This window comes from Phlebotomus papatasi, chromosome 3, assembly GCF_024763615.1.
Source record: "Phlebotomus papatasi isolate M1 chromosome 3, Ppap_2.1, whole genome shotgun sequence".
NCBI classification, from domain to species: domain Eukaryota; kingdom Metazoa; phylum Arthropoda; class Insecta; order Diptera; family Psychodidae; genus Phlebotomus; species Phlebotomus papatasi.
In genome coordinates, this window is record NC_077224.1 from 55,905,379 (window position 1) to 55,977,467 (window position 72,089).

Here is a 72,089-nt window from a genome sequence, read left to right on the forward strand (position 1 = left end):
GTTAATCGGGAATACTTATAGAGCGATGATTTGAAGCTAAAATTGTGAGATTGGACAATTTAAGACCAATTTTCCCGCTAAAAAGATTATGGCACAAAGTTACACAACTTTCGTTTACACTTTCTGCCACATACAAGAAATTTTCCTCCTTGTCCAAAGATACCTGGATTTTTTTCTACCATGGGGCTATATTCTAGAGATGTGTCATTCTTGAAAATCTCATTCTAATATCTCAACTAATTTGGAAAATATTCAAAAAAAACACGAAAAAGTGGCACAAAGTTGTATGATTTGACGGTAGTACACATGGCGTACATGAGAACAGTCCAGTTAATGTGTATCTAGGTCGACACTGGTCTAGGTTATCGCTTTCATGCGTAAATAGCAGCGTTGAACCATAGAACGAAATTTAGATTTTTCCTTTTTTTATAAAACATAATTGGTCTAATAAAGGATGAAACTCGTTATAAATGATTCACATTAGTACATTTACTAACACCATTCGTTAGGATTGTTCTAGGCTTCTTGATCCACGTAGTACACCTAACTAGGTTATTCTAGTACACAAAACAGACAAGATATGGAAATTAAGTGAAATATGTTAATTGTCAACAGGGGCGTTAGTAAATTCGGAAATTATGCTCCTGTGCGTCATACATTTATTTTCATGTCATTCCTACATTATTTAACTCCATCCAACAGTGACGAACTCGGAAAAGTTTTATCGTCTTCAGATATTATTCTGTGAAATGCATAATCCTCGACGAAAGCTCATGTAGAGTGTTTAGTCCTGAATTTAATTCGAAACTCTCGTTAGATACCTTATACAATTAGTTATTCATGTATTCAAGCATACAGACGAAGTTTGTATGAATTTAAACTTATTTCAGTATGATGAGTTCAACATGTGAAACGATCTGATTGAAAACGAAGCAAGATTCTTGTATAAATACAATATAACAAAGAAAGTTGTTGATTTTTTTTAAATAGAACATCTTACTCGAGATAGTTTGAGAAAAACACTAATTGTTAGACAAACTTTCTAATAAAAATTGACTAAATTTTCACTACACGTGCCACTTTGCTCTCATCTTGAAGTCAACAAACAACTTTTTTCTCATTATTTTATTTTTTATTTTATTTGTCTTTTATTCTGATGTTATCTTTACTTTTTTGAGACTTTATAGGTAAAGTGGGGGAAACATATTATCAGTAAAAAATCCCTTTATGACGCAAGTGTTCATGTTGCGAGTCCCCTTAAGGTTTCCTGAAATATTGTAGGTATTGATTGAAAACATTCGAATCGTATCTGGTGATGTTCAATGAACTTAATTATTTAGGGATTGTTAGGACTGAAAACCATATTCATGTATTAGAAAAAAAAAGTCTAAAAATATCACTTTCAAGAAGATCCAATTCCCCTACTGGATGTTGTACTAGTAGTATTATCACTATTTGTATTTTATACTTTTTATATTATAAATATATATTTGCACCAGCTTGAACCATCATACTCTTAATTAGGTTTGTAATTCAATTTGAATCCTTAAGAGCTTTAATATCTCAAATGGGAATTTGACTATTTCCCTCTTAAAATAACTTGCAAACAAGAACTTGGGGATGTAAATTAACTTTATTTTTATATAATATCCTCTGTTTCTTTAAAGAAATATATTTTGCGCAAAAGGTAAGAAGATATACTAGAAGAATTTACTATTCTCATCGTGATTGTGATATAATTTCGTTCTCCTTAATGTACTTTTGCTACTTATATACAAATTCTCTTCATGTTTAGTAATAACACACGTCTCTTCAACAAGATTTTTCCTGTTTTTCTTTCCTGTACTTTTCCGAGATTTCCTTCTCTTTTCCTTATATCACACAACGGGGGAGCAATCGACAAATCCGCTGTGCAATTTTCAATTGAGACAAATAACACAGAAATGAAAATTGTTGAAGGACGGATTCGTTGAATCACTCTCTAGAAAAGAATAAAATTGCTGTATTATTCACTCTTGTGACTTTTATGACGTGCTGTCTGTGAACTTTTCCGTTCTTCGGAGCATGGATTGTAACTCTCCCGTCTTCCAACCACTCAACATAGCTTGTGCAATAAAATATGACCCAACACACTTTTTGATGCGATATTTTATTATATTCGCTTATTGCTCAGTTTCTCTATTTTTTCTTCTTCCCTTCAAAAATACTTATTGAAAATTCTTTCTATTTCAAAGAAAATTGTAAACTAACTTTACTTGATACTCTTCTTAAAAAGGATTTAGGAAAAATCGACTTTGTTGCCTCGCAATAGAATAATGAAAAGGTTATAACTCTAGAGGACTTAGAACTATGTTAAAATAAAAAAATAATTACTTGTTACAAAAGGAAAAAAAACAAATGAATGGAAAAAATAAAATGAGGTAAAATCTTGGCCAAAACCTGAATCTTTACAAAATATAAAAATCTTATGAATACGAATAAAAATGAGTTAGGTTATTGTGTCATTGATCCCTTTTTATTTTACAGGATAAGAAAAAATGTTGAATTCCATGGAGATATTATTTTAGTACTTAAAAGTGTGTAGATTACAGATTTATGTAATTTATTTATTTATTTTTATGTAAGTGATTTGTGAGTTAGTGATAGTTGTTTAACCATGTAGGTATTCGGTCATGATAGGCCTAGGGCCTAAGAAGACCTGGGTATAGAGAGGAATAGGTATGGGGATGAAAAAGATGATTTTATCAACACAATTTATTATGTTAAACATCTTTAGTTCTATAAAGAATTAATTTATATGTCAGAGTTTAGTCGAAATATATTTCAAGACCTGAGACCTCTGTAAGGGGGGGGGGGGTTAAGGCAGGAGAAGGGGGAAACAAGAAAACGTTATTTTTCTGATTTATAAACAAAAAGTATTAAGGAAAATCTCTAATAAAATGTCTTATCAATTTATATTATATTACTGCTCGAACTCTACAAAAGGAGCAGAAAATGGAGTAAACATAATCTCTCGATTTTGAGTTACGTATATATTTCGACTCCTTCCCTTATAAAGGGTTGTATTTCGGTATAAGATCTTGACGTTACGTTATCTGATCGTCCGTCCGCCTAGAGACCAGACGGCCAAAGTTGGAGACTTGGGACTTGAGACCTTCGTAGGACCCTAGTCCCCAGCGATTGGCCTTCAAAGTTCAAGCCAATCTCTTGCTTTTCTGCACTCGTGATCGTTACACGATATATGTCAAAATTGAGGTGAGCCTTGTCTACAAGACTCTGAGCCTTATAAAGAGGGATAAATATACTATATATCTGTCTAAATTCGGTCTTGTTCTGAGAAGTGTAAGCTGAGTTTCTGATAAATTTGTGAATTGGCTTCAAACAGCTCCGTTTCCATATAAAAAAAACACTTCGCCGGGGCTAGGTGGGACCCTTTAGTCAATCCTAGCACCATTATAATGCTACTTATTTTTTCGTACCCTAATCCTTTTCCTCCAAAACCATGTTTTTTTTAGATTGCTCGAAAACGGGTTGTGCGATTTTTTTCATTTTTCATTCCAAATCATTCCCACCAACGGTTTTTCAAAGTAAAAGGTTAAAAAGATTCTACAGAGCGTATTTCTCAGCCGAATGGTATGATTTTTAAACTCGTTGAAAAGGTGTTGGAATTCCTGACAAGTATAAACCGATTCCAAAAGATTATAAATCGGTATTAAAGCAGTTTATAACCGATAACTAATTTTTATCCGAAATTTAATTATCTGAGATGTATTTTGGGCAATGTTTTGATAAATCGGTTCAAATCGGTTGTGAACCAATAAACATTTAATGATGCGAAAGTAATTTTTGAGGTATAGCATCTAAGTTACGAGTTCAAGCACTTTGCAAAGTCTTCGATTGCATTTATTTTATTTTTAACCCTTAAAGACGATTGGAACACCTGTGTCACATAAAGAAAATACTTTTTCCTGACTACCGAAAATTATTTTTTCTTATGTTTGTACGTAATTTCAAAGTAGAAGGTTGAATTAAACTAAGATATTTTTATATTATTTTTTATATTTCCAATTATTTAAGCAAAACCGTTTTGGAAAAAGGAACTACTCAAACATAATATTTTTCATTAGATTGAAAATTCTCATTCATTGGTATTGTCAGAAAAAATACTTAAATTTTTGGGCTATTTTTGTCCCTATGGTTCATAGATGTAAAAGATATAGCGAATCAGACTCTGTTGGATTTTCTGAGTTTATATGTAAGATTTATTTATCGGTTTTATTTTTATTGCTAATTTTCAGTCAGTGAAAACTATCTAGTCGTTAAAGGGTTAAAGCCTTACGGTGCTATCAGATATTATATACATTTTTTTTATTAATTAGATTTATTCAAGTAGAAAAAGCCAAAGTAAGCTCACAAAAATGAACATACATACTTAAATAACACAAATTAACCACTCAGTGCAAAAACAGACTTTTTTAATATGATTTCCATATTAAAAAAGCCCGTTTTATATGCCTACATGACAGAAATTCTTGCTCGTAGTAACTCAAATATGATTTCTTAATAATTTAGGAAATTAATTAGGGTGAAAAAGTATCCTAATTTTTCACAATTTCTAATTAAATTGAAATTTTTGAAAATACATTGTAGATAAATTGAAGATTGAAATTGATAAAAAAAAAGTCTTTCTTGAGAACTCTACCTCTAGCAGAGTGATCAGTGAAAACAACCTGTTGAAAAGAATTCTCTTACACAACAGAATATAATTAAACTTACTGCAACATTATGCTAATTAATTTACATAATAATGTAGGAAACAATAAATTTTTAGAAGGGCGTCTCAAGAAAATTAATAAAATTAGAAGCAATTATGGAAGTTTTATAGGATTATGTTACAGAGAAAAATAGGTTACAGAATAAATATGAACAAGGTTTTTCATACAGGATTCTATGCTTCATCGCTAAGTTTTAGAAACTTTCATCATCTATCTTTTGACCAGCACTAAAGCACAGTTGGTGAAGATGCTAGGATTTTTTTTCATCTGCTCTCTTTGAACCTCAATCACTATCTGCTCATAAACTTAAAGTGAAAATCCATATCAGATTTTAGTCGCGTATCTTGCCAGAAAGCTCCCAAAGTGACATAAGAAAACTTCTCTTGCAGGTGCAATGAGTGTTTTGTAAAAGTTGATGCTGGTAAACTTATCCCTTACCAAAAGAGACTCCTGCCGAAAAGTTAAAGAAGATCCTTTAGCTGAGAAATGGTGGTGGGTGTTAAAAAGTTTCTTTCACATGAGAGTTATATACGAAAAATATCGGTTAATACGGGATTTGGATCCAAAGTGTAAAGTTTAAATTCAGCAAGCAATGATTGTATAGTTTTACTCCAACCACTCTTAACTTCATCATCAGGGATCAACCCATCTGAAACACCCAAGCAGCTGGTCTGGGGGTCTTCTAGTTACACATCTCAACCCACGCAGAAAGAGGTGAAAGATATATGGGAAGATAGGAACGCAATTCAACGAGAAGGATGATGGTGAGACTCTGTTAATGGATTGCTGAAACTCAATTAATTTCTCGAAAAGGATTCTCCCTTTGAGCTTAATAAATAAAATCAAGCATCTTTAACTAAGACAACTCCATTTGCTAGATTTTGCAGATTTCACTGATGGAGAAACCCCAGAAAAGATTCTTGGTTACACAGTACTTTTAGAATTTTGTGTTTTAGAATGAAAGTTAATTAAAGTCATTTTGGGTTTGGGTAAAAGACATCACACTATTTATATATCTGAATTACACTTTAATGTGGTGTATGAGTTAAATATTTTATTAAGTTCTTAATATGTAGACCCTCATAAGTTTTAAGAAGTCTCAAAACTTTAATTTTGTTTAACTAAAGCATGAGAATATGAACCTTGGAAAAATACTACTGAATGAATAAGTTAATGAAGTTCATTTTACTCATTTCTTAATTCTTATATTTTTACATTGCCAATTTATTCAAACCAAAAAGTTTTTTTGTTAAACAGATAATACTGTAGTGATATCTGTGCTAGTGTATTTAAAAACAATTATCTATCATGATCAAAAACCTCAAATCTATAAGTTATCAGTCTATTGGAACGACTGGAACTCATCATAAAATAATTATGATGATAAATATTCTCCCAGATTTTCGAATTTGAAATATGAAATTTGAAATTTGAATATGAAATATGAAATTTACTATTCATGGTTATAATGAAAGTATTTATTAAAATCAACCTTCCATTTAATGAAGCGGAAATGTACAGCTCTTCAGCCTTACGAATGCTTTATCACCGTCCTCGTACTCTGTAGCTCCATCTAAGCCGATTTTTCAACTCTGTGAATTTAGACCTTCTATCGACCTTTTTTACAAAAATTGTTAAGTGAGCCTGATGATGATCAACTACTACTTACTTAACCGGCACTACAACCAATTACTGGTCTTGGCCTGACTCAGGGACCCGTCGCCACTCGAACCTGTTACGCGCCAATGTTCTCCAATTCCGCACCCCTAATGAGCTAGCGTCCTGGTCCACACCATCGGTCCTTCGGAAGCTGTGTCGGCCTCGTTTCCTCGAAGCATAGAGTCCGCCCCTAAAGACTTTCCAGACTGAGTCGTCCTTATCCTTGCGCACTAGATGACCAGCCCACCGGAGCCTATTGAGACGTATTTGCTTGACGAAAGTTACCTCTCGGTAGCGCTCATACACCTCATGGTTGTATAGGCTCCGGAATCAACTAACCTAGGAAACTTTTTAACACTTAATAGAGAAAAGTTTGTAAGTAATTCTTGACAACTTTTAACTCTCACAAAACTCTCTTATAACTCTTTGAAAATTTGAAAAATTAATTGAATCTTAAAATGATTCTAGAAATATATTATTGCAAAATTAACACATGTAGACAAAGCTTGAACTTTCAAATTAGTTTATCCGAATTCCATGTTATCCGGAACTTAATTTTTTACCGAGTGCCTAGCTCCTCCCTCTGCATATTCTACAATATTACTCACGTGATGTACTAAACAAGAAATTTGATTGTAAACAAGAAAATTTTAAATTAACATTATTAGTATTTTTTTTATTTTTATTGTAAATACTTAAAGTGATTAAAACTTTCACAATATAAAAAAAAATAATTTTAAAAAATTTGGATTATTTTGGAAGGTGTCGTCGAGATTTTCCACCTGATAGCGAAATAGAGCCCGGCTGGTGGATTCCCTTGCCTATTCGCGGGAAATTCATATTTCCCGCCTCTCGCTCCAAGCAAGGCCTTTTACTGGTGGTATAGTTCTGTTGCCCGCCGTGTGAGGGATTGTCTAAGGCGACACTGTCAGTCAGTCGGTAATATGGCCAGAGCTGGGTCGCTGCCGGGCAATTGGCTGCGATAAGCCTTGGTCTCCTTAAGGAATCTTTCAGGGCTAAAGCCCGACAACAAAGGTTATGAAATTCCAAGCCCAACTACATAGGTCACACTCGGCAATGAAACGGGAAAGTAACGGTATTAGCTTTATTTTAAAAATACCATTTCTCGCATAGTCTTCTGATCCATATAAAACTCAAATATTTAGAGATATGGACTTTCGGTCTTCGATAGCCTTCTTAAAATGACATTATCTTGAAACTAACTTCTTTCCTTTTTCACCCTCCCCCTTCATAGTCAAAAAAACAAACGTATAACGTGACGTAAAATACGTCTAAAATAGGGTTTTTAACTTTTCTTAAAATTAGTCCAAGTGATTTCAATGATTTTTTGATATGTTTTGTAGTCAGTTCAGCTGAATATTTGTCTATCGACAACGTTCACCGATAAAATCGCTATCTTGAATTATTTAAGGTCAAAAGGCCTAATTTTCACCCGATTTGGTCAAATAATTAATTATTTTTTTTATGATTTTTTTGAAAAACCGTCTTTTTAGCCAATTTTCAATCGCATTTTATTTATGTGCCCCTTATTCCGTAGTGTTTTTCCAAAATGTGATATAATCAATACACGTAATAGGTCTTGTAGATTATTTACTTAAATTTTAACAACACAAAATCTAAATAATTGTAATATTTCGTTAATATCTAAAAATATCAAGTACTTATAACTTATTAAAATTTAAAAACGTAAATGCAAATGTAAGAATCAGTTTGGGAAAGAAGAGAATTAAGATGGATTTCATAACTATTAATTCACTAAAATAGTCATTTTTAATACTAGACGGAAAAAAATTTCGTAAAATTGTTCGTGAATGTTTGTAAATTCTTACTGGGGACTTCCAAAATACTTGTAAATCGTATAAAGTAAAGTGCCCTTGAGTCGACCGATTCCTCAACTCGACCGGTGGGCCAATTTTTGACTGTTTGATGGTCAATTTCTATGAAATTGTCACTGATTCGTATTTATTTATGGAATAATTGACCTATTACTGTTAGATCATACGCCAAATATTAATGTAAATATAAATAAATTGAATAAATAACTCTACCGGTCGAATTGAAGAACCGGTCGACTTGAGGGCATTTTACCTTAACCCGCTAATGTTTTTCACAAACATTGTTTGTAACATGATCACTTGACAAGCACTTTTTGTTTTTTACAAAAATTTGTTCGTATATTTTAGTTTGTTTGGCAAAACTTTACGAACAAGTGACAAAATTTTACGATCATTTTTCTGTAATTCTGTAATTCTATAATTTACTAGCAAATGTTTGTAAAAGAACAAAAAATTCATGTCAAGTGATAATGTTAGGAACAATTTTTGTGAAAAAAGTATAAACTTTTACAAACTATTTATGAATAATTCATAAATCCCCAGTAGGAACTCACAAAAATTTACACACAATTTTTGCGTAATATTTTTTTCTGTGTACGCAAAGTGACTTTTTACTACATAAATTGTTTTTTTTTGTAGTCTTATGCTTGGCGCACAATAACTTTTGTTTTGTAAACATATTTTTGACATTTCAATGAGAGTGAGTGAGATTTACATCTAGTCATCTCGCTCACTCTTATAGGAAATTTTGAAAACATGTTTATAATTAAAAATTATTGTGCGCTGGGCATTATACCAGCAAATTAAAAAATTGACAAGCAACTTCATTGACACCAGAAGCTCGTGTTTTAAAATTTATACAAGTTTTCTTGTCTTATCTTAAAGATTCTATAGCTGTAGTTCTGTTTTTTCTATGTCCAGAGCAAAAGCTTCGAGGCAAGCTTGTCTACAGACCACAACGATACCATATGTTTGGTTACAACTACATTCCAGAGTGTCCCACAAAACACAAGTCTGCGTGAAAGACCTAAATCAACAGATTTTCCACCGATGAAAGCTCACCATCAGTTGCAAGTGGCTCAATTAGACGATATCAAACAAACAGGACGAGGACTGCTAGTGAGTGGTGTCTTGTCACCCTCTCAATCTCTGCCGAGTTTGGATACGGGATTCACCCATTCCATGTCGTCATCCTGTGCAGCAAGAATCCAGCGCGGGTGTATCGCAATCGGGGTCTCACATCATAAACACATGGTGTGACGCGTGTAATGGGTTCGTGACCGAGAGATAACACGCCCTCAACCATCTAGGCTCCAAGGGATGATTCCGTGGGAAAATTGAATTGTAATGGAATGTGTTTGCACGGTGTTTTTGATGAGGAGGCAGTATACGGAGGGTGACGAATGAGGGCAATTTCTTCGTATGCTGATGATCTCTCTCCTTGCTATTTCACTGTGATTCCAGTCACGGATTGTCTATTTGTCTTATTTGACTTTCGCTTAGCGGCTCCGGGTGTCTTTCACACAGCAAATGGTCCAAGATGGGAGCGTGATGTAATTCCACCTTCTGCAAATGACTTTCCAACATCATCGAGCTTACCACGCAACAGACGAGAAGTTAAAGTGAATGATGCTTGCGAAATTTTCACGAAATTATTTGCACAGATTGAGTGCTTTAGGGACACTTTGAAAGGATATTTGAACTTGAGCAAACTGATTAAAACAGTAATTTTAAATAAAAGTTTATTTTGCTACTTTTAGTTGAGTTCTTCCAGTTTCAGTTAATATTTTATTATTTATGTTCAATCTCAAAAAGATAGTTCCAAGATTATGTCATATTAACACTAAACCTACCAACACCCGGTCAAATTGACCGTTGTAAAATTAACACATTTTTAAAAGGTACAATGTCACTATCAAATTTTATGAATTTCTTAATATATGCATTTAAAATATTTTCATTGTTCACATTTTAATTTTTTGCTCTTTTCCAAGACAGATTTGGTGAGTATCCTACCATAACGTGGTTTGTCATTTGACCAAAAAACGACCAAAAACGATAGGTAAGTTTAGTGTTAAGCCAAAATGACGCGCAATGTTACGGCCTTGACAGACCTGAGGATTACCCGAGAGACAGCTTAGCGTAATTATATTAGAAATAATGGTTAAACTACATTTCCATAATTTTCCAGTAAGTCGTCTCTCGGCTTAAGTCGTAAGTGTGTCTAAGAGCATTATCCTCTACAATTTTTCTAACTGTCCTATGACCTACGATGAAACTAAGTATATTTTTTAAAGATTTCTTGAAGAATGCACACAAAATTCTGCATTTTTCTGTTTTTCTATTTTCTAATAATTCTTCCCCTTGAATAAAACACTTTATATGATAACTACTATGCCTAAAAGTTAGTGAATTTAATATTCTTTCATTATCTTTTAATTTGCATTTTCCATCTTAATTCGTTCATTAACAATAATTTATTAAAAATCGAATAAAATGCATTAAATATCTTCAATACTAGTGCCTCTATCTAATCTACTGAAGAGCACTCTCTTCTTCACTGAATCAGTGCTCAAACGATAAGAGATATCGATTTTGGGTCTACGAACATTTATTTGTGTTTTTTATGATTACAATTAAAATAATTTTAAAAATCTCACATTTATAAAGTCTAAACCGGTTTGAACCGGCTCGAAGACAGGTCGTGCGATTTTTTAATTTTTTGAATATGTTTTAGAGATTATCCAGGCAGACATTTCGTCCTTATGCGAACATGTGTACATTTTAGGTGAAAAGACTGTCAAAATTTTTCATCATACATCTGATAAATAATTTAGTGTGGCATATACAACGCGCGAAAAAGCTTTCCCACCGTTGTGCTCTCTAGAGGTTGGTAACGCTAAGACGGCGGTGGACACAAAGTCACAAATATCTCACATAAACCTTATTGTAAGACGCTATTAAGTCATTGTTGATGAAATAAATTATCTATCTATCTATCTACATCCTGTTGAATAAATAATTCCTAATAACGGGTTTTCAAGAATAAGGGTAGAATCACATTGACAGACAAATTCTCACCGTATTTCGTTAATTTACACATTTTCATTACAATTTTTACGCAAATTCTCGATTACCGTATTACCCTATCTCATACTCGGTGGCACTAGATGAAAATAATATAAGAAAATTCAAGAAAGTAAAACGAAAATACGATAAACGATGAGCAAAAAACCGTACGATTAATTTCTTTCAGTTTTTTTTGCTCACCGTTTATCGCATTTTCGTTTTATTTCTTCAATTTTCTTATATTATTTTCACCTAGTGCCACCGAGTATGAGATAGGGTAATACGGTAATAGAGAATTTGCGTAAGAATAGCAATGAAAATGCGTAAATTAACGAAATACGGTGAAGCTACGGCGAGCATTTTACTATCAATATGATTCTGCCCTAAAGGTTAAAAAGTCCTTAGAGAGCATATGACTCATACGAAAGATATCATGTTTGAGTTCATTGGAAAGGTCTTAGAATTTCCGATAAAACTAAACCAGTTTCAATCGGTTGTGATCGGGTAATGAACTGATTATGAACTGATAAGTAATTTTTATCCAAAAATCAATTTTATTTCTTTAAGAACCATTTTGGGGGATTTTTTTTGGGTGATTATGTATCGGTTTAAATCGGTTGAGAATCGATAAACGATCAATAATGCAAAAGTACTTTTGAGGTTATAGCATTTACAAATCCCGGTATACTTCGCCACTCCTTTTTCATTTTTCTTAATTTAACTTAATTTGGTCAGTAAGGTCTAAATAAATTCAGACTGAACCTCTAGAATCTACTACAACTTCTGAAAATGAACTGCATCTTATATTGCCTAGAAATTTTTAGTTTTATTTCATTCATTTATATAAATATTTATAATCCGTAAATCACGTTGCACAAGTTTACGTGAAATTATTGCAGAAATTTATGGAATGTGGTGAAAATTTGCAATCCATGAACAAAGATTGACGATGCTCTGGTTCAATGCACTCATCGTGCAAATTAAACTAATTCCCCTCTTATGTACATATTAATACCAGCTTCCGAGAAAGAGGACAGTGTTAACCTGTGTGCTGGGTGCTACGTAACAGTTTTATAATTTGATTTTATCATACAACTAAATGCTCCTGCCGGATATTCAGCAAATTGACTCCTATGGCTGCCTGACTTTGGGGGATGGCATGGGTGCTTAAGCATACTCTTTGTATGGCAATTTATTGCATGAACAGCACGAGAGCCACGACAGGAGCTAATTGCGTTGGTAAATGGTATCCATTGGGGTATAAAGCTAATTTCTCAACCAGACAAGCAAATGAGCAAAAAATTATCCTAATAAATTTTAAATGAGTATTTTAAGTCACACGTGATTTTACCCAAGCACGTGTCTTCGGGATACTTTCCCTGGTGTTCACAAGTGCAATCCGGAAGAACCTGTATGTAGTACATAAGTTTAATTATTAGTCAAATAAGTTTTAATTACAATTAATAAACTCCTATCCAATTAGTTTTATGCTAATTGAATATAATGGTGTGCCTTGGTTCTTTAATAGAGTATATAACTTAGTAGATAATATACGAGAAAAGAGAAAAGCTCTGTGCTAGTGCTTTTAAAGAGTTTACACAGCAAACCAGATTGCAATTAAAAACGTTGGAAGAAAACTTTTAAAGCTTTTTCTTGAGAATCTTCACTCACTTTATTTTTTCACTCACCAGAACTTTAAGTCAATGCTGGTTAAGGAAGTTCATCAAATACAACCTGAAAGCCATAGCTTTAAAAATATTCAAGAGCAAACTCTGTCAGAGAATTATCTTAAAATACCAAAGAATCTTGAATTAAATTATTGCCTATTATTCTTACAATTTCTATATTTTAAGTTTAAGCTGAATATAAATTATGTGCCTAGATGAAACCGTTTGAAGAACTATTATAATATTTTATTGCTCAAATGCAAATGCAGAGCCTCAAGTAAAGAATACTTCTTACAAATTTTCCAAAAATTCTTATAAAAAATTCACTAAATAGGAAAGTCATGTGAAAAACGTTTCTTTGTATACTTTAACTCGTGAGTTCAGTGCAATACTCTGAAAGTTGTTTTGCATTAAAAGTTTTGTCGAAGAAAAATGGCTTAGAGGTTTTAGCTTATGAGGCAAAGCATTTTGCTCACGAGTTCCAGAATTTATCGAAAGTTTTTCCCCATCACGTCGTTACCCTCTTATATTACCATTTTTAAAAATCAATTTGCACTGATTTTTAAATTACTACGAAACTTTTCAAACACCTGCATTTGTTTAATAGCTATAAATCTCATTTTTAGCCAATTGATTTGAAATATTCATATTCTTATTATTTACGAACAAGAACATGGGGGGTGGGGGGTAGAGAGGTTTCAATAATATTAATTGAGTTCAACTGGTCATATAGGTAAGAGGTATATTATTTGTACTGTCAACTTTTAACGTTTGCGAATCCACCAGTAGGGGAGACTGGGGTAGGGACTGGGGGAAACCGTTGACCAGATTCAAAAAACCCAAATGTCATTTTGTCTCCACTTCAGCCGGATATCGGAGAGAGCTGTGTATACAGTAGAACCCCTCTATAGGCCATCGCTCTATAGTCCACAATTTATCGACCGTTGATTTCAAAAGACTGATTTGAATTTAGGTTGTTTTTTAGTACGCGACTTGCAATGTTGTTATAATTATTTTAATATTTTTGGCAAACTTTATTGAGTAGTTGTGATAATTGTGATCCATAATGAAAAAAGCGAGGACAAGTACCACAATCGCAAAGAAAGTGGAAGTCGTCGAGCAATTTCAATACTAAAAGTCGTTGATAATTTTAAAAAATGACGTGAACTATAGTGTAACCCAAGTGTCAAATCTGAAACCAAATATGACCTATAGAGAGGCTCTACTGTATCTGGAAAATTTGCAAACAGGGGTGGAATGATAACTTTTCGACACTATCGAATCGATATTATCGATAAATCTATATCTGTTAGATTAAGTGAATGTAGACTTTTTACTCATTGTTGGGCCATTAATTGCGACATTCTTAAAAGAATGAGACTGTTGATAAACATCTGTATTAGTTACAAGAAGTGCAGCTATCATTTAAATATTTCAGAATCGACAGTCGATAGTATCGAAAATAAGTTATCATGTCACCCCAGGTGTCATATTTAGATATAATTTTGGAAATCTAAGTCTGAAAATTTTTGATGTCACATTGTTTGTTCGTCCGTCCGTCCAGCCATTACAACCCCCAGAAGCCAAATGATTATAGACAAAGACTTTTTGTTTTCAGAGGACTCTGCTCACCATAAGTCGACCCTCGGACAATTAATATACCTGTAATTTTCCGCTCCCTCAAATCGTGTCGTTCTATTTTTTCATTTTTCGATATTTTTCTTAAAAACGGTTTTCAATATCAAAAGTTAAAAAGGCCATACAGAACGTATTTCTCAAGCGAATGGTATCATGTTTGGGCTCATTGGAAAGGTCTTAGAATTCTCGACAAGCTTAAAGCGATTCTCAACAGTTATTAACCGGTAATAAAACAATTCATAACCGATAACTAATTTTTATCCGAAATCTAATTATATTATTTCTGATATATATTTTGAGCAATGTTTTGACTATTTCGGTTCAAATCGATAAACGGTAAATAATGCCGGTATGCCGATTCATCAGAATTTCCGCAGAAATTCCGTAGAAATTTCACATAAATTACGCGGCACGAATTTAAACGAACCACACAGTTTAAATTAAACGAACCGCATGAGTTTAACCCTTTAACGACGAGACACTTTTTACGGACTGAAAATCAACAATAAAAATTAAACTGGGAAACATAATCAATGATAAGTCTTACATCTAACCTTGGAAAGTCCAGCAGAGTCTGAGTCGGGGTATTTTGTGCTTCTCTGAACGATAGGGACAAAAATAGTCCAAAAATTTAAATAATTTTTCTGACAATACCAATGAACCCAATGAATAATATTTTCGCTTTAATGAAAAATATTACGTATGAGTATTGTAGTTTATATTGCCAAAAGGGTTTTGCTAAAAAAAATTGGAAGTATAAAGAATAAATAAAATCAGTTATGAATTTGAGAATTTAAAAATTCGCCGTTTTTGAGCATAAATATTTACTACATAGCAAATAGCTAGAGAGTTGCAAAAAATATTCTAGATTCCTTCAACCTTCTACTTTACAATTATGTACAGACATAAGAAAAAAAATAACTTTAGGTAGTCAGGAAAAATTATTTTCTTTATGGGACACCGATGTTCCAATTGTCCTTAAAGGGTTAAATGAACGCTATACTTCATAACAGTGATCCAGCGAACTAACAATTTAAATCTGCCGAGTCTTCGCTAAAATCGTGCCGATCTGTTGATTTTTGCATAGTAACACGCCGATCTGTCGATTTCTGTCCAAATTGTGCCGATCTATCAATTTTTAGCTCCATATTGGCCAATTTTGCCGATCGTCGCTAACGTTTTACTCTGTGAACTACTTATTCACCCCTTCAAAAGTACTTTTGAGATACAGCATCTAAGTAAAGAGTTCAAGCACTCCCCAAACTCTGGAACGCTTTGCTAACTCTTTTAAGGACAAAATTATATTAACCATCACCGAAAAATAGAACTAATCAATTAAATAAATTAGATAATTTCAAATAATAAATTTTGCAAAATCAACACTTAAAGAAAAACACAAAGTATAGGGATGCCTCCAGGGGCCTCTCGACATTTCATTTTTCCATACGTTTTTGCATAGAAGCATTGAAGACTATTGGCAAGTTTTTTTCCTAAAGAGAATTGACTTATAAGTCTGATATATTTCGAAATTGTGCATTAAAAGTTATCTAAAAATACATATTTCATAATGCTCACCGAAATAATACAAGAACTACGAGGAAATTTGTTTAAGGCGCGGTGCAATATCTGCAAAATTTTTACAAGGAAAAGTGAAAAATAGCTTCACTTTTTATTAGGCTTGATGGGCCCCTGGATGCCTCCAATATGTTTTCTAAGTAAAATTCAAACAAGCAAAAAGTTGAAGATGCAACATAGCTCGATAAAACTACCTCATCCTCCAGAAAAATAAATTTTCGTAAATCATCAGATTTTCACAATGATGACAAAATATGACTTCCTCCGCTCTTTCTGTACAGAGTTCAAGCAATAAAAGATAGCAAATTGGGTGAAATATTGTTGAAAACAAGAGACATTCAACTTGTTCCCTATAATATGTAATTTATCTCAAATGTATTGGAATTTTCCCCTTCTGAATTGAAAAATTGCTCTCAATAAATATAAAGCCTTATCCTTTTCTGGGTTTTCAAGATAATTTTATCTATTTACTTTAGGCAAATTAATGGAAAACTTTAGTGAGATTTTAGAAAATTTTCAAACCTTTGAAGAGTAGGGGAGACTGGGGCAAAATTTGTCAAAACGAAAATTTCAATATTCACTATTTTCTAAAATAAAAGAGACTGAGGCTTGAAATTTTTATTATAGATAGCCTTTATGAACCTTCTTAAACTTACGAAGTTTCAAGGGATTCGAGGAAGGATTATGTAAAATAAAAAATAATGAAATTTTGAGCCCTATTTTTGGAATATTTGGCTTACAGAAAATATCAATACTGATTAGCTCAATTTAAGCACATTTCTCGTTAAGATAGAGAAAAATTATCTTCGACAAAGTTGTAGAGGAATAAATTTCCTATAAAAATATGTCTATTTGATATTTTTAACGTTTGCGAGAGTAAAACGTTAAAAATTATCCGAAGACTGACAAAATTTGCCCCAGCAATTTTGAGAATCTCCACAAAATCGACTTTTAGAAAAGGATTCGAAAATCACATTTCTTTCGAGATTAGAGGAAAATAGTCTTCTGCAATGTTGTAGAGCAGTAAATTTCCTATAAGAATATGCTTATTATAAAACGTTTAAGTTTTCTCAGAGCTCGTGAAAGAATTTAATATGCGTTTTGCCATGTTTTGCCCCAGTCTCCCCTATCTATACAGTAATCAGAAAATTTATAATGTATTTTATCCTTATATCATCAAAAAGAGGAGAAAAGGGATGAAATGTGCCGCAAAATGTGGGAGTGACGGACGGTACTATGAGGAAAATTCAGAGTATTCTATCAATGTTTGAGATGCCAAACAAGTTGTTTTACCATCATCAAGGAATGTCTTCATTTATCATGCCTCACACCCCTAAGATCGTGTCGTACAAATTTGACGGACATCGTCATCATCAAGAATAGAACTGGGGAATGGGGGAAGGTGCGTGTGTCACCCAAAATCGACCCAAACACATACAACATAGTTTCACCGGCTTTGAATTCCAATTCAAATGGAAGATAAATGACCCGCATACCACCACAAAAACAAAACCCATTGTAGCCAAGGGGATGTGTGTAAGGGGAGACCCTTGCCCGGATATCCACTGTCAAGGACTTTGGATTGGGAACACCCAAACTCTTCCCCAAGCTCCTTCATCCACACAAACAAGCTGGAGCAAGAAGTAGCTCCGGACTTTAACGCTCTTTCACACAACCAACTTCCTTTTGCGACAATAGCTAAACAATAAATGCGCTTCAAGGAGCATCTCTTGAGGCACTCAACTTCCCGTTCCATTGAGCAAACTTTTGGAATTCAATTAATTTCGATATTGTTGCTTTTGGCAAGTTGCGCGCGACATGTGGAATATTTTATGGGGTAAGAAGTCTTTCATTTCTCGCTGCACTTTCGGAAGTTTGGCTCGGGTTATACCCCAAACTCCCATATCAGGGTATCAAGGTTAGTTTAAATCGATTTGTACGTGATATAATCTTGAAGCTTCTGAGAGCCACTATGAGGGCTGCACACTACGAAAAAATGTAAAATTTACTCTCGCTTATAAAAAGGGTTGCAATGCGTCTCGGTTTTGTAAAAATTATCAAACTCGAAAATTAAAATCCTAAAGCAGTCTTCAAAAAGATTTGGCACAGTTTCCGAAACTGCCGAAGATATTAAAATCCTTAATAGCAATCAATTTTATTGGTTTTACAGGTTATTATTTGCCCTTAATAATCTAGTTCTAAGTAAAAGTTATCGAAAAAATCATGACTGATTGATAAGTTTTAAACAAGTTAAACCATTTGGTTGAGCCTAGGCTCTTAAGCCCGCATAATACCTCAAAAGCTTTCTCATTGTTTGTTTGGGGATCTCAGTGGCACAATAGGTAAGACCGTTACCTGTTAAGCCTCTGACTCGACTAGAAAAATTATTGGTGCGAGTATCTGAATGTCAGGGTCAGGAAAAGGCATTTTCACTATAATAAAACGCAATAGGGGAAGGTACTCTCCCTTCGAACGTTCATGCCTTCGAATTATGTGAATTTATTTTGTTTTTCGTAAGAGATTTACACTAAATTATCACGGAATGATGATAAGTTAACTAATATTTGATAGAAATGTGTAAGTCACTTAAGAAAACTAAAAGAAAATTCGCATTATTCGAAGGCATGAACGTTCGAAGGGAGAGTACTTTCTCCTATAATGCACCGCCCTGCCCAAAAAAAAAACTCTGGGAACATTGAAGAAGCATCCACACAACGGGGAAGGCGCTCCTTGGGCGGTCTACAGATGTCAGATGGACATAGCGGATTCTTTCACTACGGAATACAACAGCAATATATGATTACATTGTTATAAAGTATTCTGATGCGATTAATAATAATAATTGTTTGTCTGGATTAATAAAATAAGTATTTTTATTTATACTAACCAATTTTAATTTGATTTGAACCGATTTAATACAATTGATTTTCGAACAAACCATAACTAAATCATAACCGATGAATAAACACTTCGAAATAGTTTAAAACGTATCAAGATTTTTGAAGTGTTTCCGGCGATTCCAAACTCTCTCTTGTTAAACTTTTAACCTTAAGAAAATTTTGAAAAGGAGCTATCACAGGGGAGGGGAGAACGCCCATGCATCTTACGATCCCAATCCTCGCAGTGACAAAATTTTTCCCATGTTTCTGAATAAATACGACTCATCGTATCCATATTTCTTAAACTAGGGGAATGTGCCTAGCTTTTAAAATATTTTGCAAAATCACATTTATTCAGAAAGATGGGAAGAATTTAGTCAATATGATGACCATGTCACATATAAGATTAATATTAAGATAAATACTTTCTGAACTGCGAGAATGCCAAAAAAGATAGCAATCTTGCCCCTCTCTCGCGCTTCGCTCGAAAACTGACCGAATGACAGTTGGCACACATGGAAAATTGCTCGAATTGCTTGCAATACGTTTCAGAAAGCAATTAATACGAACAGTAATATCTTACTTATCGTATTACTCCACTAGAGTGTACTCTTTCTAACACACGTGATTTTCCATTTGAAATTTTGCATACTATATACTTCTTTTTCCGGCTTTTCTTAATATTAATATTAATTCTATATGTGACACCACGGTGAAGCTTTGGATCGTACGATGCGTACGATGCATGGACCTTTTCCCCTCTTTTCGTACAAGTCATAAGTCGCTGTCTCTAGCCACTTAGCATATAATAATTAACAGCTGTATGGCCAGATGACATACAGATTTTGAGCACTAAAATTTGAGAAAAGCTTAGGACTCACAGTGTTTATCATTATATTTAGTCCTTATCTAATAATACCAAACATTTGTGATTTCTCTTATTAAAATAGATGCCAAACAAAACTGTCTAATTAAGGTAAATAGACACGTTGCATATAATTAATTAGCAAATTAAAACAATTTGTATCAAATTGGCACAAATTAGTGTATGCAAAATAATATGTTGAGCATTTTGAAGTGGCCACAGGTGAAGAATTTCAATTACCACCCACATCAATTTGCCAGGTAAACATAATTATCATTCGACGAGGCCTACCATCATAACTTCATGGGGTCAAATACTGACCAAGAAATTCAATATTACCATCAGCAAAATATCGTATGCATTTCAAACGGTATTAACCTGAATAAAGGGACGTATCTATATAATTGCTTCAATCAGCCATTAATTTCGAAGAAGCATCATTGAATCAAACTTTTAAATGATTTTAAAGGTTTAGTGATTAAAGATATAGTTAATATTTTTCTTCCCTTTTTTTTAAAGTGAGATACGATAATATATACGGTTCTCATCATCATCATCATTTTCACCGCTCGTGAGTTCGAGTATTCCGCAAAGCTTGGACGCTTTGCTATCTCCCTTTAATTTCAGAATACCCAGAATACCAAAATCCTTAAATTTTATTAAATGGTCTTCATCTTGGTCTCAGAATTGAAGCCTATTTAGGGTGAAAGAAACGTCTATTAACACTTTAAGAATTCGTGTCATCACCTATTGACACCCTACTCTGTACCATTTGGGATAGGAAATTTGAACATCTTTGTTGATAGTAAAAGGTATATTACAGAAAAAACGTTATTTTACTTATATTATATTTTACTAGATACATTAAATAATTTTCAACATTTTGACAAAAGTGTCAATAGGGGTTCCCTGTCGAACAGACGTTCCTCCGACCCTAGAACAATTAAAGATTGTTTTTTTTTATGAAAAGAAAATAATTTAAGATGTTATATAAATTCAATGGAGAAATTTTGTTGGATGAAATTAATCCACTAAATTGTTTAAAACGTTATGAAAGGACATTTCAAGAAAGTTAGCCTGCAAAACTCGTACATTATTAAATTTTAAAATTTGTTCAAGTTTAGCCATTTCACGTGAATTTATTTAACATTGAAAATGAATTTGAAGATAATTCGTATTAAAGCAGACATTTTATTCCGTATGTCTTCAGCCAGTCTAAATCTGTAAAGAGAGCTTTTTAGGGAGCTCTGGAAGCAAAAATACAATTGATAAAAAATAAATATTTTATTACCATGTATTTATTCAGTCCCCATGAGACTTCTTGGAAGAAAACATCGTGTTTGTTGACTGTATATCGGAAGTAGCTCCATAATTTCCCATCCTGAAAGGTTCTGTCAGACTGAAAAGTGCTCAAATAGGCGCAATTTGTGAGATAGAGAATATATTGGGAGAAAAATCCCTGTCCCAAAAGTGCTCTTTATCTTCATATAAAAAGTTCTTTCTAGAGCTGAATAAAGGGTGAAGATAAAATTAAAATTTAATAAATAAATAAAAATGCACTAACTTCCATTCGAACTTATAAAGTATTCGCTATAATAATATGTGACTTTGTGGCTCTTTGTAGGACAACACCGATCAAACATTCTTCAATTTATTCAATTTTTTCCACCTGGCTTATCAATGAGTCAACCTGAACTTCACATAAAGTTATACCAATTCTGAAAAAGTCAAATCGTCCAGTTTAATTAGCACACAGAACCACACTGAATATTTATAAGGCGAAATTGACTTTTAAATGACTTGCGAGTCTAATTAGAGACACTAAATACGATGAGAAGAGAATTCTAGTTGACCATTTTGCTGTGAATTTCAAAGGCACTTGAAGAAAAACATATCTGGCAAATAGAGAAAACTTTCCAACCTCTCTCAGAAAATCTCGTCAGAAAGGATGAAATTGTGTATTTTATGCGAAAAGTGTGTCACCCTCCTGGAAAATGCTAATCAGACGCTTTTCAACCCAGATAAACACTTGAGAAAGTTCTTTATCTCAAGACCACAGGAAGAGATTCTTGAATCTCTGGAGAGTGTCTCAGTCACCGAGAATGTCCTACTTTTAATGGTATAATCACCATGTACAAGTTGTGTTCACTTTTTAGTAAACCAGTTGTTTCGAAATTCGAAGGAGTTACACCACGCTCTAAGCTAGAGCAATGTTAGATTAGAAAAAAATATTTATTGTACGTATTCCTATAATATCCGATATGCAGTGGATTAACCCTTTAACGACGAGACAGTTTTCGGTGACCGAAAATCAGTAATAAAAATGAAACCGATAAATAAAACTTATGAAACGTCTTACATCTAACCTTAGAAAAGCCAACGGAGTCTGATTTAGTGTATTTTTTGCCTCTATGAACGATAGGGACAAAAACAGCCGAAAAGTTTAAGTAATTTTTCTGACGATACCAATGACAGATAATTTTCACTCTAAAGAAAAATATTATATTTGAGTATTCTAGTTTCTTGTTCTAAAACGGCTTTGCTTAAAGAAAATTGGAAGTATAAAAAATAAATAAAATCAATATTCAATATGAAAATTTAAAAATTTGCCATTTTTAAACTTAAAAATTTACTATATAGCAAATAACTGTAGACTTGCAAAAAATATCCTAGATTCCTTCAACCTTCTACTTTGGAATTACGTACAAACATAAGAAAAAAAGGGACAGATAATCCTAACCGGCTTATGTAGGTGAGATTCTTAACGTGAGCTAACTCGGAGTGCATGCAAATTCGATTTGGAGCTGAAGTTGGGAGACGCCATTCAGTTATCTTGAATCAAATTCGTGAAATTATACAAATTTTGTATTTAAACCAAAATATCAAGGATTTGGTTGAACTGACAGAAAAGTGTTATATGGGTGAAATGTAGACCAGAATGTTCTCTATAATTTTCCCATAGAACATGATCTCATCGATTACTCAGAAGTCAAGATAAGCGAGGTTTTTTGTTTCTTAACTCGTTTTTTTCATCCAGAGTGCCCCAAGTGTTCATTTGTTGAACTTCAACTATATCAAAGAATTGTTGTATTTTGTGGGACTTTCCATTTAAAACCATATTTTAAGTGTCTTTGTGGAGTAGAGGCAGTCAAATTGGCATCTGAGTGATTTCAAAGCGTTATTATGGGAAAAATCAATTTTTTCACACTTAAACGGCAAAATTGGAGTGATAGCGTAGTCTGAGCGGAAAATGATGTATGGACGAAATGTAGAGACAAATGTTCTCTACAATTATGTCGAAGTAATCATCAAAATCGGTTCAGCGACAGTCGAGATAATTGAGGTTATGTGATATTGAAATTGGTTTTTCGACTGTGGCGCCCCTGGTGTTGGTCCCACGAAGTTCAAATATTCTAGAAAGTTGTAGCATTTGGTGAGATCTTTCGTTTAAGCCCTCATTCATCAAAATTGGTCACATAGAACCGGAGATATGATTTTTTGAATTTCGTGAACTTTGACCCCTCATATCTCCGGTTCTATTGAAACCACAGCGCACTTACGCACCATTTTGGAAACATCCTAGACTGGGCTACAACATACTAAAATTTCATTAACTTGCACAATGCCGTTTTTGAGAAAAGTGACTTTGAATTTCGATGAATTTTGACGCTATCACAGCGCCACCTGTGGTGACTTTTTGAACTTCCATCTGAAAGTGCTCATCGAGACGAAACCAAAAAGGTAAAATTTAGGTCGCTATGTTAGTTAGAACCGGAGATAGAGGCCGGTCAATGTTCGAACTTTGACCCCTTATAGCTCGGGTCAGGGGTTTTAGATCGACTTAAGTTTTTTTTTGTTTGATAGGTATAATCAACGGCTACAACATACTAAAATTTCAGCCCAATTGCATAAGGAATTTTTGAGTTATTTAACTTTTAAGATTTAAAAATTTTCTTTTTAATAATAGCGCCCCTAGCGGTAGTTTTATGAACTTGCGATGTTAGAAGGAGAAGTGGCATTTCACGAGAGCTTTCTAAAACGCCCCCATTTTTTAAATTCTGACAATTAGAACCGGAGTTATGGCCATTTTAATAATTTTTTTTTGGACCCTTATAGCTCGGGTCAGGGGGGTCGGGGGACCTTAAGTTTGATATTGATGGAAAGCCCTAAGGCCCAGCTATAACATTCTAAAATTTGAGCCCGCTCGATGCCATAGGGGCGGAGCCATTAAGAAAACAAAAAAAGGGGGGTATTCAAAATGGTGGAAGGAGGGGTGGGGGGTGGGGGGTCAATGCACCAAGTTGCAATTTTCATACGATATATAACTTTTGCCGAAAACCGCAAGTCGATATCTCTTTTAGTTTAGGAGCTATTAAGCTCCAAAGAGCGGCCGGACGGACGAACGGACGGACGGACGGACGGACGGGAACGGTTTTTAGCCATCCATATATTCACCTAATATTTATTGCACGTATTCCTATAATATCGGACACTCAATAGATTAACCCTTTAACGACGAGACAGTTTCCGCTGACCGAAAATCAGTAATAAAAATGAAACCGATAAATAAAACTTATGAAACGTCTTACATCTAACCTTAGAAAAGCCAACGGAGTCTGATTTAGTGTATTTTTTGCCTCTATGAACGATAGGAACAAAAACAGCCGAAAAGTTTAAGTAATTTTTCTGACGATACCAATGACAGATAATTTTCACTCTAAAGAAAAATATTGTGTTTGAGTATTGTAGATTCTTGTTCAAAAACGGTTTTGCTTAAAGAAAATTGGAAGTATAAAAAATAAATAAAATCAATATTCAATATGAAAATTTAAAAATTTGCCATTTTTAAACTTAAAAATTTAGTATATAGCAAATAACTGTGGACTTGCAAAAAATATCCTAGATTCCTTCAACCTTCTACTTTGGAATTACGTACAAACATAAGAAAAAAATAACTTTAGGTAGTCAGGAAAAATTATTTTCTTTATGGGACACCGGTGTTCCAATCGTCCTTAAAGGGTTAAGTACTAAAATACTCGCTCTATGACGCAAATGCCTCGGGTTCGAATCCCCTTTAGGTTACCAGGAATTTTTTTAAAAGAGTCCGAGGAGATGAAGTAAAATTATTAATAGTAAAGTAGCATTACAGCTAAAGATAATTTAAATTGAAGAATTAATAGAACGATTAACACGAAAGAAAATTAAAGAACATTTAGGTCACCTTAAGGACATTTTCAACCAAGGTAGATTTACTCTTTTGAAATGTCTTTTGTTGGATCTATGAGCTTTCTAAAAACCCAAAAATCATTTAATTTGGATTAAAAATTGATAGAAGGCAAAAAATCGATGAAATATACAGTGAGCGAAATTCAAATAGGGACGGACCTATATGTGTGTGGTGTGGGTGGTGTGTAAGTCGGATCAACCTAATATTTTTTTGTATAATATAGGCCTATCCAACAATACTTTTTATGGTAGTGACAAGTGACCCACGTTCACTTGCGTTCGTGAGTGCACGCCAGCCAAAATATGAAATTTTTAAGTGATTTAAAGCGAAATTCAAATTAGGGACGATGCCAATTTCATATTTCTCTCCCGGTAAAAAATGAGCGAAAAATAGTTGTGAAAATTAATACATTTCCCTTATTAAAATCAATAGCTTTAAACTAATTAAAATTTCATCGAAAATGACATAACGAGTACATCATTTATTAAAAAAAAAGATAAATTTTTAATTGGCCATTTCAAGTTTAAAAAAAACTTCATAGTAAATTAAAAGCTTTCACCAGAATCAAAATCAGCAATAATATTCCAGGATTGGATTACTTAACTTGTTTATTATATTCCTAAGTGATTTTTGGTGATTTTATTATAGAAATAATATTTACAGAGAGGCAACATCGAAACATGTCGTTTCAACAAAATTGGCAATATATATTTGTATGATTAAATATAGAGGGAATAGCTAGAAAACAATCTAACTTTGTGGTGATTTGTGCTAATATTCGTGAAATTAGATGGGTTGAATAAGCGGAAAATTAAATAAATGTCCATCAAAATCATACCCAATGGATAATATGCGGATAAGAGTATTAAATTTTCAATCATTACAATCGTGATATATTTACCTAAATAATTAATTGAATCAGCATCAATTTTGCATTTGAGGCATTTATTTCACTCAATTCATCGGTTTTTGGAGGCCTTTTGATCAAGCCTCCATGAATTATTCCTTCATTTGGGAAAATCCAAAATTGCCATTTGGATAAATGACTAAACACGTAAATTAATAAAACATTTCGGATTCATTTTCCAATTTTGCCAAAAAAAATATCAACAAATTTGAACAAATGGAGGGGCGCATGGAATGCGGGCAAAAAAATTAGCACAAAGTACTTTCCCGAAACAGAATGCAATTGACACAATTGCTGTTCAATGTCAGTATTTTTCAGTCCAATTGGCAATATTTGTTCGTGGTACCAATGCTTGTGCAGGGAAAAAAAAAGAATCACGTGAAATTTTATTCCTACCCTCGTCAATTGTCATTTAATATAAATTATTGGTGCAATTTGTACAATTTACATCCGCTTCATAAACTCACTCTCACCCTGCAATTGTCATTCCTACCGCTCTGCCAAATTGATTTTATTGCTATTAATTGGAATGTAAATAATTCAAATTAATTTTATTTGTATGCATTATACTCCAATGCATTCACTTTCATACTCCACAATTTTTTACCCAGGTGGGTTTGAGAATCCCAGATGTGGGTTGATGGAAGATTTATATTTACAGTAGAACCCCGCTATAGGCCATCGCTCTATAGTCCACAATTTATCGACCGTTAATTTCAAAACACTGATTTTAAGTTATGTTTTTTAGTACGCGAAATGCAATGTTGTCATAATTATTTTAATATTTTTGGCAAACTTTATTGAGTAGTTGTGATTATTGTGATCCATAATAAAGAGAGCGAGGACAAGTACCACAATCGCAAAGAAAGTGGAAACCGTCGAGCAATTTCGTGCGACCAAAATATCAAAGTTGGAACCAAATGTGGCCCATAGCGAGGCTCTACTGTACTGTGCTATTTTAGATGGAATTTTCAGTTTCCAAATCTATTTCGTATGTGACATTAAAGTTTTATAATAATCCGGAAAGTGAGAAATTTTTATAAATTAGAATCATAATAAAAATTTAATACACTTTTCCTCTCGTGTTATTTTTATCAGTTGGATGGTTCAGTTAGGTTTGATTCAAAATTTGAATTTAAGAGATTTTCGTTCAGAATTTTTAAGAGACTTCACTTCCCAGTAACGCAAATTCGGTGTTTGTACAGTAGTACGACAAGTAGTACTCTGTATAGTACTTGCCTTATGGAAATTTTAATGACCGTGACACAAGACGTTCCAGGAACTTTGTTCGGGGTTGAGTGGTGAAAATGCTGTGGGGAATTCGCAATTTTTGAATTTTAAAATAACGACATTTTTTTTAATTTCAACTGACCAACGGTTTTTTACCGGTTTTAACCGTTTTTTTAATAATAAATCTAAAATATATACTAAAATTAAATTTATTTGCATTTAAATTTATAAAATACAATTAATTAATTTAATTACAAATTTTTATGTTATTTATATCGTACTTTCGCGATTTTAGTGGCATTTTGAGCATTTTTGGGATTTTTTAATTTTTCATTACATAATTAGATAGAAAATTGTGTACATTTTAAATCCGGTTTTATCTTAAAAAGGTTTATACTGAACATTTTCCCTAATTTTAAATTTTCATAAATATTTTTTGCTGATTTTCTTAAAAAGATTATTAAAGAATGGCGTTTCATTCATTCTAGTGATAAAAATTAAATGATAATTAGGCACAAAAAACTATTTCTTTCAATAATAATTAACTATTGATTAATATTTTATTAAAAAAAGTGTTCTTGTATTAATCCATGCAAAGTGTCACATTTGTGAAAAATCTGAGTCAAATCTCCAGAAATATTATGTGTAATACTGGTATTTTCTAAGAATAAGAGTGGCGTATCGCGCTAAAATAACACGTTTTGCATCAAAGATTCATTTTTTTCTCAAATATAGAAATTTTGTTATGTTTTAGAAAGTTGCATAATATAAAATTATTTACATTTAAACGCAAAAACAACGTAGGGAAAGACAGAAAATATGTCCAGGAAATGACATTTCTGTATCTCAATAAGTGACGGCAATTAAATTACTTATAGAAATAAAAACAAAAAAATAAATATTTTAGAACGAAAGTTATGTGTTAAATATGAGCAGTCCAATCTAAATACTTGTAAAAAGTTCCACTTGAAATATTAATTATTAAAATACGAAAGAAGTATAATGTTTTAGGGTTGCCATCTCAATATACCCAAATGCAAAATGTGCTACTTAAATCGTGAAAGTGCGAATACCATACAAAATCGAGAAAATTTGAAAAAATTATTAAAATTAATTAGAAATTATGTTTTCTGCCGATGTTTTCCTAACCGCTTATGTCCGTCCTTCTCATGATTTGACGTAAGTTTATAGTTGCTGGCTCTCAATAAGTGCTAACTCGGTGCACTCCAGTTTTTCTGTAACGATGATACAAAATAGTTTTAAAAATCCCATATAAAAATATTTTCTTATTAAAAGTAAATAACGAAAAAACTATCAAATAAATTATTTTTAACATTTTAAAGACGATTGGGTCACCCGTGTGACCCGTAGATAAAATATTTTTTCCTGACTACCTAAAGTTATTTCTTTTTAATGTTTGTGCCCTTTTTTCGCTATTTCTTAACTTTACTCTTCAAAAGTTAAAATGAAAGGAGGGGAGTGAGTGGGTAAAATCAGAGGCATGACATTTCCTATGTTTCCCATATGTTTCTAGCGCGCCGAAAAAAATTTTGGGTTTATTAGCTGTTTTCTGTCAATGTAGAATGAATTACCAAAAAATATAAATCCAAAATAAAAGCCAACTTAATATTGAATAGGCAACCGAAAACCCCAAATTGGCAACCTACGTAGTTTTGGAGATATCTCGTGAAATGTGTACGAAATCAGGGAAAAATTTACACTAAAATCGGTCGTATTTTTCAGAGCTAATGTCACGGGTAAAATTATTTGTATTCAGTTGTTAGTGAATGGATTTTGTTTCATTAGAATTTATTTTATAAAATTTTACTATGTAAAAAATTAAGAAAAAAGCTTACATTTGAGATAAGGTGCAGGTGACTGCACTTTCTGATAAATATTAAAAAAATCAACAATTTTTAATAATAAACGACATTGAAGATCTTTAATCTAAGGGTAAGATGCATGAGATCTATAAGATCACCTGTAACTCATCCGATTGGGCTGAAATTTTACTATGTTGTAGCTGATGTCAAGACCTTTTCAGAACGTATCTATGTTTCAGTCTACGTCAAGCATTTACCTAGGCTCACAGTTTTAAATTTTGAAATATTCATATTTTGGCGTCCTTTATTTTTTAGTCTTAATTATTTGAGACCTAAATGAAATATCTCAGTAATAATTAAAAATGGTGAAGACTTTTATTTTAAATATTTATTTACTTTTACATAATTGAAAAGATATAAACGAAAAATTCATATATTTATATTCTTTATTTTTTAATCATTGCGACAACAGTTTTTCAGATCCTCAAATAATTTGCTGTTATAAGCAAAAACGTTACTTTTCTTTTTCTTTGTTTGTTAGACCACATCTTCTAACAATAGTGCTGTCTTTTTGTGATGGTTTCAATATTGGAAGCGCACCGTAGTTCTGTATTCATGAGAGTATCATATTTTTTAAAGTTGTAGGAATTTAGGATATTTTTTACAAATGTCCAGCTATTTGCTATATTTAAGCTCAAAATTGAGCAATTTTTAAATTACTTTTTTTATATTCCAATTTTTTTAAGCAAAACCCTTTTGTAAATAGAAAGTTACTACGCTCATATACATTATATTTTTCATTAGAGTGACAATTATCATTCATTGGTATCGTCAGAAAAATTTCTTGATTTTTTTAGGTTATTTTTGTCCCTATCATGTAGAGGTAAAAAATGCACCGAATCAGACTGTTAGATTTTACAAGGTTAGATGTAAAACGTGTCACTGATTTTGATTATCGGTTTCATTTTCATTGTTCATTTTCGGTCAGTAAAAAGTATTTCGTCCTTAAAGGGTTAAACATAACACGCAGATCCACAAGGATTGAGGAAATACGATTATTTCATCCGTAATTACGATCTGAAACCCTAGAAAAGATACTTCCGGACAGAATGTGTTTGAGAAATGAAAACATGTTGCCCTAAATTACCCTAAAAAAAATTAAAGAAAAATCCTATCAAAGAAATCCTTTTTAAACCCAATACACTTATCCATGGAGATTGAGGAAATTCTCACACCTTATTATAAATTGAATGTGGGGCCCAAAAAAGGCTTCCGGATGGAAAATGAATTAGAATGAGGTTAGAGCTTCCTAATGCAACCTTTTTTTCATCTACTGCCCAGATATTTTTTTTTCTTATTAAACAGCACTACTAACTTGAATTTGGGACTCTTCAAGAATATTTTATAAAAAAAAATTGCCTTGGGAGCCCCAAAAACCAAAGGACGCTCACTAAGCGTCACTTTTATATTTCAGTGTTTTTAAGACCTAAAAAATGAAAAACTCTACAGAATTGCAATCAAATTATCACGTACCTGTACTGCTCTCTGGAATCCTGCTGGTCAATTGCTTGAAAAAACACTAATTTTATCATTTTTCACTAATAAAAGAAATCACAACTCTGAGGATTCAGCCATCTGACAGACGAATCCGGAACAAAGTTTCAGGAACGTCTTGTGTCACGCTGTACAAATTTTGCATAAGACAAGTACTATACAGAGTCCTACACGTCGTACTACTGTACAAACACCGAACTTTTGGTGGTGAATGTGGGGAAAATACCGTAGCGCCGCCGCATTGGTGGCCACCGCAGAGAATTAAATTAGTTTTTGATGGTGACCACCACGCTCTGAAGAAATTGGGGGGTCGCCACCGTCAAAATTTTTCGAACCCAAAACTCTTTCGTTACTGGGTTGTTATTCTAGAAATCCGGGGAAAATATTCCCAAGAAAGCAGAAGTAGGGTAAGATGGGGTAATTTGGAACCATGTCTATTTTGAAATTTTGAGATTTTCTCACTGTTTCAAATGATCCAAGAGAAAAAGAAAACCAAAAAGAACTAGAAATGAGTCCAAATTATCCCATCTTACCCTTTTAGGGTGTATTAAGGTTAGCGGTGGTGTCTCGGACTTATACTGTCGGGTTGTCCCCCGGTATTGTCGCCTCAAATATAAAGTATATTATTTGAAACATATTTACTTGTTTTAAGGGGCGCAGCCCAAAATTAGAATGCCAAAACTTAGCAGTTTTTGCGATTTTTAAGGAGAAGGAAGAGATCAAGCTTTATAAAATTTTCGGCATACGTTTACACTCACTCAGTCCCGGCATTATGCACTTCGGGATTATGCACCTGACGGAAATATGCACATATAATTATGCAAGTTTGCTTACCATTGGGAGTCAATTTATGAAATCATTTTTTAAATACGCCTGAATGTAATTTGGAAACAGTGTGCTTCTTTTTCAGAATAAAACTTAAATTTCTTTCATTAAGGTAAAATTTTTAAATATCCTAACAATTTATTGTAGAACTCTGACCAAAAAATGCTGTTTGTTAATGCATTTCTATTAAACAGTTGAATCTTTTTCTTCTGAGAGGTAATTGGTCTTTACAGACTTACAACATTTATTGTAATTCTCAGAAAATATTATGTGAAGGCATCTTGATTAGAACCCAAATAATTTTATAACCTTCTAAGATTTAAATTGTATCATCATCGTCATTTTCTACCGTATCCCTGAAAATTGAATTTAGAATTTAAAAAGAAGTCAAAGTGATTTTGGAAAAAATGCTTCATTCAAAATATAAACATTTGTATTAGTATTTGAAAATTTTCTCTATCAGAATACTTTAAATTCCTAAATTATTACAACGACTTATATTTTCCAATTTTAAATACGCGCCTTAATAAATAACCTGTGATAACTTATTTTCGATAATATCGACTGTCGATTTTGAAAATTTTAAACGATGCTGCACTTTCTCTAACTAATATAACAGTCACATTCTTTTAAGAATATTACAATGAATGGCCCAACAATGCGTAAAAAGTCTACATTCATTTAATCTAACAGATATAGATTTATCGATACTATTAATTCGATAGTATCGAAAAGTTATCATTCCACCCCTGGCCAATTGCATTTGCCTACTTTTCGACGAATAAAAACGGACCGAAAAATTCATTATTTAGTGTTATTTCACTTTTCGCCGCGCCAAATACAGTGAGTGTCAATAGTTTGTTGCCTAATGGATGTTTGAGAAATCAAGTGAAAAAAATGATAGAAAAAAATACTTTTCCAAATTTTTCTTTTTGCAGATGAGTTCCTTGTAATCCGTAGATATTATGTATAATTTTCAAAAAAAATAATTAATTTTATTTCATATCAAAAATAATTGTTTTCCAAAAGTTGGTCATTTTTGAAAAATCAAAAGTTCGTTGCCTCATTAAAAAAACTAATTCAAAATGGTGAAAACGTGCAACCAACTTTATGTAAACCGGTTACATTTTGAGCTTATGTCATTTGATAGGCAAATGGTGGATTTGTACATTTTTAAGGCTGTCAATGGTAAATATATAGGTGTAAGAGTGATGATAAATAACAAGAAATAATCAGTTTTTTGATAATTCATAATTTAGGTTATAATGGCAAATTACAAAAAGTTGAAAGGTGGGATATTGTCCAGAGATACTGCTGGAATTAATTGCCAAATTTTATGAAAATTCATGAAAAGTTATACATAAAATGGTCAAATATTATAGTTATGAGGCACGAGTACATCTGAAAAACGCTACTGGTAGACCCAGGGTTTCGACTCAGAAAGTCGATAACCGCATTCTAGGTATCTCTGATAGTAACCCCATGATGTTTGCTTCAAAAATTCAAAGTCGGCTGGTTACAGAAGGCATACAGGCTTCAAATGCTTCGAAAATCAAACTCAAAATGAAAGAAAATATAAGAATAGGTACTTGGCTCGCAAGATTCCATTGGTAAGCAAAACCAAACTGCGTAAGAGGTTGTATTTTTACGTTTTTAGCATGCTCCAAGTGAATTTACAACCTTTTAACCAGATTGGTTTTGTTTACCAATGGAAACCTGCAAACCAAGTAATTATTCTTACCACTTTCATTAAATTGCGGTTGGTTTTGAAGCCTGTATGCCTTCTGTAACCAGCCGACTCTGAATTTTTGAAGAAAACATCATGGGGTTACTATCAGAGATACCTAGAATGCGGTTATCGACTTTCTGAGTCGAAACCCTGGGTCTACCAGTAGCGTTTTTCAGATGTACTCGTGCCTCATAACTATAATATTTGACCATTTTATGTATAACTTTTCATGAATTTTCATAAAATTTGGCAATTAAGCGACGCCGATTCCTTCCAGCAGTATCTCTGGACAATATCCCACCTTTCAACTTTTTGTAATTTGCCATTATAACCTAAATTATGAATTATCAAAAAACTGATTATTTCTTGTTATTTGTCATCACTCTTACACCTACATATTTAAGATTGACAGCCATAAAAATGTACAAATCCACCATTTGCCTATCAAATGACATAAGCCCAAAATGTAACCGGTTTACATAAAGTTGGTTGCACGTTTTCACCATTTTGAATTAGTTTTTTTAATGAGGCAACAAACTTTTGATTTTTCAAAAATGACCAACTTTTGGAAAACAATTATTTTTGATATGAAATAAAATTAATTATTTTTTTTTGAAAACTATAAATAATATCTACGGATTACAAGGAACTCATCTGCAAAAAGAAAAATTTGGAAAAGTATTTTTTTCTATCATTTTTTTCACTTGATTTCTCAAACATCCATTAGGCAACAAACTATTGACACTCACTGTATGTCTCCGCCATATTCGCCGTCCCGTCAATTTTGTCTGGATATTTCGTGAATTGCCCCTATGGTTTTTGAGCAAACGTTTTGATTTCCTTGAATCGTAAAATTACGTTCCAAATGGTCCTACATGAGTTCTCAGTTCCCAGTCATTCTTCCTATTTGTGAATACGTGAAAAATGGATTTTGAAGATATTTGTCAACTATGTTCACCTCCATGTCAACTATGTTTTGTATAGTTTCTCATTGATTAATAAACATAATTAAATGAGAATACCATTAAAACAAAGCTAATAAATAACATTTCAATGTGGACAAAAAAAATAGTTCTGCACTGTCACCAAATTTCGAGAGATTGATAAATAATTTGTTCAAATTTTATGGTGCACACGCTTTATATAATGTTGTAAGGTAATTCTTTAAACATTTTCTACGTAAAAATTATTTCAATGAATTGGGAAAAATCCTAAATATGAAAAAAATAGAATTTAAATTAGTGGTTCTATTATTTGGATTGGGAAAAATCGCAAATATGAAAAAAATAGAATTTAAATGAGTGGTTCTATTATTTGGAGCGCCAGTGTAAATTGCTCTTGTTCTGTCTGTGGAATTCGAGTAGAAAAATGAGAATTTTTTCTAGTATTAAATTTAGAAATTCCTAATTTAATAATCATAATTAACATATTAACATCACTTGTGAATAAGAAACTCAAAAATATGATATGTTTCATAGATCAATTAAACATCTGTACAGACCTGTGTTCGTTAAAAGCCGTGTAATATCGGAAATTTTGTGTTGATAATTTTAATGGAAATTACAGATAGCCATACTGGTAACACTAATCCCGCTCATGTGGTGGCATGATAAATATTTTTGCGCCAAAAAGACATAACAGAAATAAAAACTCATATAGAAAGAAATTGTCTTCTTGATATCTTTGTCGGAAGACGGATAGATGTTCACTACACATCCTTTTACTTGAATCTTGCAGAAATACAAAGAAATTAAATGCAAATATCACTTCAAATGGAAAGTTCTTAAATCGCGCGCAATTCAACTGTGAGAGAGAAATAGAGTCACAAATAATTCACTTGACAAACGTCTGGCGGCGCTGCGGTTGCGAAAAATCTCTAAAATCCGACAAAATATTTTCCTTTTTAATATATGCTTATTAGTAGGTAGTGTACTTTCTTGTAATACATACTTTTGCATTCCTTATTAACCAAAATAGTGTTGTACAAAATGGTTTTTCCCAAACTTATCCTGAATTTTGGGACAGCTCAACAGAATGAGTCTTCCAGCTCAAAATTTCATCCCAATGCTTTTGTTATAATATCGAAGAGTATTTACAATTAACTCAAATAACTGTATTCAACTAAATTATTAAAAGGATTTTCTTGTGAAAATGACTTAAGTCTAAAGAAATGAACAATTTTCACATAAAAAACCTCTAATTTTCTCTACATGAATTTTCGCGGCATTTCGAAGAATGTCAACAGGCACTACCAAATTCACTTTGGCTTTTCTTTTAGCTCAGGCCTGTCCTAAGTTGAGAACATCAATGAAACATCTTAAGTTAAGCGAATCTCTTAATTTTTTACGTTTTTATTTAAATTCGGATTGAATACAAGTTGCCTGCCGTGTTGACAGCGCTTCGGTCAGTTTCGTTGAGTTTGTTGGGAATGCGGCTCGCGCGAAAATGCGGTTTTCACTGTTTTTCTCAATTTTTACGCTTATCTCAGCTACCAGTGGCACTAAATTTAACTATCCACGAATCCTCCTTCCAATATTTGATAGGATTTCTGTGAATTTCACTGTTGAAATCATCGACAGAGGATGTTTTTCTTGGTGAGTACCACAACATAACCTCAATCTTTTGACCATTAATGACATCACGCACTGAAAATAATGATTTTCTCAAGTTTTTATTGTGAAATACACATGCCGATCATGATCTAATTGTTTGCCCACACTCAATTGGTTCTCCACAGGTCAACATCGAGGTCAGATTTGGTGCAAATAGCACCGGTCTTTGACGAAATCAATCCGGAATGTTCACACACGGCAATTGTGACTCCGGTATCGCGGGAAAAGAAGCGCAGCACGGCTGTTGTCCTGGCTGAGAATCTGGTGACAGGTGATGTGGCAAGGTGTGATGTTATCCTAGATGTTATTGACCAGATGGGGGTACTTACGACCACCCGGGAGTTGTACTTGGAAGAGGCTCCGGAGAGTTTTGAGCTGATGGCTCTGGATTCGCAAGGAAATGCCTTTACTACGCTCGAGGGAGTTGAATTCACCTGGCAGATCATTTCGCAGCATCATCATGAGAGTGGTGGCAAGGACAATTGGCGGCAAGTGTTGCGCTTCCTCACCTTCTCGGAGAGCAATTACCATCAAGTGCCGAAGAGTATGGAACGTTTCGAGTTTCTGGGCCTCACGGGCTACATGACTCTCCTGGAGGGTATTAACACAGGCTCAGCCAAAGTTAGAGTGTCCCTGCCGTACAAGGAATATTCTCATGTTCCGGTAATTGAAGTGGACATCATGATACTGGCCAATATTCTCCTAAATCCGTCTGATGTTCATGTCATCGTGGGGGACACCATTGAATTCCGCGTGTTTCAGCTGAAGCGCGGTAAACTCGAGGAGATTGGCCTCAACAGTCAATACTACCTCGAAGCTGAGAACGAAGATCTCGTGGCGATGCACGGAAATCTCGCCAAGGGGCTCCAATTGGGCAGAACAACTGTCATCCTGCGGGATAGAAACATCCCACATGACAGTGATGACAGCGTCCTCAAACCCTCTGCTCCCAGAGCTACAGTAACCGTCTCCGATCCTGCCAAGATTGGCATCAGTCTTCTGCCTCACAATAACTGGATCACTGTCGAGGAAGAGAGGCATGAGATTGCCATTGATCTGTTCACAGTAGATGATCAGAAAATCACTCTGGGCAGCACATTTTCCGTGGAGTCTTCCTTCGACGTCAGCTACTTCCAGCCACTGGACACAACGCCAAATGGCACGAGGATCTACGGAGAAGCCATCCGGAAGGGATCAACGCCAGTTGTTGGTAGTTTCCGTGACTTGGAAGCTCGTGCTGAGATGCAGATCTACGAGAAATTGAACCTGTCTCCGACATTTGTTCTCATTCCCTACGATCCCAATTCACCCAAAAGGCAGAAGATTGACTTTTTGGCAACGGGAGGCGACGGGAACTTTGTATGGTCTAGTCTCAATGCGAATCTCATGACGGTGAATCAAAATGGAGCAGCTGAAAGCCGACTGGAAAATCTCAAAGGTAAGTTTGAAGAATTTTCTTAACCCTTTAACGACGAGACCCTTTTTACGGACTGAAAATCAACAATAAACTTAAACTGCTAAACATAATCAATGATAAGTCTTACATCTAACCTTGGAAAGTCCAACTGATTCTGATTCGGTGTATTTTGTGCTTCTATGAACGATAGGGACAAAAATATCCCAAAAATTTAAGTAATTTTTCTGACAATACCAATGAGTAATATTTTTCGCTTTAATGAAAAATACTACGTATGAGTATTGTAGTTTTTATTGCCAAAAGGGTTTCGCTTAAAAAAAATTGGAAGTGTAAAAAATAAATAAAATCAATTATGAATTTGAGAATTTAAAAATTCGCCATTTTTGAGCTTAAATATTTACTACATAGCAAATAGCTAGAGACTTGCAAAAAATATTCTAGATTCCTTCAACCTTCTACTTTACAATTATGTATAGACATAAGAAAAAAATAACTTTAAGTAGTCAGGAAAAATTATTTTCTTTATGGGACACCGGTGTTCCAATCGTCCTTAAAGGGTTAATTGAACTCGCTTAGAAAACTTGGAGTAAGCGATATTGTAATCGATAAATTTTTATTTGGTATCGTCGACGAAAAACAAGTATTTCTGCATCATATATTGTTTACCGATTCGTAACCGATTCATAAATCACTCAAAAAAGATCGCCAAAATAATTTTAAGAGAAATAAAATTGATTTTCATGCAAAAATTAGTTATCTGTTATGAATCGGTTGAGAACCGATTGCAACCGATTCAGACTTGTCGGAAATTTCAAGACCTTTCCAACGATCCCAAACATTATTCCATTTGGTTGAGAGATATTCTGAGAATTTATCTCAATTGTCCAAAAAATTCAGCAATTATATTTCGAAATTTCGATTTTATAGGGTAAGTGTGCCAAATTCCGACCAGCTTACAATTTCGGCCACATTTTTTGTTGCTCGAATTTCGATGAATTTTTAGATTTTTTAGATGAATACAATGCAAAAAATAACAAAAAATGTCGCTTCGACGAACAAGATGATCTGAAAAAGGCATTGGAAGAATTCCGGAAGGGCAAGAAACTATGAGAATGAAGGTGACCGGAATAGGCCACCTATGTTATGTCTACATTTTTATTCATTTTAAAATATATCAAGAAAGAATTTAAAGAAAATAAAGACAATTGACTGTCTACAAGTTTCCAAGCAACACTCCTTATAAAAAACAAAAAAAAAATCAATTTGTATTAAAAATATTACATTCCAAACTTGAGACTTCGACGCTTGCATGCACTATGCCGAAATTTGGCACACTTACCCTAAATATCTAGAAATCCACATTCTTACCATTCACAACAAGTAGGCTTTGAAAAATTCTGAAATCTATTTTACAAGCCAAAAAAAGACATTTTTACTTCACTAGTAAAAATAAAATGATCAAATTGGTCCAAATTTGATCCTTTTGCAAAAGATGGATCAAATTTCGAACTCTGACTGCACATTTATCATAATAGAACATGTTAATTTGATCAATCCTTTGCAAAAGGATCATTTTGATTCTTTTATTTTTACTATTGTTATAGATAGTTTCGCTAGGCGGCTGAAGAACTTCCTGCTCAATATCGAAATACGTCTCAATGTCAAAATATGTCAGACTTCATTTTGTTATGAGCAAAAAGGTAATTCGCGACGTTTATTTTTCCTTTCTTAATCCTCTCATGCCTCTTATGATCTTTGATTATTCTTTTAACAGCTTCTTGTCCGAAAATTTTGGTATATAAATTCGAAATTTCGTGTGAATTTTCGAAAATCAACGACATATGCTAACCAATTTCAATTCAGCTGAAAATATTTCGTCAGTTAAATCAACATTTGTCGTAACTCCATTTTTGCGATTTTGGAATATATACGTATTTAGAATCGGCGTAATTTTGTTTATTAAGCGCACTTGTGAAAAAGAAACTTTTATAAGCCCATTAAAAATTATTTTAAACAAAAATTATTGTAAGTGCCGGTAATTAATAAAAAATTATCAGAATTTGTCGTAACTTCCATTTTTAGGGAAGTTATGATAAATATTCATACAATTTTTTTTTCTAATCAGCATTTGCCGTAACTTCTTTTGCTTACTTGCGTGGCTTGTAATTTGCAGCAAAATTGCAATATTTCTCAATAAAATGTTTATAAACTCTTCCAAATATTCAAAGACAGTGCGAATAATGCAACATTAAATCATTATAATTCAATATTTAAGAGAAAAATGTAAGAAAATATCCCTGCCCATCTGTCATTAATTCAAAACAAAACAAGCGACGCGACACATAAAATTTCTTTAATAAAACTTTTGAAATAAAAGCTTTTTGTGGTAGGGATACCAATTCAATTGCCTAATTTAGTCAAATAAAGGCACTTATTATCACTAGAATAATTCAAATTGATATAATTTAAATAATAAATTTATATAATTTTTTAGAAAATTGTCGTAACTTCCAAAATCTCCATACATTGGAAGTTACGGCTTTATAACGATGGAAGTTACGATAATATCTTATTGTGTTTCATCGAACATATATCTCAATATCTCAGCTCTTAAATCATTTTATAAAAATTTTCTCGAGTTAACTTACAGTTTATTAGTGCCACTTTTATTATTTTGACTCAAAAGTATCACATTCGGGGCTCATTTTTAAGAAAAATAATGCTGAACTGAAAATTTCGTCTCCTGAAAAGTTGTCAAAAGGAAGTTACGACAAATGCTGATTTAACTGACGATTTGTATTTTCAGCTAAATTCTGCTAATCTTAAACGAAAATTCGCGAGGTAGTGGCATTTCCATATATTTGGTCAGCGCTTTTTGTTCAGGAACTCTTGACCGGTCAGCACATTTTTGCTGATGGATTCAACAAAAATATGCTGAAAACGCTGTCTTTTTCAGCTAAATGAGCTCGCTGGGAAGCCACTTTGCGAAATCACGAAGAAGTCAAAACATAATTTCTTTGACTTTTGAAGCCCATTTTTTTAATTTTTTCTTGTGTAGAAAAGACATTCGGACATTTTTGGAGACCGATTTCAAAGCCAAAGAAAAAAAAATTTTACTTCTCGTTTCGTCCACTTGGTGACCTTAAGTATTTCCTATATATGAATAATATTGAAGTGTCTTGAACGTCAAGTGTCACCATGCGAACGCAAAACAATTTCGCTCATAATACAGTAGACTCTCGCTAATTCGACTCTTTTAATCCTTTAAGGACGAGAAGGTCAAAAATGAGGGTCAGAAAAAATCATTTTTTCTGAGTTTTTAGGGCAAAATACAACTTTAGAAGGCCGTGGGAAAAGTTTCATTTTTGGGTCACCGGTGACCCAATCGTCCTTAAAGGGTTAAGATCGGGCTACTTTTTAATTCGGGCGGCAGTTAAATTCGGAAAAGCGGAAGATTTAATGCAATTCACAATAAGTATGAATAACTAAACCTAATACGAGTGCGCAAATGAACAAAAAATCGTTGCATTTAAAATAGTTTGTTGCCCAAATTTCTCTCTATTTCGATGACATTTCGGTCTCAAATGCCCGAATTTGAGAAAGTCTACTGTATTCCTTCTCCGTTATATCTCCCATCATAATCACTGGAGTGATTCTTTCAACAGTATCTTAATGTTTCTTAAATCATAAATTTTCAAAACCTTGTGCGAAAATTTATTTAGAAAATTCTAAACTAAGGTAGAGCATTCGAAAGTATAGAATTTTAGCCGAGACACTTTTGTATAATCAAAATCCGGGTGTGTACGCACCATTTACAGGTTTCACGCAATATGAGGTTGACTGAAAAATAATCTAAGATATTATAAGCTATTCTAGGCTTAGAACTTCTGAATTAGAAGTTATGATTAAAATAGTTGCCATGCGTTAGTTTTTTGACCATAGATCGTTTTAACAAGGATTCGAATCCTGACTAAATCCTAAAATTAACAGTCCTTGAACATTTAAACTTTTCTTTCTGATAAGCTCCTTTAGATCTTTAGATCTTTGCCGAAATGTTTGTTTAATTTTTACCCAGGCCTCCAATTGACGCAGGATGAGCTGAAAGATATCAAGAAGCTGACTCAAGTGCGTGTAGCTCTAGCACGTAATCCCAAGATTTTCAAGTCCTCAGACATCCTCTTCCGACCGCCAGTGAAGCTGGAAATAGTGAAATATAACTTTGAGAGTGCCCTCAATGATTTTGTCCATGTCCATGTGGCTCTGTATGCCATGGTCAATGATACGCTCCTTGCTTTTACGCACTGCGATAATCTCGACTTTGCCATGAAATTTTCAAATCAACTCTTTATCGTGGAGCCGTTGAAGGAGTCGGTACCGCTTGCGAGTGGAGCATGCAAATTGATCAATTTGAGAGCAGTAAATTTGGGGAGTACTTCTTTTGAAGTTTCCTACAAATCCTTGGGAAATGTGCTGTCAGATACTGTGAATTTGGTTGTTTTTGAGAAATTGAACATTTTGAATCCGGTCAACAATGAAGTTGTCCTGCCAATTGGTGCTTCCAGAAATGTGATCTATCACAATGGACCACAGAAACTCTTCCACGTTGCTGCGGAATTACTGAGCAAAGTATCCTACAGCAAGACATTGATTTCCGTGACAAAAACACCAACTCTGAGCCAAGATAAGACAGCATTTAGGATTCTGTGCAAGAAAGTTGGCGAGACAGATTTTTTCTTTGAGATATACAATAATTTGCCCGGAGAGCGGCATATACCGTATATTTCGGCATTTCTGACGAAAGTTTATTGTGTGAAACCGCGCTTTCTGAGACTTTCGTCGAGGGAGCAGCTGAGGGAGAGTTGTCCGCTGAAGAATCGGATGTCCCTGATGCAGATTCAGGGATCATCGAAGCGTATGGAGGTTGACATTGAGGTGTTTGATGAGAATAATCGACGTTTGGCCAATATAACGTCTCTCCATCTTGACTGGGAATTTCTCCATGGACAGGCTCAGTTGCAGGATATGGATTTCCAGCAGGACAGTCAAGTGGAAATGATTGAGGACATTCCCATTCCGGACAGAGACATCCTGCATCTTCCGCCGCCAGAAGTTACAACGGACTTCCGAATCAGGGGCAAAGTGTCCAAGTATGAGGCCAAAGTTCTCACGGAATTGGGCGTTAAGCCAGAACAACCACACTTTGGAGTCCAGAAAAGTATTTCGGAGGATCCAGTAAAGCCCACAATTGAGGATGAACTGAGCTTCCTGGCTGTCAATCACACTCTCCTGCCCTACAATGAAATGTCCATCTTCCTGGGTCAGAAGTCACCAGCCACTGTGCAGATACTCCAAGGCAGTGGCTTCTATGAGAAAAAACTAGATGAAGCTGGGATTGTTGATGTGGAATTCGATGAGAATCGCAAGGAACTAACAATCACTCCCCGGAGGATTGGACAAGTAAGTCAATTTTATTTTATTTATCCACTTTTTCAACTTGTGTCACGGCTAAAGACCAAACGGTAAGAGATATCGACTTTCGGTCTTCGACGACCCCCCTATAAGTCAACATTATCTAGGACAGTATTAGCTGAAATTCTTTACAATCTCAGATTTTGTGGTCCTAGGTGAAATCCGACCTCGTCAGATCGGGCCCAAAATTTTGAATATACACGTTTTGACACTCATTGATCACTCTAAGACGACGGTGGACACTAACTTTGCTTTCTGACAAATATTCATACATTTTTTTTTGTTTCAAGAGTACCTACTCAAAAGCATTGGTTTTTAAATAAATAAAAGAGATGGGAAAGCGTCCCAGGTTTGCGGAGTCCTCGAACTCACGAGAAAGAATTTTTCGTGTATTAATTTTTCACATGATTTTTGGGTAGATATCGCTTTCCTACCGATTAAATTTATTCATAAATTTAAAAAAAAATATTCTGAAATATGAAATTATTCAAAGAACACAGTAAAAAAACGTGTAAAATTTTACTACTAAAATAGGGCAAAATCGACAATTTTAGTTATTTAATTTAAAAATGTTTAAAAAATGCACAATAATTTGGTAAATCAATGTCACGTGATTGAAAATTACCACTATTATAGTTGAAAAATTTTCAGCAACGTTTGTTTAATTTGAAAATGTGTAAAATTTTAACACTATAATAGTGTGAAATCGGATAAATTAATTATTTAATTGCGATCTGTGTAAAATTTCTCACTATTATACTCATAAAAGATTTTCAACAATATTTTGTAATTTTAAACTGTTGAAAAATTCTAAAAATTACCACTATGATTATAATTTTTCACATTATTATAGTGTGAAAAACTACACAACTTTGTGGTATTTTTTGTCACATGATCAAAAATTAACACTATTATAGTTTGATCATAATATTTCACACTATTATAGTGTAAAGCCTTGTGTATTTCAACCAAAGTTGTTAAATTTTTAAACAAAAGTTGTTGAGTTTTCATACAAAAGTTTTTGAATTTTTAAACAAAAGTTGTGTAAAAATTGTTGAATTTCCATTTAAGAGATATACTTCAGTCGAGATGATTTTCATTGTGCAAAAGTCATATAGAACATCAAATATTTATATGCATAATAAGTATATCGTGATGATCCAAGCATCAGATGTAATTATCTCGCATTAGGGAGGATCCCAAGTACAGGAAAAAACATTACAGATATCCAAAAAGGCAAAAAAAAACTGAAATAAACGAAATGAAATGAAAATTCAACAATTTTTGAGTTTACACAAAAAAAAATCAACAACTCCAAATTCAACAACTTTAAATTAAACAATTTTAAATTAAACATTTTTTTCCAAATTTAACACTATATAAATCCGAGAAAGGAAAATCATTTACGGATATATTTCCGATTCACTACCGATTAAATCTGATGCAATCGGGTTGGAAATTTCAAGATTTTTCAAAAAATAAATTCAAATTTAAGCAAATCCGTTGAAAAATAGAACATCCAAAGTGGTTAAACTTTGACCTTCGAAAATTCGATATCGAAATGTTTTTCGAACATAGGTGTCTAGGGCAAAATAGCTCTGTTCAAAGAAAATGGCTCCAAAGTCAAGCCATAAACCTATTCGATAATCTACAGGAAGCCTAAAGTGCAAGTTCACGTACTCGCCGTTTTAGCGCTGATTGTTTTGCTATTACGAATTTCGGTATTCTTGAAACTTCAATCGTCAACAATGCCAACAACAGCGTGTGAACGTTTGCTGCAAAAAGTGAATTTTTGTGTAGTTTTGTGGAATTTTAAGATGGAAGAACGTTTGAATAGAAAACTCTACCTTCGAATGTTGGAAAAGAACTCTACCCTCGAATGTTCGTTCATGCTTTCGAATAATGTGAATTTTCTTTTATTTTTCATAAGATACTTAAGCATTTCGCTCCCTGGAAATTATACAAACAACAAACAAATTACACACAACCTTTCAGAGTAATTTAACTCTTTCGCGTCACACTTTTATTCAGCAAGTGAATTCATGTAAAATTGAGTTTTTCCTAATGCTTTATGATCAAATATAATAGTTCTGAGAGGAAAAATATTTTCCAATGCGTGAAAACTCGGAAAACCCCCGGGTCATATATGACCCTGTTGTCCTCAAGGGAAGTGTACATACCATTTTCAAAATCTATATCACGGGCTTTCTAAGAGTTTTTTTGCTTGAAGTTATTAATTTGGCCAAAACCATGGCAAACTGGATTGTCTTGATGAACACTGTACTCTTGGTGTTCAAGGAATCTTCCTGGTAATCCCTTTGAAGAGTCTCTGTCACAATATTTTGAGTGGTATTTGGCAAAAATAAACTTATGTACATATTTATTCACACACAATACAATTGCACAAAATGGGACGCTTGCAGAATACTCTAAAATATTGCAAAATATGTTATAATTCATCAGATATAAGATGAAATGTCCAGGAGCAAGATATTTTCCTTCTGGATTTCACAAAGAAAAACAATGTCCCAACTGTCCCACCTGCATTGTTGGCACGAATAAACTTTCATAAACTTTTACCCTTGCCGACAATAGGGTCATATATGACCCGGGAAATTCTACGCGCTTTTCTGGAAAATTGAGAGTAGTTTATTATATCAAAATATGCAATATACAATCTTTGGATATTCTATTTTATGTTTCTAAAGCACTTTTTACTAAAAAAAATGAATTAATATAAAAAATTTTGAAAAAGAAAAGTCATTTCACAAAGTTAGAAATTCGTGATTTTTTATCTCAAATATTTTCTTTTCCCGATATCTGGAGTCTTGAGAAAATTATCCAAGAATCTTACATCCTTCTATTATGATATCATGCACAAACACATAGATTTCAATTAATGTAAATAGTCAAAAAAAAACTTTTTTTCCCGGGTCATATTTGACCCTAACGACGTGAAAGAGTTAAGATTAAAACTTTAAAATAAAAGCACAGCATTCTATGAGTATACCAGTACAAAAAGTTTTGTTAGAAGTTGTTTTTTATCATTTTTATGGGGATCTTCCGATGTCTACTTATATTAAAATTGTAAAAGTGGCTTATACTTCAGAGGACCATAAAAACCTCTTTTTCAAAGGGGAGAGTCTTGACTTTTGTTGATCAAAGGGACTTCTCTGTTGTATATCTTTTTAAATAAATTTTGTCAAGAGAGTTCCGTCAAATCATTACTCTACCTGCCGATTTTACTCGGAGGTTTTTTGAATTTTAACGGTATATTCTAGTACATTCAGAGAAAATCTGTAGATTTTCGGCAGAATTTCTCCCTAGAAAATCTGCATAACCTCCATTACTTCACAAAAATATTGTTGATTTATGAAGAAACTGTAGAAGTTATAAAGAAAATGGTATGCTCTGCTTAACAAGCATTACCGAGTACACATTTTAGATAAGTAAAAAAATGCGAGCAAAAATACTAATTTCTTAAAAATCGCCCATGGAATGGTACAAAAACACGAAATTTAGGTCTACACTCTGCTTAAAGTTTTCACTTCACTATTCTCTACTTATAACACGGCGTCGCAGAATTCTTTATTTTATATAAACACTGTGATATCACCAAGAATAGCTCTATTGAATTTTGCAAACTTCAGTGAAAAATATTCCATCTTTTCAGACACAGCTGTCTGGAAAGTCTGGAATGTAGATAAAAATCCACAGAAAATCGGCAAAATATCTACAGAAATTCGTCAGAGTGTGCACTAGGATTCGTCAGAAAATCTGCAAAAAATTCTGACGAATTTTGTCCCAAGCCCAAATAAAATTCGTAGGAATATCTACAGATTTCTCGGCAGATTTTCAGCAGAGGTTTAGATATTTTCTGCAGAAATCTGAAAGATATCTGACGAAATTATTATGACGGGGATGTAGATATTTTTTGCGGAAATCTGCCAGATATCTGACGAAATTATTTGACGGGATATCTCTTTCCATTTGGCGTTTAGTCGTGTCATCCCGTCAAATAATTTCGTCAGATATCTTTAAGATTTCTACAGAAAATATCTACACCTCTGCTGAAAATCTGCCGAGAAATCTGCAGATATTCCTACGAATTTTATTTGGGCTTGGGACAAAATTCGTCAGAATTTTTTGCAGATTTTCTGACGAATCCTAGTGCACACTCTGACGAATTTCTGTAGATATTTTGCCGATTTTCTGTAGATTTTTTTTCTACATTCCAAACTTTCCAGACAGCTGTGTCTGAAAAGATGAAATAATTTTCATTGAAGTTTGCGTGCAAAATTCAATGCAGTTATTCTTGGTGATATCACAGTGTTTATATAAAATAAAGAATTCTGCGACGCCGTGTTATAAGTAGAGAATAGTGAAGTGAAAATTTTAAGCAGAGTGTAGACCTAAATTTCGTGTTTTTGTACCATTCCATGGGCGATTTTTAAGAAATTTGTATTTATGCTCGCATTTTTTTATTTATCTAAAATGTTTAACCGGAAATGCTTGTTAAACTGGGCATACCATTTTTTTTGTAACTTCTACAGTTTCTTGATAAATCAACAATATTTTTGTTGAGACAATGTAGACTATGCAGATTTCCTATGCAGAAATTCCGCCGAAAATCTGCAGATTTTCAGAAGAATTTCTGCCAGAAATTACAGATTTTTTACGTAGAAATTCTGCCGAAAATCTACAGATTTTCTCTAAATGTACTAGAATATACCGTTACAATTCAAAAAAAACCTCCGAGTAAAATCGGCAGGTAGAGCAAATGATTTGATAGGGATCTTCTGATGTCTACTTAGATTAAAATTGTGGGAGCAGCTTATACTTCAGGAGGACTACAAAAACCTTTTTTTTTTTTTTCAAAGTTTGCTTGACTTTTGTTGATCAAAAAGGCATTGCTATTAGATTTTTTTTAAATATATATTTTTTTTGATACACATTATCAGAACAGGATCAAATTGAACATTCTACTGTTCCTTGTAAATTTTGCCAAAAGAGTATTTCTTTAATTAATTTGCAGGTACGCTTGAGTCTGATGGATCGTTGTTTGACCACTGAGGCCAACTTCCTGTTGATTTCTGTGGTGTCCATCGGTCGGATTGACATCAAAATGCCGGATCGTGTTGAGAGAACTAAGAGTATTGAAGCCATTGTAACGCTATTTGATTCAAATGATCGCATCTTAGTGGTCGATCATAAGAATTTGCCAATTTATGAATTGACTGAAGAGATCTTTCATCCTCACCTGGTGACCCTGAGGCTGGGCAGACAGACAAATCTCAGTCCTGGGGAGATTAGGTATGAGGTGACGGGTCAGGAATTGGGTGAGACGACACTTGTTGTGAGTTCTGGGCAGGGTGAAAGGAGAATTTCCAGTGCTCCGGCAAACATTCAGGTGTTTTCACCACTGAGACTTCATCCGAGGAATGTGACAATTGTGGTGGGGGCAACGGTGCAGATTTATGCTACAGGAGGACCTCATCCGGATGTCAATGTGGTGTTCAGTGTGGAGAAGGATGTGATTTCGCTGGAGGGGAATTTGGTGCGTGGAGAACGATTGGGTGAGACAAAGGTGACGGGAAGGGCAATGGGTGTTAGTCCGAGGAATGGTCAGGCAATTGTCTTCTCTGAGGATGTTGTTCATGTGAGAGTTGTCCCATTGGATGGGGTTAAGATAAGGGCACCGTTGGTGAAGGTACGAAGTGGAGCAGTGATGCCAGCTGCAATTTGGGGTGTTCCGGATTTATCGCCAATGGTTCTGGGAACGTTGGAGAATATCAAGGTGTATTGGTCGACAAATCAGCCGGATGTTGTGGAGATATCGGGTGTTTTTGCTGATATTGGAGTGAAGTATTCCGATAGAGATGCTATCAGTGTGAGAATTAGAGGGAAAAATCCGGGAAAGGCTACAGTTCATGCCAAAGTTATTACACCGTACGGGAATACACTGACAGCAAGGGTGGAAGTCAGTGTTTTCAGGCAATTGGAACTTGAAGCTCCTAGACATATCACATCAGACACAATTCTCATTCCTCCGCAATCGACGTTGCAGCTCAAGGCGAATCTCGATGAAGTGTCTTATGCTGTGGATTCTAGTCAGAGGAATTTTGTCACAGTGTCAAATTCGGGAATGGTGAAATCTGTGGAAAATAGTGGATTGAGCTTAATTGTAGCCACAGCTGATGATCAGAGTCTGTCCATTCCGATTGAAGTGAAGCCCATTCACTATGTCTTGGTGTCTCTGCATCCGGTGAATCTCAAATTGAGAAATGTCGAGTCTAAAATTCCCCAAGGACTCAATGTACGCCTCAAAGTCAGTCTCCATGATAATCTGGGCAATGAATTTTCTCACAATTTCGATCCGGGAAGTCTACAGTGGAAACTGGCAATGCGTGATCTTGTTGATGTTCATTCTGGAGACAATTTCACGTTGGATCTCTCACTCCCCCGAGAAACTTCCAATGTTCTAGCCATTGGTCTTAGGGATGTTCCGGGAATCAAATATGGACAGGATTATGTCAAATTGGCGGTTCAGCAGACGAAAAATACCTTTCCGGAAGGAAGAATTTTTACCGTTGGTGATATTATTTGTTTCGAATCTGCCCTAACAGCTGCAGCAAGCTGGTTCAGTTCGGATGAAGGTCTCGTGGCAATTGATCAAGATTCCGGAATTGCCCTTGTGACGTCCACGGGAATTGGAAAGGTGTCCATCTTTCATGGAAGTCCAAATTTCATCCAAGTGACGCATAATCTTGAACTAAGAGAAGCCAATCAAGTTACTTTCCTCACCACTTTTGACATCTTCAATGGAGAAGTGTACACAGCTCCCCTGGTCATCAGAAATCACATCCAGACCAGCAAAACTTCGAATCTTCTATCCCTGAATACATCCTGCAGCAATCAAGTGGAAGTCATTGCGAGTTCTTTCTTTTCCTGCCATTTGCATTCGCGACACAGTGACTTCAAGCAACTTCCGGATTTCTTCCGGACACAGGCAATCTTTGATGCCAAACTGTCTTCGTATGCATGTCAGATTGAACCTCGTCGGAAGATTGAGGATATCATTGGATTGGTGAAGAATGAAGAGATAAATTTGGAATTGGAGGCACTTCTGTCAGCTGGACATTCAGATACCATCTCTCTGAGGCTCATACCGGCCATTTCAGTCGTCCCAAGTAGTCTAGCTGTTGACCAGTTGCCAGCCCAGGGTATCTCCATCACCGGACTCGATAAGGTACTGCAGAAGGTGGAAGTTCACTCGTCAGATCCAAAAGTGCTGCAAGTGGGAAAATTGGAAAAGACTCAAGGCATGTTGCAGAGTCAGCTGAAACTTCTGGCAGCACTACCGGAAGATGAAACTGTTCACCTAGAAGTATCATCGCCACTGACCAAGCAGACCATCCAGGTGCCGATTCTATCACCAATGGCAGCCAGGAAGTGCTCAAAGCAACCCTTCAATTTGGCAGGAGGAATCTATGAGATTGTATCAAATCTCGGAGTGATCATTTCCATCACAGTCATCCTTGGAATTTTCACATGGGGTAAGTGACTTGAAATTCCTACCTTAGTAGCCTTCCTTGGAATTAACAATCTTACCTTAACACAAATTGCTAAAATGTTTTTCGGAACTCCGAAAAACATTTTAGCGAAAACTCCGAAAACTGCGATAATGCCCAACACACAATAAATTTTGTTTGTAAACTTGTTTTCAAAATTTTCTATGAGAGAGAGCAAGATAACTAGATCTCGGTTTCATTTGCTCTCATTGAAATGACGAATGCATATTTACAAAACAAAAGTTATTGTGCGTTGGGCATAACAATACCTAAAAATGAAAATAGTAAAACCGGATCTCAGCATCCCGAAATCCTTAGATTTCAACACTTTTATTGACGTTTGGATTAATCCCGGAACCGGACTGAATAAAACGGAACCCTGGACTGGACCCAAATCCCAGCATTCCGCCTAAGATTTTCCGGATCCCAGAATTTTTGAGATCTAGAGTTTCTATGAATTCCTGGATTCTTGGAACCCATGAGTTTTCGGGATCCCAAAATTTTCGGAATTCCGGGATTTTTGGTTTTCAGTGATTTTCGAGATCCCGGGATTTTCGGAAATGCCGAATTTTCAGGATCCCTAGATTTTCAGTGTCCTGGGATTTTCTGTATCTCGTGATTTTTGAAATTCTGAGATTTTGGGGCTTTCGGGGTCCTGGGATTTTCGGAAATTCAGAACTTTTAAGGATCCGGAAAACTTGAAGGTCCCAAGATTTTCGAGATCCCCGAACTTTCGGGCTTAAAAGTTTTTTAAGTTTTCGGAATCTTCGGTTTCTACGACCTTTCAGGACCCCAAGATTTTCGGTATTCTGTGACTTTCAGGATCCCCGGATTTTTGGAAATGCCAAATTTTCAGGATCCCAGATTTTCAGGGTTCCGGGATTTTCGGTATCTCGTGATTTTTGAAATTCCGAGATTTTGGGGCTTTCACGGCCCCGGGATTTTCGGAAATACAGAATTTTTGAGGATCTGGAAAATTTGAATGTCCCAAGATTTTCGAGATCCTCGAACTTTTGGGGTCCAAAGTTTTTTAAGGTTTCGGAATCTTCGGTTTCCACAGCTTTTCAGGACCCCATGATTTTCGGTATTCCGTGATTTTCGAGATACCGTGACTTTCAGGATCCCGGGATTTTCGGTATCTCGTGGTTTACGAAATTCCTGGATTTTCGAGATTTCGAGACTTTCAGGGACGCGAGATTTTCGGAAATTCAGAATTTTTGAGTATCCCTAAATTTTGAAAGTTCCGAGATTATCGGTATCCCGTGATTTTGAGATCCCCGAACTTTCGGTGTCCAAAGTTTTTTAAGGTTTCGGAATCTTCGTTTTCTACGACTTTTCAGGACCCCAAGATTTTCGGTATTCCGTGATTTTCGAGTTCCCGGGGCTTTCGGGGTTCCGAGTTTTTTTTGTGGTCCAGGGATTTTCATAAATCCAGATTTTTTGAGAATTCGGATATTTTGAAGGTCCCGAAATTTTCGGTACCCGTGATTTTCAAGATCCCTAACTTTCGTGGTCCAAAGTTTTTTTTTAAGGTTGCGGAATTTTCGGTTCCCACGACTTTTCAGAACCAAGAGATTTTCGAAATCCCGAGATTTTCGATATTCCGTGATTTTCGAGTACCCGAGATTTTCGAGGTCCCGAGTTTTTTTTAGTGGGTCCCGGGATTTTCATTAATTCAGATTTTTTGAGTATCCGGAAATTTTGAAGGTCCCAAGATTTTCGGGATCCCGGAAATTTCGGAGTCCTGAGTTTTTTAAGGTCCCAGGATTTTCAGAAATCCAGAATTTTCAGGATCCCTAGAGTTGCGGTTTCCAGGATTTTTGGGATCCCGAAGCTTTTGGGGTTCCGATCCCCAATGGTCTCGAATATTAGTCAAAAATCAAGAGATTAAGTCAAGTGAACTCCGTGAAAATAATGGTATTTCCCTTGATCCCCCCCCCACTTACTTTCTTTTGTCATTTAGGAGATCCCTTTTCAAGTTTTTGTACCTTATGGCTAGTTCTTAGAGCTTTCGAATACACATTTAAAAAAAAACAAATACGAGAGTGTAAAATGCTTCTATTGGAAACAAATTAATCTAAATGGAGACAAGGGAAATTTTCTAATTGGAGACAAACAATGTAAGTGAAACCGCAACGAAAGGCTTCCAAAACCTTTTTGAGTTGCTCCTGAATGCAGGATTTGTTCTTATTCCTGGTCTTTTCTCCTTTCCCATCTAAGACAATAAGAAAATCTCTCCAAAAAAATCATATATCCGGGGTTTCCTATTGAAGCATTTGCAGACACTTCAGAAAAACCCCTTTTTGTTCACGAAATAGATAATTATTTCATTTGAAAGTTCACGTACCGTTAATAATAAAAATTAGCACTTAATTTGATTAAAATTAGCCAGAAATATGACATAAATGTTAAACAAAACGAATAAATAACAGTCACTTTATTGTGTTTTTCATTGGAAAACATGGTCGATCGATGAAAAATTCGATGGTGAAAGGGAACATTTTTAATTTTTCTGAAAAATTAACAAATTAAAATTTGTGAATATGAATGGATTTTCGCTTTATTTAGAGCAAAATTAACTAAATAATGAAACTGTGGTATAGGAAATATTTAAATATAATAATTTAGTACTGTATTTTTCATGAAAACTGTGACGTTTCCATTTGGAGTAGCGAAAAATTTCCATTTGGAGCAGGTTTTGAATTAGCTTAATTTACCCTAATGGTTTTTTTTGCAGCTTTCGTTTGCTACTTCAATAGACGATCGTCCAATTTAAATGCGCATCTATTCAATCGGAGTGGAGGCGATGACAATCTTCAGTATCGCCAGAATCTTCTGGGGTCCCCTGCAAATGGAACAAGAAGATCATCGCCTTTTCAATCCTCGCCATCATCTCCTAGTCCAGGAAGTCCGGGTGGGAAGTTTTCAATGAGACCCACTCAGTTACCTGAAGATTCTACAATTTACGGTGACACGACACTTATGTCACCTCAGAGAAGGAGCTACAGGCGCTATCTGTGAAAAAAATATTTAAAAAAAAACAAGCGCTTCAAGTAGAAGAGTGTTCAAGGTAGGTTTAAGTTAAACATTTTTCGTTTTTTTTTACCGTGATTCTTCCTCGAGATCTCATTGAAAGCAACTGAAAATTAAGAAGTTTTTAAAGACTTTGCGATATAATATTTTTTCTTCAATTTTTCTTTAATTATTATTTTTTTTAAATACCCAAAGACCAATTGAATTCCTTTGAAGACAGAGCGGACCTACTTTCGTCAACTCAATCACTAATCGAATAAGGCAAAGTCAAATATTCAGGGATTCGTTACAACTTAATAAAAAAAACAACTTTTATGTAATAAGACTTAGAATTTAAGGTGACTCGATGTTAAATGATATTTTTCTAGTTTCTGACATAAAACTGTCGATGGAGAAAATGAGATTTCTTGTCATTAATATAAATAATAATAAAAAAAATGATATAGATAGAATAAGAAATAAATGTGAAATAAAACCTGTTGAAAGTTTTCGTACTAAATAAAAACAAATAATAAATAAAATCAAACTTGTTTTTCAATTTTATTTTACTTAATTACGATTTTTAGAGCAGATTTTCGATTTTTTGAAAATAGGGTGGAGTAAGTACTTTTGGCCACTTAAGGTTTCATTTGCTTATAATATTTATAATTTTTATTTAAATAAATAAAATTTTGTACAAAAATACCTTAAAGCCGTTTCTTCCTAATAATCTAAGAGAATTCCCAATTTTTTTTTGGATATTTTAGTGAAAAATGCATTTTATGCAACTATGCATGTTTTAGTACTTTTGGCAACTTTGTAAGCACTTTTGGCCACTTGTTTCCAATAAAATTTTAATAAAATAACAGAAGAAATAGCTTTCGAAAACTATTACAAATACACAGCACAAGTCCTATTCTTATTTAACACCAATTTTATGTGATTATTAGAGTATTTTAAACGACTTTTTGCACATTTTCTATTTGATGTAAGAATCAGTTAAAAGTCACGATTGTTTTTACTGAAATCCGCGAGGTGCGCCACGTGTAAAATGTCTGGGAAAATGAATGGCCAAAAGTACTTATACAGTCGAAAAAAGTAAGCTCTTTTAGCCACATCCGATTTTCATTTAATTTGTTAGAAAATCTTATTAACGATGATATCACAATAAAATTTAGTTAAATAAGAAATGGACTTTCATTGAATAACATCAAATATTTTCCTCAAAAATATGAAATAATGCAAAGCAATTTCTCTTAACCCTCTAACTAACGGGTAAGACCGCCTCCAGGCGGTCTTCACAAAAATAACATTTACAGCGACAATAAAGGTTTTATTTATTTAAAAGTGCTATAGTGTTCTCGGTAATAGTCTTATAAATATCTCTTGAAAGTTTGAACTCATTTTGACTCTTCGTTTTGTTGCTATTCCCAGTTTTGTGTGACAGGTCAGAAATAAAAATAAAGAAAAAGCAACAAAAAATATTTGTGCAAAAAAAACTCATTTCTAATTTCCATAAAAATACAGATTTAAAGTTATCTGACTAAAATAAAATTATTTTTTACTGAAAGATATGTCATTCTACTTTGTATATTTTATTTAAAAAATTTGAAAAAACTAAAAATGTGAATTTTAGAAGCAAAAAGAGTTTCAAAAAATTTTTATATTTTCTCACCTAGCGCCGAAACTAAAAGAGATAATGAAGAATGGATGGTTTTTTCGACTTTATTAGATCATAATTATCCTAGAAAACATTGTTTTAGAACTTTTTTTCGCATATTAAAGAAAAACACCGTTAGAGGGTCAACATTAACAAGTTTCTTAAGAATGTCATGTTTTTTTAGTGATTGTTTACTTTGTCGAGAATTTCTTTCAAAAACTTAGAATTAATCAAGTCGATACAAAATCGAATATGGTTTTCTGATTCGTTAGATTAGAGGTCACGAAATAAGACCCATTTTCCTGTTCTAAATAAACTCATAATTGCCTTACAATGTAATCTTACTTTAGGTGGCCAAGTGCTTACATGACCAAAAGGGCTGACTCACCCTACTGCAGTTCTTTGTTAATTTCACTCAGAAATATTAAGAATCAGATTCTTGTGCATGATTACGATAAAGGTCCAAATCTAGGATATCCTTTAAGGGTTTTGATTAATTCCTAAACTAAAATTTTTTTTGATCAAAAAATCGTTAAATTGGCTTAATGGAAATATGTTGCGATTCCGAAAGTTGTTAATTCTTAAAGTTGTTAACGATGTTGGTCATCTTACAAAAAATCTTTTCTTTCAGAGTGAAAGTTCTTCAGAATTGGTTGTTTTTTGCACTGTTATGGCCTCTACACACTAGAAAAATTTATGTCCATATTGAAGCCAATTCCCTACATTCCCTACACTTGTGCAGGAAAAATTCTTCAATATGGGCATAAATTTCTATAGTTGTGCATAAAAGCCATTACATAGATTTTTTTTTAATGAAAATTGAAGAAAAACCTTTGATTTTTGTTGATATCCATAACTTACCTTACTTTTGCATAAAGATGGACAAGAAGCAATCCCTAATGTAATCTTAATCCTGTACCAATCATTCCTTGTAGCAAATACAAAAGGATTTCAGCCAAAAAAATGTTTTAAGTAGAACACACCAATTAAAAAAACAAATTATTAAAATTAATTAATCATACATTTCCACTGTATTTCTGGGGATATTTTTTCTGTCACAACAAAAATGGGCATTTTATACACTTATTTACACACTCGCTCGTATCTTTGATTATTTTTAGGATTTCTCTCTTTCACCTATTTCTAATATATATTTTTTATGTCCTTTGAACACTATCGACCTCTTACGTGAATTTTATCAGCAAAAGATTACGGCAAATTTAAATATACATTTCTCTTTCTTCAATCAAGAATTTTCTCAATAAATCTCACTTCTTTTTTTTAATCATTTAGACTAATCTCTCAATAATAATTATATATAATCTTCATTTCATTTTTAAAAGCTTACAAGTTGATTTGTTTCTTAACGTTTCTCTGGGAAAAGTATCTAAAAAAAGATCTTTACAAATAAATCGACAAAGTTGTTCTAAGAATTTAATATTTAATGCAAAATGCAATTTGCTTCTCGATGCAAATTGCCGAGTTTTTACTATTTCACTTTTGTTTTCTGAGAGAAGAGAATGACTATAAACAGTGTTTTTTTTTGTTAAGAGTTAACAACAAAATTAATTAGAGATTACAATTGAAAATTCTTCCTATTCGATGTTTAGTTTCTCCTTCATTTTGCTAGAGTTAAATTTCTTGTTTTTTTTTTAGAATAAATTTGCAAACATTTTCTGTTGAACGATTGAATAAACTGTTTTGAAGAAACCTTTTTTTTATATAACTTTTTGTCTGTATCGCTGAAAATTTGAGAAATTGAGAGGATTCGTTGGTTTATTTAGCGTTTTTTGCTATTTGTGTTCTAAAAAGTATTAATAAAAATCACAAGGAATCTCCTTTTGATATTAAATTCTGTGAGAAAATGACACTTGAAAGAATTTAAAAATAAACTACAATTGTTGGTAATTCTTTCATTTTATATAGTTTTACAAATATATATATATATATATATATATATAGTTATTTAAACACGCAATTTTATTACACATTTATTATCTATCTCTCATTTTTTTTTTTAAATTTATTTTTGTATCTCTTTAAAAAGATCTTCCTTCTCACAATGCCAAAAAATTTTGCTGGAAAATTGCATTCAATGAGAATTGTTTAAATTGGCATTTGAAGCAGTTATTTTAATTTATTTTGAAATTAATACTCCAATTAAAGATGCAACAAAAAATACAAATGTAATTGTCCGAGGGAGATTGTAATGAAAGAGCTTGGGCTGATGATGAACAAAGGTGAACGCAATTCACAGTGCAAAAAGAAAAATAAAATGAGTGAAGGGGGAGGGATCATGGTGAAAAAATGGAGAAATTACTGAAGAATCATATCACAGATATTACTTAATTTTCTTTACAATTTTTTTCTTCGTCTTTTTCTCACGTTCTTGCATTTCTTCTGTCTTAACTGAGGATTTATTGTGTTTTGGTCTGAAAGAAGCCCCAAATTATTCTGTGTTGCAATTATAGACAAATCTCTTGCGTGATCAATACAGTGGCAGCAAAAATATAGAGACAAGTTTTTAAAACGTCAAACGCATTAATAAACTATCCAAAGAATAAGTAAAGTTACATAAAATAGGAAGAACTACAGCGAATTTGAGCGAATTAGCTTCATAATTAAACGTGAAAATTGTCAATAAAATTTGTCGCCCGATTGAAAAAGAGCCGATTGAGTGAGAGTCTACTGTATTTCAAAAATAACAGATTCTTGCCAAAAAAAAAACGGCTGGCAATACCAATATATGGCCACTAAATTTATGTCGAAGCATAAAAAGGATTTAGATATACACAAAAAACGCTTCAAGAGTCTCAAGAACTTAGATCAAATTATTTTAATTAAATTCATTGTACAGTCGAGTTCCTCAAACATAAACGACATCCTTCAAAATGTAAAATTTGAGGTTACGTGAAGAAGGTTTTCCGTGGAATGTGAATTAGAACCATTTTTCCCCGGTGCTTCCTTATTATCACCGTATTATCTGAATTTTCTCTAAAAATTCCATTTTTTTAACAACAAATTGCAATGATAAATTCTCTGAAGTTATTTTTCCTAATTTAGGCAAAGTGCATTCCACATAAAGTCTGTTATAAGTTTTTGAAAATATTGTTCACGAAATGAAAAATGTCATCTTTGAGGAACTTGATTGTATTCACAAAAACAAGGTTAGTTTGTAATGGTTTTCATTCTCTATTATCGTTAACAGATTAAAATACTTAGACACTTAAAGGTTAGAATGAGAAGATATTTTTAACGGAAGACGAAATTTCTAAAATATCAAACTAACTCTAATTGGATGTGAAAACCGTTCAATTTGCCTCTCAGGTGTACGAAATTAGTAAAACTGCTTGCTTATGTTCGAACAAATGTGAATTTTGTCCCATTCGAAAATTGAATAGTTTTTAAAGGTTATGTTCAGCATAACCTCACATTGCTAAATTTTTTTAAGCAAAAGTCGAAAATATGGAGAAAAGGGGCAATTTGCATTAGAGTACGTTTAAAATGAGACTTTTTTCTTCTATTTTTAAATGGAACAGAGCCTTACTACATTGTTATTTAATTTCACAATAGGTTTCTGAAACTAAATTTTATCTTGCTAAGGTCTATTTTCATTTAAAAATAGGAGAAAAAGACCAATTTCAAAGGTGCCTAAATTCAAAGGCGATCCACTTACCCCTATATTGCACATGACTCTCGTCAACTACCAAAATGCCTTTATAGGTTATGTAATTTCAAACTAATTTTTCAACCTGAAATTTCGTCTGTTGATTTAGCTGGAAATGATTTTATTCTTTATCGATATATTCCCAAAGATTAAAATTCACAACATAACCTCGCTACGGGTAGTTAGGGATTATTTGCTTCATCTAATATTATTGTTTAGTATTTTTAACCAAGTTATATCTTTGAAATCTGATATATCATATACCTCACAATATGAAATTTGTAGATCTTTGACTACTCAATAATCGTCCAGATTTCTAGGTTATGTAACTTCCAAAAAATGTTTTTTTTTTGCATATCTCTTTTTAATGAATGACTCAAAGAATTAAATTCTTAGTGGAGGACTGGATTTTTCACACATATTTTTCTTAAAAATTCTAAACAGTGTTTTATAAGTGAGGTTATTTAGGTTATGTTAAAACATCAAAGCCTACATTACGTTTTTAACTCAATATTTCAGTTCTTATTTTTTGCAATATTTTTTTGTCAATTAGATTTACGATTTACTCCAATCAATCTATTGATTGATGTTCATTAATTACTTGGATTTTTTTGACTTGGGTGTAAGATGTCAAAAAAAATTACAATTTACTAAAAAAAATATCGATTTGAGGTTATGATATGCTTTTGGAAAGATTTATCCTGATTTTATGCAATTAAAGTTCCTTCCTTTTGTAATATTTCATCCCAATATTTTTGCAGACCACTGTATATAGATTTTTTGATTTTTTGTTTTATTAAATAAAATTTCCTCTCTGTCAGGGACTAAAAATCGCTAATAAGGCTATAATTATACTAAAACATTGTTTTTTTTTTCCTAAAAGAATAGTTTAACAAAGAAGAACCTCAAACAATTAGTATTTTTGTACTATTTAAAAAAAGTAAAATTCCTGGTAAAAAAAAACAATATATAAATTTAATATAACTGGGAGATAGAGATCAACAATAGAAACTGAAGTCGAGATTATCCCATTGAACAAGACTTATTTGTAATTTCTTTTACTAGAAATTGAAAAGCAATGATAGGAAACTAATCACCTGAAACAATTAAATATCTAAACAATAAATTTAACTATAAAAAGAACAACGAGGAATTTTATCTAAAGGATTTCCCTCTCCTGACAGATTGAGAATATTTTATGAAATTTAACATTTTTTTGGCACTAAATTTTGGAGAAAGGGGAAATTAGTGAGAAAACTCCTAAAATATTAGAGTATTAATTTCTTAAAGTTTGTATTTTGTCACACACATGCTCAAGAAGAAGGATTTCTTTATAGATTTATTAGTTCTATCATGCTAAATTTACTATTTACATTTTATTTTAAATCTTCTTCTCATGCACAGTTTTTCCATTTTTTTTACTAATTGTGTGCGAAATGCTTATTTTTAAACAAAAATATTATTCTCATTTTGTCCTTTTGCACTCCACAGACTTAAGGAATTCGATATGGGAATATATTGGCACTTCCAGGTTCCAGCTATATTCCATTGGAAATTACTGATTAGTGAATAAATTTCGGAAAATCGAAGGATCAAATTGATTCTTTTGCAAAGGATGGATCAAATTAACATGTTCTATTTTGAAAAATGTTCATTCAGAGTGAGAAATTTGATCCATCCTTTGCAAAAGGATCAAATTTGGATCAATTTGATCCTTTTATTTTTACCAGTGGATAGGGGAAATTTTCTTTGTAGGCAGAAACGTCAGGATTTTTAAAACAAGCAAATTTTTGACGAAAACTGCTTCTAGTGTGTAGACACCATAAGACTTAGCCATATGGCTTAACTTCTGCAGTTATTTATTAATCAAGATTTTTTGCAAAATTGTGACTTTAGATTGGATAATAATATTAATAGGTCCATTAGATTCTGATCAACCAATAAAATTGCTTCTTATTTGGAATTTTGAGACCTTCGAGAACTGGGCTAAACCTCTAGTCGAAAGACCGCTTAAGATCGTTCAATTTTTTGCACGGAAATTGTGCGATCGTACGATTACTGCACTGAAATCGTCAAATCCTACACACAGAAAAATTTTGACTCTAAATTTAAGAATATTTAACACTCCGGGAACTTAAATTGGACGTGATTCCGCGAGGCGTTTAAATTCAGAAGCTCTTTGCCAATGAAATGGGCTAGAATCCCTATCTGTTTGACGCTAAGAGATCGGGAGTTTAAGTTCAGCATTAGCTGAAAAATGAAAAATGTCTTGATATTTGCAAGTTACAATTAAAACTAAATGATCAGGGATTTAGGATTAGGGCATTGGCATTCATTGGATGGGATTTGAAGTTAAATTCTTGGGTGTTTCTGTTTAAGAATTTTCATTTTTCTGTACGACTTCTGCATTGACATTGGGAAACCGTAAGATTCCTCGCCCGAAGATCACAAAATCTTGGGCTTCGAGACTGTACGATCATACGATTACTGCACTGAAATCGCTAAAATGTACGACTTTTGTATTTAAATCGCATGATCGAAAGATTTCTTGCTTAGAGTTGGCAAAATCGTGGGATTCTTGCACAGAGATTTTAAGATTGTGCGATTTCCTGTACCAAAATTCAAGGATCCCACAATTACCGCTCAAAGATCGCCATATCGTACTTCTTCTCCACAAACATCGCAAGATCGTATAAGATTCCTTGCCCGGAGATCACAAAGGGATTCCTGTACAAAAATTGGTAAGAACGTACAATTTCTCTCACGGAGATTGTACGATCGTACGATTACTGCACTGAAATCGTCAAATTGTACGATCTCTGCATTGATATCGCAAGATCGTAAGATTTATTTATCAGACAATCGCGCGGGATTCCTCCACAAAAATTATTAGATAGTGTGATTTTTTAAACAGAAATTGAAAGATCGTACGATTACTAAACTGAGTTGAGATCGCCAAATCGTGGAATTTCTGCAGTAACATCGCAAGATCGTAAGATTTCTTGCACGGAGGTTGAAAAATCGTAGGATTCCTGCACAAGGATTGTAAGATCATATGATTTCTTCAAGAAAATAGCAGGGAAAATAAAATATCGCATGATTACTGCTCTCACGATTCCTTGCTCGGAGATCGCAAGATAGCAAAATCTCGCTAATTCCTGTTCAGAAACCGCTATATTGCAGATTGAGTGAAGAGTTAAGGGAGATTTTAATCATCCCTCGGCATCAAACAAGAAAGTTCACTTTTTCAAATAAATTTATGATAAAAATTCTACAAATTTCAGACAATCGTAATCCTTTCGCGTCATCTCTTTGGATCAATCTTTGTAAGCATTTAAAGTACTCACAGTTTTGGCCAATTAAAACATCCGATAGTATTGAAATATTTTTCGTAACCACAAATTTAATTTCACTAAATATTTAATCTTATAGAATATTTCAGTGTCATGGCGTTCTTTGATTGGATAGAGGTCTGAATCGTTCAAAGTTCCACCCAATCAGAAAACGCAACGGGGCTTAAATATTTCATGGAAATTATTAAATATTTAATTCTTAATTTTTTGACGTATAGGTGGCGCGCGAGGTTGCTGTCAGTATCTAGGAATAGCTTTGAATTCAAATAAATCAGTTTACATTTCTTAAATCGGCAAATAGGTCAATTCCTCAAGTCTATGAAGGTGTGATAATTCCAATAATTGGATTATTGTGAATATTGAAGGGAAAAAAGTAAAATTAATACTTTTCCAATATTCTCTCATTTTCTCTGTTCTGATTTTGTTTAATTTTCACAAAATTTATTTGTATTTTGCCAGAATAGTCAATTGTTGCAATATTATTGTATTATTCTTTTCTTTTGTTCACCATTATTATTATCCATAACAATTAATTAGTTATTACATCTACCGAGCAATAGACATTTAAAACATTTATTCACTTTTCGTCTTTCGCTTTTTTTGTTACTTTGCCTTTTTTTCAACTCATGCTTTGCAGAATTTCTGTCAAATTCCCGAGAATTCCATGCTGTCCCTTCTTTTTTTTTTGCAAGTATCCATTCAGTTATTAGGAATACCAATTAATTAATTTCTTTCCGCTTCGTCTCGTTGGATATTTTTTCAAGTCTCTCTCTCACTTTTACATCCGGACTCTCATGTACAATACTTAACCGTCGCTCCTTATAAAATATTTTATCTTGTCTAATTAATATTTTTTGCTCATTTTTACTCTTCTCTGGTGTTTTTTTTTTGTTTAAATTTTCTGCTGCATTGCTGAGTGTTTTTCCTATGTGGGATTTTTTTTTTGTAAATATATAGTTTAATATTGTAATTCTTAATTTATTCATCTTATGATGTAACACGTTTCTATTTTACTTCATTGAGAAGACAATTTCTTTTACCTTTCAGTCACTATTATTTTCTGGGCATCAAAATTTGATGCAACAAAAAAGAATTTCCTCATTTTTTTCGCGCTGTTCACATGACAATTTCTCTGACTCTTCATCATTCTCTTTTGCATATTTTCATAAATATAGGTAGAAGAAAAAAAATAAAATTCTTTTTCCTCATCTTCAAACTCTATTGTGTCGTAACTGTGAAGATGACACGACAAAATTGAATTTTTCAAAAGAGGAAATTTTCAAGATATAAAGTGAATTAATTCTTGAAGGAGACTACGGAAAAAAGTGTGATCGATGTTACTGTGAAAAAATCGAAACAGAAAAGAAATAATTTTTTTACACTATCATATAATAATTAATGGTCAAACTGTGGACTTGCTCTTCACTTTTTCTTCCTAAAATATATTATCCTTATTATCATCTAATGAAATAAAATCATCTCTGTATTTTTTTCTTTAATTTTCTTTAACACTAATTATAGATATAATTTTTATCTCTCTCTCGCACAATCCCCTCGCACAGAGAGGACATTATTATTCTTTTTGTCACACATACAGAAGAATAAACAGAATATAGTTACAAGATGCAACACGTCGTAGAGCAACATCTACTGGACGCTCCTTTGCTTTTCTGCCTTTGATCTGAAATACACCAAAAAAAAAGGAGAAATGTTTGAGAAAAGTGCCTCTATTTTATAGCTTATCCATTAAATTTTTCTTCTTCTAGAGCACACATTATACCGCTTATATTAACATTGAAAAGAAGAAAAAAAAACGCGCCTTTTTGGACGACTCCGAAACGTGTGGGTGTGGGATTATTATTCTACAGCGTGTCTCCCCACAATAAAATCACCATCTCACCCGTATATATTTTGGCCACAAACATGGAAAAAGCATTTCTTTAAAATATGAGCACAGAATAAAAAGAAGAAAAAAAATGAATAAGAATAAAATTTTGTATCCGTTTTCTTGTCAATCTCCATCCAATCATAATTTTGTCGATTGACATTTATGTGAAAATTATTAATAGGCACACTCCCCGGTTAGGAAAGCCAAGAAGAATTTTAAAATAATAATCTATGAAGTGTTCGACTGAGAAAATAAAATGAAAACATTGTTCTTTTAAGAGCTCAACAAAATTATTCAAATTAGAAAATTAAATCTTTTAGTTAATTCAAAGATGATATTTTCATTAAAAAACAAAAATAATATTCTAATTATTGAAATTAAAGCGACCATTTACATTGAACAAATTTCAAAATGTAAGCACATCCGGAATTCTCATGAATTACACATTGAAAGCTCTTTAATGTTGTCCAGCAGAGAAAGTGTTGAAAATATCGTAAAAAAATTCAATTTACAATTCATAAATCACTTTCAATTTTTTTTCCTGAATAAGCAGAGGGAGGATAAGGCAGTTTCAGGTAGATGAAGTTTATTTTTCAAACTCGTTTGTCAGATCCTTATGGCGCTGGCACACCTTTTCAATTTAATGAAATTCAATCGATTAAAATTTTACCTCTTATTCTCAAAAAAAATTTCAAGCCTCAGTCTCTTTTATTTTATGGCCTCTACACATTGGGAGCAATTTCTGTCAAAAATTGGTTTTTTGAAGGAAATTCCTTGCAGCGTTGTAGGGGGAAACGTCAAATTTCTGTCAAAAACGCAATTTTTGACGAAAATTGCTCCCAATGTGTGGACGCCTTTAGAAAATAGTGAATATTGAAATTTTCGTTTTGACAAATTTTGCCCCCGTCTAACCCTATACCTCAAAAGCACCTTCGCATCATTAACTGTTTACAATCGTTCACAATCGATTTAAACTTATTCATAAATCACTCAAAAAGATCCCACAAAATATTTTTAAGATTAATAATATTGATTTTAGGGCAAAAATTATTTTTCGTTTAATAGTCGATTTCACAACCGATAAATCACTCAAAACATTGCCAAAATCAATTGTAGTGAAATTAGTTATCGGTTATGAACCGGTTCACTATCAAAGACGGACAAACAGCGTGACGTCAATAAACTCGAAACTTCAGATTTACAAAATTTTACCAAAATACAATCCCTCGGGGGATAAAAAGTCTCCACTGCTCCTGTTTGGAGTTTGAGTGGTAAAACTATGGGGCTTTGTAGAATGCTCGAACATACGACTCAAATGATATACCCAGAAAATAGTTTTGCATAATTTATTTTGTATATATTTATTAATAAAGTTAATTAGAAACCCAACTCATGAAGAAAATCATTCTGTTAACTTCAATTGTTCTATTTTTATGTTTACCGGTTCAGATCTGATTTGGATCGATTTATAGATTACCCCTAGATGAAAAGTCATTTGAACAAAGTCAGAAAATATCGAAAAAAAATCCTCTCAAAAAGCACGAATTAAACATTTGAATTGAATCCTAAATTGAATTTTTATACTACGTTCTGTGACCTCTATAATCCAGATGAAAAATCCGAATGATATGTTGAATATGTGCGACAAATACCGGTTCATTAAAAAAATGTTTTTATGATCTAATGTTAAAGTTTTGGAAAAATTTCTGGCAGATTTAGATGAAAGGAATAAATGATATTCGAAAACAAATCTTATTTACAGTTCCTGTTTATTAGTGCTAAACAATATCAGTAATCTCAGTAAAGGAGTCATCTTGCCAAAAATCCTGATTCAATCTTGACATTATGATGTAAACCGACAAAATTAAATTCGAATTTTAGGACAATTCAATCTCAATCCAATGCGACGATGTAAATAGCTTCAATAAAACTTTGAGCCCTGTTTTTGTAATGTTCCATGCTAATCTTCTCTGTATCGTTCCAATTTTAGTATATGTTCTGCCGAAGCAAGAACGTTTTCCTTGGATTTTGATTTCGATTAACTCGTTTTTTTTTACGATTTTAGAATTTTCGAAGAGATTGCCCTGCACTAGTGATTCTGTTTCAAGAACGTTCTTGAAAAGAATTTTCAATATGACCCAAAACTAACCCTTCCTATCCATAGTTACCCTAACCCTGAGAAACTTCACGAAATTAACTCTTAAAAAAAATGACATTTGGGGCACATCTTTCATTTACTTGGAGGAAAATAGTTTTGGGCAAGGGGTGAATAAGTGGCTCTCGGAGTGAATCGTGAGCGGCGATCGGCAAAATAGTGCCGATCTGGAGGTAAAAATCAACAGACTGGCACTATTTTGCAGATATCGACAGTTTGGCGTATTGAACATGTCATTTTCATTCACAAAAATCTGCAGATTTGACCGATTTTAGCGAAGAATCGGCGGATTTTATTGACAGTTCACTCTTATGACGTACAGCGTTCATTTAAGCTCAAGTAACATTATAAATTTCCTACAAACGATTCAAGTGGTAAATTTTAATGCAAGGCTGAGCAAGAATCATTTGAAACCGAATAAACTTCAAAATAAGTTTGTTCAGATAGCGTTTTGATCATTAACGTACAATTTTCATTTGATTTTTATTCAGTTTCAAACGGTCCTTGCTTACCTCTGTTTTATGTACTGTACTGGAAACACTAATATTGTAAACGTACTTGCGACAGATCGACCCGAGATTGGCAAATCGGCACTCGAGTGAACCGTGAGTGGCACAGTTATCTACCCCTTGGTTTTGGGCAAAATCTTTAGAAGGTAAGTTTCCTATATAAGAATGTACCGATTATAAATGTTTAAGGACATCTAAAACTTCATGGAAAAAAATAAATATTCGTTTTACCAAATTTTCCCCTTAGTTCGAGTATTCCTCAAAGCTATGATACTTTCTGATCTGTTTTATTCGAAAGCTTGTGTCCATTTGTTTTTTTTCTAGAGCTTTTAAATTATCTCATATCTTGGCCAAAATATATTTAGATTTGACCTACTGATAGTTTGTCAAATACATGACTTATATAAATACTTCCGATGAATCACAAAGTTTTTCTCAGCTGAATAAAATACCCCCTTGCCGTTGCTCTGCGTAAAATCATTAAAATTCGTGTACAAATTCGAAGTAAATCACGAATATATAAAACAATTTTTTTAACTCTTACATACATTGCAAAAACAATAAATTCAATGAATTTCAGAAATTACCATCTGCATTTACTCACAATGTACATATACTTTTAAATTTTAAATCGCAAAAATAACTCAGACAATATATCAAGCTCTCAAATAAACCACAAAGGAATCATTTTAAAAGATCTCAAGACAGTTTTTTTTTTATCGAAACACCATCAACAGAGGTGGATATGTATTGAAATGTCGTCATCAGGTGGGTGTAATTGACTCATGTGCGTTCACCAGAGGCGACAACATCATGAAAACTAGCACGACACAATACAATTATTTTCTATGACTAACAACACATTCTCTTATTCCCAATTCTCCTACAGACTTACAAGAATTTTATCACATCAAAATTTTCTTTTTGCAATAAAAAAACCGCCCTCTCGAAAAAATATTCCTCAAACATATTTCTCAAGAGAGAGAAAAAAAAGCAACATTCTTACCATTAAGACATTCAGGTACGTTGTAATACAAAATATTACACATTTATGGGCTATTAGCTTTACAACTTTCTATATATTCAATTTCCGTGATAGCTCGCCAACGTCTCTTTTCTTTTTCTCTTTCCAAACGAAAGAGCAAGAAAGTGAATGACACAGTGAAGTTAGAAAAAAAATAATGCAGTTTAGATAAATGTAATTCAATACCAAGAAAAACTCTATGATAACAATCCACCCACGCTGTTCAAATTGCAAACATCTTCTGTAATTAAATTTTGCTTTATAGCAAATAAAATTGTTCGAAGCGCAAGTACTTATAATAAAAATTTCCCAATATACGGAGAATCAAACAAATAAATAAAAAACCCAATTTAGAGCATATTCGAGAGATACCTTTACGATTTGCACCAAATAAAAATATCAAAAATATAAATAAAAATGCATTGCATTGTGTTTTTTTTTTTTAATCACAAATTCTTCTCACCTTGTGAATTTGGTTCCGGCAAATTATCTCGTGGTACCAAATGCATCACTGTTGTCTTTCCTAAAGGCAGTCCAAGTGCTCCGAGTGTTACATTGCAGTGTAAAAATCTACCTTGATAAATCAGCCTTAGTATTTCTGCTTTTGAAACAGCTTCCGACTCCCAATCTGGAAGTACAAAAATATATAATATGTATATATTTTTTTTGTTGTTGCGTGATTTTTTTTTGTTGTACTCCAAACACCTAAAGTAAATATCAGAAAAAAAAGAACGAAGGAGAAAAAAATTAAACATCCGAATGAGAAAACTCATCAATAAGCAATTTTTATTGCGTGCCTGTCCTCATATATATTTTTTTCACCCGTTTATGTATATGTTATTATTAATACACCTACACTTCACCTACAACTTATTTTTTTTGCCTTTTTTTTCTTCCATTCGCACATCAATAAAATATTTGCAATAATGAAGTTTCAAAACAAATTTGCAGATACAATCAGAGTTGTAAAAAATCTGATTGAAAACTATAGATTTTTTTAAAGATACAAATAATATTTTAAATCAGAGATAATTATTTTTGTAGGTGAGAAAGAGTTTGTAAATATCACATAACCTTAGAATTTAATCCGGTAACTTCTCGACCAGAACAAGAAAGGAGATCATAGGGGAAAGTTCCCAGGCTTCGTACAATTCCAAGCATTCCAAGAGTCGTAATGACTAAATTTTTCCTTTGTTTCTCAATAGGGTAAATGTCCTAATTCAAAACCATTTCCAGACGCTTTAACTTTGACAAAAGATTCAACACATTAAGTTCATATTTTTTCTGAAGAGAATTACATAAATTTGCTCATTGACTCTTCTAGAATGTTACTGATTAGTGAAAATTCTTTAGATATAATTTGAAAACTTCTTAAATACAAGAAAAATACGCGAGCGTAAAATGCTTCTATTGGAAACATATTAATCAAAATGGAGACAAGGGAAGTTTCTAATTGGAGACAAACAGTATAAGTGAAACCGCGACGAAAGGCATCCAAAACCTTGTTAAGTTGCTCTTGAGTGCAGGATTTGTTCTTATTCCTGGTCTTTTCTCCTTTCCCATCTAAAACAATAAGAAAATCTCTCCAAAAAAAAAATCATATTTCCAGAGTTTCCTATTGAAGCATTTGCAGACACTTCAGAAAAGCCCTTTTTGTTCACGAAATAGGTAATTATTTCATTTGGAAACTTCACGAACCGTTAACAATAAAGATTAGCACTTAAAGTCAGAAATATGACATAAATGTTAAACAAAACGAATAAATAACAGTCATCTCATTGTGTTTTTCATTGAAAAACATGGTCGATCGATGAAAAATTCAATGGTGAAAAGGTACACTTTTAATTTTTCTGAGAAATTAACAAATTAAAATTTGTGAATATGAATGGATTTCCGCTTTATTTGGAGCAAAATTAACTAAATAATGAAACTGTGGTATAGAAAATATATAAATATAATAATTTAGTACTGAATTTATCGTGAAAACAATGACGTTTCCAATTGGAGTAGCGAAAAATTTCCATTTGGAGCAGGTTTTGAATTAGCTTAATTTACCCTAAATGTAAATCATGGCACCCATATTTTAAAAACCAGGGGAAAGAGGCCAGATTTTAAAATATATTGCGGAGTCACATTTATTCAAAAACACAAGAAATATTCAGTCATTGCGAAGCTTGAGATTGTACGAAGTAAAGGTACTTTACCCTACTCATCCAGAATAGCAAAATAAAGTGAAGCACAACGTTAATTTTTAGCGTATAGACATAGTTTTATTATTTAAACATCCTACTTGGTTATTTAAACATTCTTTCTTAAAGTGCGGACTATCATCCATGTTACAATCCGAATATAATTTGAAGATTAAATTGGATTTGTGACGGAATGACTTTTTTGTGAAGTTTAAAATGTTGCTCAAAACTTCTTGTTAGATTTTTTATTTACACGATAAAAAGTATTTCGTAAAATTGTTCGTAAGTGTTTGTGAATTCGTACTGGGGAAGCTGCAAAATGCTCGTAAGTTGTATAACGCACTAAAGAGTTTGCAAAAGTTTGTACTTTTTCACAAATATTGTTCGTAACATGATTACTTTACAATCATTCTTTGTTTTTTTACAAACATTTATTCGTAAATATTCGTAAAAAAATCGAAAAATTTTGTCATTGGTTCGTAAATTTTTGCCACATAAACAAAAATGTACGAACAAATGTTTGTAAAAGAACAAAAAATGCACGTCAAACAAAGTTTGCGAAAAAGTACAAACTTTTACGAACTTTTAAAGGGGTTATATAATTTACCAGAATTTTGTAAGTCCCGAAAGGAATTCATAAACATTTACAAAGAATTTTACGAAATATTTTCTCTGTGTAGGCTCAAAGGAACACCCATTGGTACTCTGAGAATTCGTGTCATGACCTATTGGAATTCTAATTTTCTTATGGAGTTCGAGCAGTTAAAATGTTCCATTTTACTCTGTAAAAAATTTGCAGATATAGCACCGACATTTAAACAAATTTGCTCAAAATTCTTGTATGGTATTGGTGAGGGTTCTGAATTAGGGTGAAAGGAACGTCTATTGACACTTTAAGAACTCGTGTCAGCACCTATTGACACCCTACTCCGTATCATTTGGAATATGAAACTTGAACATATCTGGCTATAGTAAAAGGTATATTACAGAAAAAAACATTATATTAGTTATATTTTACTAGATGCATTAAATAATTTTCAACATTTTGACAAAAGTGTCAATTGGGGTTCCCTGTCGAACAGACCTTCCTCCGACCCTATAAATTTTTAAACAGCTTTTTTTTATGTACTGTTAGTGTCAAAAGTTTGTTGCCTCATGCATATTCGGAAAATCACATGTGCAAAAAAATGATAGAAAGAATTACTTTTTCAAATTTTTCTTTTTGCAAATTAATTGCCTATAATTTGTAGATCTTATTTATGTATATCGAAAAAATTATTTAATTTTATTTCGCATAAAAAAATAATTGTTATTCAAAAGTTATTCATTTTTCATGCATCAAAAGTTTGTTGTTTGTTTTTTTCTATCTATATATATAGCAACTCTTTTCACAATTTATGCTATTAATTCGTATTAAAACGATAAGACTCACCTTCTGGCCAATTGTCAAACACAGTTTGAGCGATATCACCTGCCGAATCCGATGGACTGAAGAGGAACTCCTTTGTTTTCCCACTTACGAGTATTAAGCGCAAATTTATCTGCAACAAGTAAAAGATAAAAGGCTCAATCAATTACATTGTCCTCCATCATATTGCTCTTAATCTTTTCTACCCCATCCCCAAGGAGAATTCTTAATACTCTTTCCCCAATCAATCTTGTCATTTTCACTCCATTGAACAATGTAAAAAATTCATGACCAGAAAGAAGAACGAGAAAGAAAAGTAAAATTTTATTATCAATGACATTCATACATTTTTCAACCCCTCAGAGACAGAAAAAAGTACTGAGTTGAAAAGAAGACAAAATACAACCCCAATATAATATATACCAAAAATATTGGGTCAAGTTCAATATTTTATATAAAAAACTGTATGTTATTTGGATACTTTTGTGCCAATGTATGTTTTTTTTAAGATTCTTATTGTGTTTACCATGTGACATCCAAAAGTTAAAATCATAAATTACACAAAGACAAACAAAATCACCAGGAATTGGAGTAGAAATTTGAGTATCATCACCATGTGGGTGATTTCCATTGTGTAGACAACAATTTTGTCACAGAAAGTCAAGAGCAGCAGAAGATGAGGAATCAAATGGAAAGACCTCTCAAGTGGCAATAAAATGGCAAATAGCAACAGCTGATACCCGAGCCTTCAATTGAAATCATATGCAAAATTACACACAAACTCTTTTATGTAATTTGCATAATTCCACTGACGACAATTCAATGTATATTTTGTATAATTTTAGCTGTAATTTTTCCCAAAAATCAGCAGAGCTGC

The 72,089-nt window shown here is 33.2% G+C and overlaps 2 protein-coding genes and 1 non-coding gene across 4 annotated transcripts in view; 1 reads left to right on the top strand and 2 right to left on the bottom strand.

Annotated features, from left to right (window-relative positions):
• The first annotated feature begins 35,662 nt into the window (after positions 1–35,662).
• Positions 35,663–53,901, top strand: LOC129805170 (nuclear pore membrane glycoprotein 210). 2 transcript variants are annotated; one of them, XM_055852927.1, is made up of 6 exons: positions 35,663–35,872; positions 36,016–37,328; positions 41,383–42,764; positions 47,812–50,332; positions 53,085–53,417; positions 53,576–53,901. In XM_055852927.1, the coding sequence occupies exons 1-5, from the start codon at positions 35,724–35,726 to the stop codon at positions 53,366–53,368; spliced, it is 5,649 nt and encodes a 1,882-aa protein (XP_055708902.1). In that variant the 5' UTR covers positions 35,663–35,723; the 3' UTR covers positions 53,369–53,417; positions 53,576–53,901. The 2 variants fall into 2 exon arrangements, with proteins under 2 accessions (XP_055708902.1, XP_055708900.1); XM_055852925.1 differs by having other exon boundaries at positions 53,085–53,901.
• An 8,788-nt stretch (positions 53,902–62,689) lies between these two features.
• The window catches only part of LOC129806882 (ubiquitin-like protein 3), a 67,526-nt gene continuing 58,126 nt past the window's right edge, over positions 62,690–72,089 (bottom strand). The window contains exons 2-4 of the mRNA XM_055855698.1: positions 71,237–71,345; positions 68,079–68,243; positions 62,690–63,720 (exon numbers count right to left, since the gene is read on the bottom strand). Of these exons, the coding sequence (XP_055711673.1) occupies positions 63,656–63,720; positions 68,079–68,243; positions 71,237–71,345 (339 nt within the window). The 3' untranslated portion in view covers positions 62,690–63,655. The remainder of the gene's footprint in view (positions 63,721–68,078; positions 68,244–71,236; positions 71,346–72,089) is intronic.
• LOC129808375 (U6 spliceosomal RNA) lies at positions 65,833–65,941 on the bottom strand. Its single transcript, XR_008752405.1, has one exon. It is a non-coding gene; the product is annotated as a U6 spliceosomal RNA (small nuclear RNA).

Excerpts from the sequence above, each read along its gene's own strand:
- LOC129805170 (XM_055852925.1), top strand. The coding sequence starts at position 35,724 with ATGCGGTTTTCACTGTTTTTCTCAATTTTTACGCTTATCTCAGCTACC. Across the intron at positions 35,873-36,015 it reads GACAGAGGATGTTTTTCTTG|GTCAACATCGAGGTCAGATT; the intron begins GTGAGTACCACA and ends GGTTCTCCACAG. Across the intron at positions 50,333-53,084 it reads CCTTGGAATTTTCACATGGG|CTTTCGTTTGCTACTTCAAT; the intron begins GTAAGTGACTTG and ends TTTTTTTTGCAG.